Source organism: Benincasa hispida, chromosome 9, assembly GCF_027475165.1.
Source record: "Benincasa hispida cultivar pf3 chromosome 9, pf3_genome.v1.1, whole genome shotgun sequence".
Classification (NCBI taxonomy): domain Eukaryota; kingdom Viridiplantae; phylum Streptophyta; class Magnoliopsida; order Cucurbitales; family Cucurbitaceae; genus Benincasa; species Benincasa hispida.
The window spans coordinates 43,857,909-43,918,856 of record NC_143486.1 but is presented as its reverse complement, the minus strand read 5'-3'; the positions used below and the strand labels follow the sequence as shown (position 1 = coordinate 43,918,856).

The following is a 60,948-nucleotide window of genomic DNA, read 5'->3' as shown; positions in this document are numbered from 1 at the left end:
CATGGCATCAACAAAGAACATCCACACGCTCTACTTTTTCAAACCAAGCATACACATTCTACAGAAAGAATTAGAATATTAAATATTAGAGATCGAAACACATCTATATAAATCAACATAAATACAAGTTCAACTCCATGAATACGTTTATCCTGAAACCTCGTGTGAACAAATAGAAAGTTTCTTGAAGAAGGGAAAAATGAACTTTGTTTACTAGGTTTCATTGAAAATAATTAATAGCACCTTCCAAGTGTTATTTTATGTCTTCAATTTAGGCTAGTTTTGTTACTACTATGCACTTTATTGTTTATTTTCTAGAGATCGAGCAATTCAGAGCTGTTTATCGCATTTTAGAAGAATCAAGATTAAATGAAATTAATTGGATCGAAATCGAGCAACTGAGTCATGCAAATAGAAGTCCAAGCCAAAAAAATATAAGGAGGAAGCGTTTGAACGCTAATTAAGGCATCAAAGCGCGGTTGCATACATTACTTAAGCCAAAACTTTCAAGTCGACAACATCTTGACTGGGAACAAAATATGCACGCACGTCCAATTTTTTTTTCTTTTAATCAAGGATAATAAGGTAGTGTTTCGATGTTACCTTGATAATTTTTATCTATGCATCTTTTTGTATCTGATTTTAAGACATTTTTTAGGGTTATTTTTAAATATAGAAAAATAAACTAAATTATTTATAAAATATGATAAAATTTTAGAACTATCAATGGTAGACGTTGATAGAAGTCTATCAGTGTCTATCAACATCTATCATTAATAATTCGAAAAATTTACTATATCTTGTAAATATTTTCAACAATTTTATCATTTGAAATATTATATATATATATAAAAAAGATTTTAAGGCATCTCATAGTTGGTCTTTTGCACAGTTTTTAGGTAGTCTTCCGAGGTTTTTTCCTCATTTCATGTTTCACTTTTTTACAAATTTATTCCATGAAGATTTTTAGTCATATTGTTTTGATGATTCACTAGAGTTCATGTTCTAATTCAAGAGTCGATTTAAGTTCAATTGTAAGATTGTGAGTGAGGCTTTGAACTTTTATATAATTTCAATAGTCTAATCAAGTATTCGTCTTGTTTTTATTATGTATAGGTTTCATCAATTGAATTGATGTCTCAGTTTTATTGATTGCTTAATCCTATGTTATAGATGATGCAGGATTTGTAGTTGTCGTAATTAATCATAATAAAATAAGAGTTAGCTCGTATGTATTTTCTATGACTTCCCATGATAAACATGTGTGCATTTTCCTAGAATCCATCCATATATGAATGATTGCAACGATTTAATATGTAACGACCTTAATCCAAAAAGTCATGTCTACTGTCTTAACATCTTCTAGCGATAGGGGTGGAAACGGTTCAGTTCGATTCGATTTGACAAATCGAACCACATATATGCGGTTCGATTTTAAATTCGGTTTTGGCATTTTAAAAAATCCATGTTATATTATTTTTTAATTAAAAAATGGGTCGATTCGGTTTGGTTTTAAATTCGGTTTTGTTCTTTGAAATAAAAGTGGTTCGATTTTAAATTCGGTTTTACTTTATATATATATATATATATATATTAGTTAAAAACGGTTCGGTTCAGTTTCAAATTCGGTTTCGAAAGTGAAACCGAATTGAACCGAATTAATTTGGTTTCAAAATTTCTTCAAACCGGATTAAACCACATTTTTCGGTTTCACTGAGTTTTCAGTTTGGTTTTTAGAAATGGTTCGGTTTTTTGCCGTTTGAATGACCACCCCTACCTAACGACCACTGAAATTCGAATAATGACGTCTCAAAGATTGAATGGTAAAATACACATTTACTGAAAATATAGGAGGAAAAGAGAAAAAGTAAATATTTTTTTCAATAGCTCTATTTATATATAGATTTTGGGACTAATTTCAAATGGAGAAAAATGAACAAAAATATTTACAATAGCAAAGTATCATAATCTTGATAAATATTTTTAGCAGTTTATCATTTAAAATAATTTTTTTAGATTTTTTTTTCTAAATATATTTTGATTTTCTTCCCTAATAAACATTTTCTTAATACATTCCATAATAATTTATATGGATTATATAGATTATAGATGATAGATTTTAAAGAAATAATCATATGTATGGCATTGCCACGATAGCTACCATAAGTCCTTTTCCTCCACTCAACCTGACAACTCCCTTCTATAGGAATGCAAGCCTCCCGAGTCTCTCATCAGTCCCCCTTCGGCCTGCCCCTAATCCCAATTCTCCCAAAATCTTCTTCACTGTGAGAGAGAAGAATCCGTCTCACCCCGCCGGAATCAGAGCCCTCACTCATCGGAGAAGAGGATTAATCCCTTCATCATGGCCAAGAAGCGGAAATCTATCGCTACCAGCCTCGACGAGGTAGATCGGACCATGTACGCCTCTTTTTGCAGTGCGGCCAACTCTCTCTCCCAGCTTTACACCCAGGCTATGAACCACCAGAAGCTTTCTTTCCAGGCCGGAGAACGTCACGCCATGGTGTGGAATTTCATCTGTCCCCTCCTTTCCCCCTTTTGGATTTTATCACGATTTTATGTTTTCTTTTGTGTGCATGAAATTGATTTTTTTAGACGTGGTTTTTGGTTGTTCGTTCTTCCATCTCTATTTGTTATGAGTTATTGTTTTGACGATTCTGGGTTTCATGCAGTCTGAGAATTTATATAATTTAAATCGTGAAATACGATGGAAGTATAGAATGCCCGTATTTGTCTGTCTATTTGGCTACACTAATTTTTTTTTATCGTTATTTGTTCTGCCTTGTACAATTTGATTCTCGATGGAGAATTTATATCGCTTGTGCATTGCGATGAGGGGGTCTGTTTATGATTAACTTTGCTAAAGGGATGGCTAGAATCGAATGTTCTATGCTGTCCTTTTATTTCAAATTTGAATGTTTTGCATTTATCCTTTGTTTTTAAGGATGTTTGATGGTTAGGCTAGCAGAACAGGGATGCTATTGTATACACTCTTATGGATGCAAGAGCAAGACATTGTTGGATGATTATATAATGTGAAATAAAACCAAACTTTGATTTCATGTAAAGAAAAATCAAGGTCTGTTTAGAAAACTTATGGGGGATAATTGCTACTACTAATGCTTATAGTTGAATGGGTGAATTGACATCTCCTGATCAACGAACTTATGGGGGATAATAGTTTGACTTTTTTTCCTCTTTTAATCGTTTTATGGCATTGGTTGTCTACTGCTTTTTCTTGGTATAAAACAAAGCACCTTTTCATTCAGTTTAGCTTATCTTTTCTCGTCAGTAATTGGTGCTCGCTCATGTGATCACCTTTTGGTGTTTAGGGTTCTCTCCTAATTTCATTTTCCAATGAAATGTTTCTTTTACCTAAGAAAAACAAACATTTTATAGTTTTTAAAACCATATTCTCAACTTTCTTAGAAACCCTACAAAAAATTGAACTTAGTATTTTGTGCATTGGATTTTTTCTGGTTTGGTTATTTTTTGTCTTTCTGTGTGACGGTGATTCTAGTCCTTTTAATGGAAGTACTTTAGGAAGATACAAACAATCAATGAAAGGTCGTTTCTTATAAGGGAAAAAAAAGATAAGTCAAACAACCAAAGACAATGGGATTGAATATCATAGGAATACCAGGAAAAAACCATAGTTGATGAACTTGTTTGGCTTTTTGTTATGAGAGGATCAAATTAAGAGAACATAAATGGATTTCCTATAGCTTTTCTCTCTTACTTTTCTACCTTTGACATTCTCAATGCCAAGGTTCTTCAGATCAATATTTTGAAGGCTTTGGCTAATGATTGAGAAGCATTACAAGATATTGAATGAGAAGGAACAAGAGTATGACAACATTATTCGAGTAAAGTGGTGGCCTCAAGAGGTCTTAGACAGGGAGACCCTCTATCCCTCTTTCTATTCCTTCTGGTGGTGGATGTCCTTCGTAGATTCGTTTATAACTGTGTTGATGGTAATATTTTTGAGCCCTTCAAGGTGGGGAAGGACAGGGTGGCCTTATCCCACCTTCAATTTGCCGATGATTTGATGTTTTTCTGCTTTGGTAAAGAGGATTCTTTCTTAATCTTAAACCACACCTTAGGCTTTTCTAAAGATATGTCTAGGTTGAGATCAATAGGAGCAAATGTTGTGTTATGTGGCTCAACTGTGAGGCCGAAAAGCTTAAGAGGTGGGCGGAGATGGTGGGTTGTGGCGTTGGTTGCCTCCTTGCATCCTATGTTGGTCTTCTTCTGAGAAGTAATCCTAAGTCCTTATCTTTTTGGAATCAGGCAGTGGATAAAGTAAAATGAAGACTTGCCTCTTGGAAGAAAGGTTTCTTTTCTAAAGCTGGTAGACTTACCTTAATCAGGTCTGTGTTGAGTGGCATTGTAGTTTATTATTTTTCTCTCTTCAGAGCTCTGAGGGAGGTTTGCAAGCTTTTGGAGAGGATGATGTGGAATTTCCTTTTGGAAGGTGAGGAGGAAGGAAAAGGTAAGGGGTCGGGTCCCATCTGGTTAGGTGGGAGATCATTGTGATGCTGATTTTGGGGTGGTGGCTACAAATTAGGAATTTAAGGTTTTGTTAGCCAAATGGTTGGAGAAGTTCCACCTTGATTCTAATTCCCTTTGGCATAGGATCATTGCTAGTAAACATGGACCCCATCCATTTAAATTGTTGATGAAAAGGAGGTTAAAGGCACCAACCACATTTTGTGGAAGAATATTTCTAAGAAGCTCCCATCTTTTGTTCACTTGGTCCATTATGTGGTGGGGGGAGAGAATGACATGAATTTTTGAGAAGATCAGGGGGTAGACCCCTTAACTCTCTATTTTCTCATCTTTACCATTTATCTTCTCTTAACAACTGTCTTGTGTCTTATTTCTTGGTTTGGTATGGGAGCTCTTGTTTGTTTTATTTTGGGTTTAGTCGTTCTCTTTCTGATAAGGAAGTGGCTCTGTGGCCTTTTTTCTTGTCTTTGCTTGAGCGCCACTCTTTTAGGTGTGGGAGAAGGGATTTAAGGGTCTGGAATCCCAATCCTTTGGAGGATTCTCGTGCAATTCTTTTTCTCGTTGTTTGTTTGACCCATCTCCCCTAGGTCAGTCAGTCTTTTCAATACCTTGGAGGATTAAGATCTTGAGAAAAGTGAAGTTTTTTACTTGACAAGTCTTGCATGGTTACTTTTTATGGATGGCTAGGGTGTGTGTTGTTCTTTGGGTCTTGTTGGGAGAATGTAATAACAGGGTGTTTAAGAGGTAAGTGTGGGACTCTTTTGATGTTTGATCCCTTGTTAGATATCATGTTTCTCTCTAGGCTTCAATTTCAGTGACCTTTATAACTATTCTATAGGTTTTATTTTGCATAGTTGGAGTCTCTTCCTTTGGAGGGATTCCTCTCTCTCTTTTGTTGACTTGGTTTTTTGTATGCCTTTATATTCTTTCACTTTTATCTCAATGAAAGTCTTGTCTATTAAAAAAAAAGACACCCTTTGGAATGACCCCCCAAGATCTTTAGTGATTGAAGAAAACATTCCAACTCTGACTAGTCATCAAATTGCCACAACCTCTTAGATCTTACTAAAGGGGATAAAGGATGAATCTCTTTGAGTTGTATTCCACAAACCTTAATTAAAGATGAAAACTTTGGAGGAACTGGGAAAGCATTATATCTGAGAGTAATGGTTGAATCTTGGACATCATCCTTAAATAATGCCGTAAAAGCTTAGTAAATGAGTCCACCATATAAAGATCTTCAAACACTCCAAAAAAGCTTTAGGCTCCAAATTACTCGTACTAATTTTAGAATCTCCTTTGGAATAAACAACGTGAGTACATGTAATGTAGAAGGAATAACTTCCATAGGAGGAGAGCTAATAACGCCTACAATCAAGTTAACGTTAGAACAGGCTGATGGAAGGATTGAGAGGAACAAAATGCTTGTTGATTCGACTCATGGTCTCGTGACAATATCTCTTGCTTCAAAGACACTGACAATCTTACACAAGATTCTTCCAAAATATCAACATTAAAATCCAAGTTTTCATGAAGTAGAGAGGGAACCCTATTTTGTGCATGAAAAAGAGGAAATGGTTCAACCTTATGAGAAACTATGGAAACCCGAGGGGCATTGGGAATTAAAGGTTGAGATTGCTTGTTTGACAAAGACTGTTTGGCTGGCAAATTATCAAAAACCTCATTTGATGCAACAAACTCATTAATAGAAGCATGTAGAACACTGGAATTCAAATCAGCAGGCTGTATAAAATCCATATCTTCACCACTTGTTGGCTGGTCATTGTGCTGAAAAGCTGGATTAGGAGATAAAAGAACATCAAGGGTGAAAATTTCAAGCCGAATTGTCATGCTTAATTCCAGCCAAGTTCTCCGCTTTGATTGAAAGATGTGGTTTTCGGATGGAATCAATTCCTCCTCGTTCTCCTTCAGCTAAAGCATAGCTTGGTGGTTTTGTCTAGGAATTGAACTATTTTTGTGTTCCCTTTCCAAAGCCTTTGAAGATTTCTCATCCAAGACATCAGTCTTAATTGGAAGGCCTTCATCTTCCCTCCATTGAAGTCTTGTATAGTCTTTTTATTGCTGGTTGTACTCAGTTGTAGTTATCCTGTATTAGTTCAAGCTCTTATATTGTTTTGATTTTGGCTTTGTACTGGCTTTGTACTGGTTCCTAGTTGTTCTTGGAACCTTGGTCTTGGTTAGTTCTTTACTTTATTGGAAATGACGAGTTCTAAAGGTGTGTCAACCTAGTTGAGATGTTCGGGTACACTCATTCATCCTTTCATTTTAGATTTGTCTCTTCATTGTATTATTGTTCACTATGTATTGTCTCATTTCATTATCTCAATGAAGATGCTCGTTTCCTTTTTTTTTTTTAAAAAAAAAAACTGAACTATTTTTGTGGATTTCTCGTGTTTATGTGCCCAAGCCTTATTGTTTTGTCCTTAAGAAAGTTGCGTTTTTTCTCCTAGTAGTTGTATTCTTGGAACCGACAGTTTAAAAGTTGGTTTGTTTTGTGGTTTGAGCCTTGCACTTCTGGCCTTATTGGACATCTTACCTCGTTCGCTCATCAGACTTTTGTCAGCTTTGGCTTTTCAATTTATGTGCTCTCTAGTTTTGCTTTCCTTTTTGGAGCTGGTTTGTTAAGTTTTAAGAGTTAGCTTTTTGATATCTTCTCCTCTTTGTATCTCAATAGTATTTTTACTCCTTTTGTTTCTCTGTATTTTTCTATCCTCTTGAAGATTATTGTATCTTTGAGCATTTGTCTCTTTTCATTTTATCAATGAAAAGTAACATCCTTCAAATACTTGGCAGTGAACAAATTGAACCCTTCATCTTCTATGACCTGATTTATCCTTTTTAAATCCATAGGGTTTTAAAAAATGTGAAGCAGATAAATCACCTTGAATAATATTTGGAGGATCTAATGAAGATATAACACCAAAAAGAAGAGAAAAATCACCAAACTTTGCATAAAAAATCTCAACTTCAGGTGAAATAAATTATAAACCCACAAATTTTTAACTTCAATTTTAGTCATGTGATAGTCAACGAAATTGAGGTATTGGAAGAAATGTGAACCTATCCTTAATGTTGGCCAATAGCTTCAAAGCAAGATCTTTTCCAATAAGGCAAAAGAAAATTTTTCAAAGAAATTCATCCACCATATCCTTCAATTAGCTTCAGGCGAGAAGGCTCTTCTTGAGACCAATTTTCAAATTTTAGGTGAAAATTCCCACTTTGTCTCCACTTACCATCAAACTCCAAATCTAGAAGTTCATCCTTCTGTTTCAATAATGCTTTATCATCCATAATGAGCTAACAATCTAGAAGTCACAAAAAGTGGCTGAAAATTCAGATCAATAACATCACTGTCTTTTCATATCCAAAAGAAGAAAGGATCTTGAGAATTTTCTACTACTTTCAACTTATGAACTCTGGAGTCTGGATGCATCTTGTTCTGAAGAGTTGGGAGAAAGTCATTGTCATTTATCATTTCCCTAAAACCATTCAACCTTTTATTTTATTGATGCTAGCAGGAACTTGCCCAGTCTTTCTTCCTCCCGTGGAAGGCCAAATAGAGCATTCAAAATGTCAGTCAGAAGATGATTTATATTTGGACTAGTGAATGACATTGAAATCATCCTTAAATTTCTTTTTGAAAGGAGCCATGAACGGGAAGATGAAGTAATTCAACCATAGCACATACCAACCTACAAAGAAGAGGAATTGAAATAGGAACATGTTATTTTCCATCTCTTCCATAAAAATTATGCCATTATCACCCTAAATACTGTAGAAGATGTTTCAAATGCAACAACTTCTCGTTTTCATAGTGACAAAGTTGAGATCTGGAAAAAAAACCAAACAAAACTGGGAGAAAATCCTTTGTACCATAGTCCTAAGTAGGATTGTGAGTAAGTGCATCGAAGGCAAGGTCATTGAGCCTTTAAGGTGGGGGTGGATAAGGTTCCCCTTTCCCATCTTCAATTTGCTGATGATACGCTCTTCTTTCGCTTTGGTAAGAAGAGCTCGTTCTTATTGTTGAATCATATCCTTGCCTTTTTCAAGGAAATGTTGGGGTTCAACATCAATAGAGGGGAGGAAACTACTCGAGGTAAGTCTCTCTCCACTCTCTCTCCTCCCTCCTCTCTCCCCTCTTCCCTCCTCGCTCCGACCACTCTCCGGTGGCCTTCCCCCTACCCTGCCATCCTCTGGAAATTTACTACCATTAGTGCCATTCCATGGAAGTTGAAAGCTGTAAAGTGAATGGATATTTCTTTTGTATTTGATCTGAATCCGGTCAGTTCTACATTGAGGATTTGGAGGCTCGTATGATCCTTCCCCTCTCAAGAATGCAACTAAAATGGTTTGTGGAGCAAGCCTGTACTCTCTTTTAATGAATAATAAAGGCTTGTTTCCCTTTCAAAAAGAATAAACATCAATAGACGGAAATGTGGTTTTATGGAAATCAACTGAGAGGGGTAAAAGCTTAGGAGATGGGCCGAGTGGGTTGGGTGTGATGTTAGTAGTTTTCCCCCCTAAAGCAGACAAACTTACCTGGATCATATCTGTCTTAAGTGGTATTCCTATTTATTACTTTTCCCTTTCAGGGCCCCATGCGAGGTGTGTTAGGGTTTGGAGAGGTTGATGCGTGACTTCCTCTGGGAAGGGGTTGATGAAGGTAAAGGCGAAGGTTTGCACTTGATTGGGTGGGAGATTATCGAGAGATTGGTTTCCTTGGGGGGTTTAGAAATTGGGAATCTTAGTATGCATAACAAAACCCTTTTAGTCAAATGGTTATGGCAGTTTTCCTGTGAGCCCAATTCTCTGTAGCGTAGGATCATTGCAAGTAAACGTGGCCCTCATTTTTTTGAGTGGTTGTCTAAAGAGATTAAAGGTATGATAGCCCAAAAAATGTGCTATCTCGCTCTGCTTAAGTTGTTAGTGTGTTTAATGTATTTATTTAGTGTTTTTATAGGTTTCGGGCACCTAGAAGGTAGAATCGACCATTATGAGCCATTCAGGACTAATTTGGAGCAATTAGGAGCGAATGAGCAACTGGGCTTCAAAGGGGCAAAAGTGATGAAAATGCCCTTGGAGGCGCAGTAGTGCCAACGACCAACGCTTTTTCCAGAAGCATCAATTTCGGTGTAGCACTGCAGCGCTCCAAATTTTGATGGAAGAGAAAGGTGCCCGTGTGTTAGCGCCGTTGCGTGTGAGTCCTGCACTGTGGCAAGGGCCATGAGCGCTATGACGCTGTCCCTTGCGGCGCTGCCGCGATTGTATATAAGCGAATTTTAGTTTCTAGGTTAGAGAGGAGGAGAGAGCCAATTTTGAAAGCTCCAAGCTTGATTCAATGGATGTTGTATATTTTGGCATCAATGGATGGTTGAAGGCCCAAACGTCATTTGAGGTTTGTTGGGCATTTTCTATGGATTTTATGAGATTTTGATGTATCTTTTTGGGTTTTTCTGTTTCTTCTTTTCTCTTCCTCATTTGAATATCTAGAATGAGCATGCGGGTAGATTAAATTGACGACTTAATCATTAATACTTGTATGTTCGTTCGCCCATGCTATGTATGTTTTAGATATCCGTAATTACATCTGAAGCATGCTTAATTTGAGTAGCAATAGGTTTTAGTTATGCTATGGTTCGATTGCTAGGATTCTAGGATCACTTGGTAGCAAAAGATAACGAAATCTAAGGAATGAAAATATGTTAGGTTAGATTTGACCAATTTAACACTAATCAATCCAAGAGCTTAATGCGATTAGCTAAGTAAATAGACTTGTGTGACTACTTAGTTAATTTAGGAATCAATATCATGTTGGTTTCCCTTAGGGAGTTTGTCTGAATTTCTGTACATTCGATTGGTCTTGAGAAGTAGATAACCCATGAATATTTACATGATTAATCAATGAATTGGTCCATAGATAGCTCAACGATCTCTTAATTGGTGAAGGTAATCTCATGTTCGCTTTCTCTCTTTCTCAATCTATTTTACTTTCCGCATTTTAAAATCTTGCATTTAGTTTTCCTGTCAAACCAAACCAATTAAAACTCCCCGTTTTTACTACTTTCCAAAGATTTATTTAACTTAGAGAGACTCTCTTAGGCTCCCTATGGTTCAAGTGATTCTATCGCTTCCTCATTTTTTTTGGGTGGTTGTCTAAAGGGATTAAAGTACACGTCGGAGTTTATGGAAAGATATTTCGAAAGAGCTCCCTTCTTTTATTCATTTGGTTCGTTGTGTGGTGGGGGATGGGAGCAATACTTACTTTTGGGAAGATCATTGGGTGGAGGAGAGACCTTTTTGTGTTATGTTTCCTCGATTGTATCACTTGTCGTCTCTCAAAAATCATTTTGTTGTCAATTTTTAGTGTGGTATGGGAGCTCTTGTTCCTTTTCTTTTGGGTTCTGTATTCTCTTTCTGATAGAGCCATTTAGGTTGGGGAGAAGGGATGTCAAATTTTGGAGCCCCAATCCTTTGGAAGAGATCTAATGCAAGTCTTTCTTTCATTGTTTGGTTGATCCTTCACCCTTAGGTGAGTCGGTCTTTTCGGTGCTTTGGAGGATTAATATCCCTAGAAAGGTTAGGTTCTTTACTTGGCAGGTTCTTTACGGCCATGCTAATACATTGGACAGGCTTGTCGGGAAGATGCCTTTGCTTTTTGGGTCTTTTTGTTGTATTCTTTGTCAGAAGATGGAGGAAGACCTGGACCATGTTCTTTGACACTGTGACTTTGTGAGTGGTATCTGGGATTCCTTTTTCCAGACGTTTGGAATGTTGGTATGATGAGTGTTTGTCATAGAGATATCAGTGCTATGATTGAGTAGTTCCTCCTCAATCCGCCATTTGGTGAGAAAGGTTGATTTCTTTGGCTTGTTGGAGTGTGTGCGGTTTTATTGATTTTGTGGGGTGAGCGGAACAATAGGGTGTTTAGGGGGAGTGGAGAGGGATCATAGGGAACTTTGGTCCCTTATCCGTTTTCATGTTTCCCTACTTTGAAGACCTTTTGTAATTATTCTATAGGTGTGATTTTGCATAGTTGGAGTCCTTTCTTGTAATAGGAGTCCCTCTTTTTTGTGTGCATGGTTTTTGTATGCTCGTGTATTCTTTCATTTTTTCTCAATAAAAGTTATTATTATTTTTTTTTAAAAAAATGTTTAACATTGGGATTGAAAAAGGGGGTGTTGGAAAAACTTGTTAATAATTTCTAGAATGAATCTTTATGATAAATTGAATTGCAATTGTTGATGCTTCAAGGGATGTAATTGATGAGAAACATACGCTTAGCCTATTTCATGTGGACAAATCTTTGTTTAGATGTAGACCACAAATCTTTGTTTAGATGTAGAAATCAGAACAAAGTTGATTGATTGTGAAAGATGAAAGTCTTCAATGTTCGTAGATGTTTGTCTAAGTGGCTATAATGTTTTTTACCCTTATTTGGTCTGCCTTGTACCATTTGGAGATGTCAATCCCTGCCATCCATTTGGGTTCACTATTTGGAGTCCTTTGAGGTTTCTTTGGCTCAGAACAAAGATTTGATGGAGGAGGTTGTGTTGTTCCCTCCCTTATGAGCTAAGGGAAAAGTTTTTTGGAATGCTTGTTTCTATGCGTTTTTATGGGGTATTTGGCTTGAGAGAAGCAATAGAAAATTTAATTTTTAGGGGGTTGAGCCTTGAGAGGTCTTGGAAGTAACTTTGGATATTGGATTCAACACCTCTTTGTGAGTTTTTGCTTCTTTAAGATTTTTTGTAATTATCAGGTAGGTGTTATTCGTCTGGAGTGGAACCCATTTTTGTAGGTTTAGACTCCTTGTTGAGCTGTTTTTTTGTATATCCTCATATCTTCTTTCATGTTTCTCAATTGGGAATCCCCGTAGTTACTTATTAGTTGTAAGTGGACTAGTGCGGACCAAGTGCTGGGATTAGCACTTTTATTCGTAGGCTGGTTTGTTGTTTTGTTGGTGGAGATGTGCTCTCGTCAAAATTTGGTCTTGAGGCTCTTGGTGGCTATATGGCCTTATTTATTTTCTTTTCTTTTTAGTTTGGGTTTATCATGGGCCATGTCTTCTGGATTTATTGGGATGTTTTATCTCCCTTGTTTTATTTGCTTTACTATTCTCTCTTCCTTTGGGGAGTTTTATTCTTGAGCATTTGCTTCTTTTTATCTACAATGAAAAGGTTGTTTCTTGTTTAAAGGAATTTACAAAATTGCATTGTCTTCTTTAGTTCTAGTTTTGTTAGTGTGATAATATCTATACAAATTAGGTCGTTAATCTGCTTTATAAACATTTGTAACCTTACCTGATGCTGTTTTCAGGAAAAGCTTTATCAGTGGATGTTTAGACAACAAGAAGGTGGATCTAGAGTGACAACCGCTGATGTACTGAATTACATACGGGTTGGTTTGCATTTTTCTTTTGTTTTCGTCTTTGTTTGAACATTTGAGTTAGTTTATCTTCATGTCGAGGATCCCACATTGAAAAAATCAAAGGTCCTCCTTATGTTTATAAGATATATGAACTACTCCTCTTATTACCGATTGGTTTTGAGATATGTGTTTTTGAAAAAAAAAAAAACAGAGAAGGAGGTCATGTGTTCAAACCCCTACAATGTTATTTCTTCCCTAATTAATATTAATTCCCACTTGTTGAGTCTTCTACATATTTCAAATCCACAAGTGAGGAGTGCTAGAGTGTTGATATTATATTAAATTCACCTCTAGCCATCAGCTTATGCTTTTGGGTTAATCGGTAATTTAACATATATTTAAAGTTTTCTTTAAACAAGACTGGAAACTTTTTGTTTGTTTGTTTGACAAGAAACAGAAAGTGATGTATTAATCACAAAAGGAACAGCTTAGGGCTGAGAGGCTAGAAGCCCCTTCTCAAAAGAACTAACAAAGCCCCCCAATTGTAGAGGATTTGAGCAACACTGATTACAAAAAAGGAACCTTGTGTCTAGGAGTCCATAAAGAGGAACTAATTTGTACAATATTACAACTATTAACAAAGAGCAGGGACGTATCTTCAAAGGTTCTTCTATTACATCCTCCCTTTTCCCCAGCCCTTAAGCTTTTCCCACTTTTTTGTTAACGTGTAATCTAGTTTCTTATAGAAAAAAATCACATCCTCCCTTTAGAAGCTCAATAGAACTTGAATAGAAAATAACTAAAAGGCACCTCAACTAGAATTGATAACATAAGTCTAACACAATTTAGAGAATGTAGACCAAAAATGTCATAAACTATTTGATGATCCGCTTTACTCCCAAGTTTTTTTAAAAAAACAAACCTGTGTTCTAGGAATCGAACTCTGGTCGCCTGGATACTTAAGTTCAATCCCGTGACCACTGAGGTAAGCTCCCTTTTTGGTTCACATCCTCCCAAATTAGATGTATTTTTCTCAAATGAATTTGTTAATGATATATGATTAAATTTGCCTTTACCCACTCGCTTAAGCTTTTGGGTCAATTAAGTAGAAAAGAAAAATCTTAAATCACCAATTGACCCAAAAGCCTAAGCTGGTGGGTAAAGGCCAATTTAATTATATATCACTAACTGAATTCTTTTCAGCTTCAAAGTGATGTCCTCTTTGTAATTTGTGTATTCATTATTCTCCAAGCAATCTTTGTATGATTTAGATTGCTTTTGTTTCTCCTTCCTAGAGTTGTAGCCTTACTTTGTTTTTTTTTTTCTTTGCTTTATTTCATTCCTTCAGGAATTTCTTTGAACATTTGTGGTATCTTTTTATTATATCAATAAGAAGTTTGTGTTCCCCTTCCTAGAGTTGTAGCCTTTCTTTGTTTTTTTTCTTTGCTTTATTTCATTCGTTCAGGAATTTCTTTGAACATTTGTGATATCTTTTTATTATATCAATAAGAAGTTTGTGTCTTGTAAAAGAACTTTTTTAAAGGAAACTTTAGAATATATTAATGCAGATTAATCAAAACAAACAAGGGGATGAGATATCCCTTCAAGCTCTAAAGGGTTATAAAGAGGACTCCCAGTTGGTCTAATATGAACAATATCATAATTACTGAAGGGTTTAGAAATATAACATCAGATGGATGCAAGGAGCCCAAACCAACAAAATGGCTATGATAGAAGACTATTGATGTTAGTAGAAGATCGTTTTGGTGGTTTTTTTAGATAAAAGGCTACAATATTCGTTTATTAAGTTCTTGTATATTGCACAAATTTATGCCCCTTTAATGCATCTTCAATGGATGACACTTTGTCATTAGCAGCTTCCTCGTATGTGGGCAAAGTTTTGAATTGACTAGGCTTGCTAACTTCACTAAATTAGGTTTTAGGAGGTATTGTTCATCAACGTGTTTTGTGGGCCTAGCTAGTTGTAAAGTGGGAGCTTGGCTTGCAACCTATATGGGACTTAAGTTTTGCATAACAAATTAACAATAAGACCCATTGTCGAGAACTTAATAAATTAACAAGGGGCATAAATTTGTGCAATATACAAGAACCGCACACTTGGAGTTGATCAACTCCTCACATCTCTTCTCCTCTCTTCAACCTCAACCTAGTCGTCTTTGATGTTGTTGCTACTGTTCGTTCGCTGTCACTCGGTTAGTCCCCAAAACCCCCAACTCGAAACCTAACTGGCCTTCAGCCGTCAGTCATATTATTCGTCAGCGTTGTTGTGTGCCCTCTTAGCCGCCATCGTCATCATCATCATTGTCACAACATTTTTCACTGATGTCAACACATTGCTTAGAGTCTCCGCCTCTGTCGCTCAAGTTTTGCAGCCTCAGGGTGTCCATTGTCTACTTGGTCCCTTCACCATCCTGTGGCATTGTGTTCTCAATTTTTTGAGCTTCCAGGGTGCCGTATACTGTCCACTCACGTTTATGTTTTGGTTTTCATTGTTGATCAATTGTTTGGTTATTGTAAAGCTCATTTTTTCATTGTTAATTCTTGGTGTTCGGTGTCCCATCTGAGGTATGTGTTAAGTAGATGTGTGGGGAAAAGGTTTTTTCCCTACTTTTTTGATTAGATTAGACAAGGATTTTTTTTTTTTTTTTTCCAGATCAAATAAAAGGTTGGTTGTCGCTTCTTGTCCATTTCTGTCCATTGTTGGCAACTTGCTTGGTTCGAAGAAGATTTAGTTGACCTTATGGAGTATCCTATGCGAGATCATTTTTTAGACAAGCTAATGGAGAATTTGGGATTTGTAGATTAATGAAGAAGTGGAATCTGTTTGGTTGGCCTTTTTAATGTATTTCCATTAGTTCTTTTGGTAAGAGAAACTTTTTATTGGTTCTAATTGGTATGGGGATGGACTGTATTTTGGGATATGATTCATGATGCTTTGATTAAACATCGTGTTGATGGGATTTGTCAAAAAATTATTATGGATTTAGATTTTTACATTGATGTGGCAAAAGAAAGGAGAGGAAATTTTTCTGGGCAATGGTTGTGTGTGCTATTTTGTTGGGGCTTTGAGGAGAGAGGAACTATAGAACGTTTGGAGGAATGAAGGATCATCCTAACGATTTTTGGTCCTTTGCTAGGTTCCATGTTTCATTGTGCGCTTCAATTACTGTCCTTTTTGTAATTACTTGTTTGGTATTATTTTGCTTGATTTTGAGGTTATTCCTTTAGGCTGCCTTCGTCTTTTGTGGAGCATTTTTTGTATGCTATCAATAGAAAAGGAAAATCTCTTTTATACTATCAATAGAAAAGGAAAATCTCTTTTATACCCTTGTTTGTATATATGTACATATATTTTCTTTTTCTTTTCTCTTCTCTTCTCTTCTCTATGGAAGCTTGGTTTTTTAGTCTTTTTTTTCATTTATTCAATGACAAGTGTTGTTTCTTGTCAAAAAAGGGAAAAGAAAAAAAAAAAGAAAAGAAAAAAAGGAGGTCTATAATGGTTTCTTACATGATGATTACAAAAAAAAGTCACTTTGGAATTAGAAAAATCCTTTGATGTGGAACTTGATCAATCTTATGGATGATAATATCCTTACTTTGAAAGGAAGATATGAGGATTATTAGAGATATTGGACAATAGAAGAAATTTGGATCTTTCCACGAGAAAATTCAAGATGGGCTGTTGAGAAGCATGGTAGGCCTTCATTTCCTATCAGTTTTGGGGGTTGGGTTGAAATTCCGGACTTACCTCTAGATTTTTGGACTCGTGGATGTTTTGAAGCCATTGGTTATCATTGTGGCAGCCTTAAAGGAATGCAGTTAGAGGAAATGTTTGCTGTTTATTTCCAGCTTTTATTGAAATTACAGATAGAGTGTTTTTGTTCGTACGTGCCTTCACTTTTGTCCTTAACTTCCTCTGATCTGGATTTAAATAAGGATTTTAACTATTTGGACTATCTTCGACTCAGGAATTTTGGAAGATGAATAGTTGCCCATTTCTCCTTTTTAACCGTTAAACAAAGAAGGTCAACCGGATTAAAAAAAATTAAATGATCGTGGACATTCTTCTCTCACTGGTCAATTGGCAGATGATATTTAAGGTGTTAGTATTCAGAATTTAATGATCTTCAATCAAACTATTCTACCCTTTGCCTTTGTGATAAACTTAATATGACTGAGAATTTTGTGAAAAGATTATAGCAGTTCAATTGAACTAGTGATGAGAGTTTTCTTGAAAGCTGATTTGTTATCACTTTATCGTATGGATGAAAGGAATTTAAGACATAAAAGTAAACTAAATTGGTTGAGTTTGGGAGACGAAAACTCTAAGTTTTTAGCAAAGAAGAGGAGGAATCTGATTTCAGAATTGATTAATGACCAAAGGCTACCAACAAATTCATTCAAGGAAGTTGAAGACTTCATTCTGGGCTTTTATGCTTCATTATACTCTAAAGATCCAGGCATTAGAGTTCTTCCCCTCAATCTGAATTGGTCCACTGTCTCTTGAATCCAGAACACTTTGCTGGTTGCTAGATTTACCCAGGTGGAAATCAGAAATGCTCTGAAGTTTGGAAAGAATAAAGCTTCCAGCCAGATGGTTTTACGGCAGATTTTTTCCTAAAATTCTGAGAATACTTCAAAGATAATTTTGTGGAATTTTTTGAGATTTTTTATGTCTACGGTAGATTAAATTCTTGTATTAAGGAGAACTTCATTTGTTTGATTAAAAAAAGGAAGACACTATCTTTGTAAGGGATTTTAGACCAATCAGTCTAACCACAATATCTTACAAAATTATAGCGAAAATGTTAGCCGAGCGTTTAAAGATATTTATGCCAAGCATAATTGCTCCTACATAGAGTGCTTTCAATTTCATTGGGGAGAGAGAAATACTAGATCCAATCCTTGTAGCCAACGAAGTGGTTGAGGAATATTGTTCCAAGAAGAAAAAAAGGATGAATTCTTAAACTTGATCTAGAAAAAGCCTTTGATCGGATTGATTGGGTCGTCCTCGAAAAAGTTCTTGCTGGAAAAAACTTTGATCCTAGATGGATTTCATGGATAATGGGATGCGTTTCTGGTCCATTATTTTCAATTTTTATTAATGGAAGACCAAGGGGAAGAATCAAAGCTACAAGGGGCATTAGACAAGGGGACCCTCTCTCACCTTTTCTCTTTCTGTTAGTCAGTGAGGTTTTGAGTTCTTTATTGGCCAGAGTTCATGAAAAAGGCAAATTTGAAGGTTTTGTGGTAGGGAAAGATAGAGTTCATGTCTCCATCCTTCAATTTGCCAATGATACCTTATTTTTTGTAAATATGAAGATGAAATATTAGAATCTTTAAGAAAGACTATTGATTTCTTTGAGTGGTGCGCGGGGCAAAAGGTTAATTGGGAAAAATCTGCTTTATGTGGTATCAACATTGATGACAGCAAGCTGTATGCAGTGGCGTCCAAGTTAAATTGCAAGGCTATTCACCTCCCTTTTATGTACTTGGGTTACCTCTAGGTGGTTTTCCAAAACAAGATAATTTTTGGCTTCCGGTGGTTGAAAAAATTCAAGGAAAATTGGAAAAATGGTAGAGATACACCCTCTCTAGAGGTGGCCGTGCCACTCTTTGTAAGTCCATCCTTTCTCATATCCCTACTTATTAATATGTCAATTTTCTTGATGCCGGAAAAGGTAGCCCTAATTGTGGAAAGGTTATTAAGGTACTTTTTTGGGAAGGACATAAAGGAGGCAAAACAAATCATTCCCGGGGGAGGTCCGGACCCATTTTTTTCTGATCCTTCGATAAAAAGATTCATTCTCTTCATAAAAAATAGGAGGTAGAACCAATAAATATTTCTTTTTCGATTCATCCCTGGAGTTGAATACCTCATTCAAGAATTGTTTTTAAAGAGTCTATTTCCAAGACTATTTAGTTTATCCCCGAATCCTAATGGTCCTGTCTCCGATTCTTGAGATTCCTTAATCGCTTCTTGGTCAATTAATTTCAGAAGGCTGTTAAAGGAGGAAGAATGCATTGAATTTCAATCTCTAATTGGAGTTGTTGCAGCAAAATCAATTACACAAATTGCTGATAGGCGAAGTTGGGAGTTAGAAAATAATGGAATTTTCACGGTGAAATCCTTTGTAAACCATCTCTCTAAAGCTTCCCCTATTGGGAAAAGATTGGATTCTGCACTATGGAAAACCAAAAGCCTGAGGAGGATTAACATCACAATCTGGATTATGCTTAATGGTCTCCTCAACTGTGCAGCTGTACTGCAATCGAAGCTTCTCTCACTGCCTCTCTCCATATGTTTGACCCATTTGTTTGGCAGATTCAGAAGACCTACAGCACCTTTTCTTCAACTGCCGATATGCTCAAAACTGTTGGTATCTCTTATTTGATTTTTTCAATATTAGTTGGAGTTTTGGTAATATATTCAAGGCTAACATGGAACAGCTTCTCATCGGCCCCACTTTCAAAGAAAAACCAAGATTGATATGGACCAATGCAGTGAAAGCTTTGCTAGCAGAATTGTGGTTTGAAAGAAATCAGCGCATTTTTTCATGACAATGCTTCACCTTGGATGTCCCGCTTCGAGGCTGCTCAACTCAACGCTTCTCCATGTTGTTCTCTTGCTAAAACCTTCAAAGACTTCTCCATCCAAGACATCAGCCTCAATTTGAAGGCTTTCATCTTCCCTTCACCTTAGTATTATCGATCAATTTTGTTTTTTTACAGGATTGGCTGTTGTAGTTATGTTGGACTTAGTTTATGAGTTTTGTTCTGTTGGTTTCTGTTCTTGTTGCTTGTAACGGATCCTATCTTATCTTGAATCCCAGTTTTTGGATGGTCTTGCTTGTAACGGATATGATGAGAGTGCTACGGAGGTGTCAAACTAGTTGAGATGTCCTAATGCACTCGTTGATCCTTAGGATTCAGTTTTGTCTCTTCATTGTACTATTTCACTCACTTAATATTGTCTCATTTCATTACCTTAATGAAGAGGCTCGTTTCCTTTTTTTTTTTTAAAAAAAACATTGAACTATTGTGGGAAGAATAAGGATGTTCGCTAAACAATTACGAGAAGGATAAGGTGGCTTTCAAGGCTCAAGAAAAGCATCCTTTGGAGAACAATTAGGCTGAATTCTCAAGTGTTATGGATAGGAAGAATTCATCATATAATAAAGCTTAACTATTTTTCTACACTCGTGAAAAGAGTTGTGAATTCAATTCTAGAAGACTTGCAAACTCCAAATTTAGACTTGAAGAAACATACACGAGTTATTTGAGTTCTTTTGCAAAAAAAATTCTCCAACTTTTATGGAAATTTTGAAACAAGATCGCGAGTCTTTCAATTCAAATCTTCTGAAGAAAGATGCTCCTTTTTTGCTTCCTAACTTATCCTTTGGTATTATTAATTCGATTAAAGGATTTGAAATGAATTCTAGTGTGATTGAGAGGATTTGGATAAGGTCTGTTATTAGTTTGAGTAGTTAGGAAGGAGGATCCAATTAATCACATTGATATGAGAATGTTACTCCTGAAGAAGATGCATATCTAGAGGATGTGGGTGTCCTATTTTATATACAATTTTTCTCCCTCGCTCTATGGCAGATAATCACAAGATTCTAATCAACAATGGCATCTCTCAAGTAGATGATAAAAAAGAGACTGGAAAGGGGACTTCTCCTTCTAACCTACATTTGGACATGATTCCTTCCCCTCCATCCGTGTATCTGAAAAATTCTTGGCTCTTATAGAAGCTTGTGGCTGGTAGGGGATCAAAGAAAAGCCATGCATGACCTCAGTAGTATTATAATTCTTCAAAGACTAGTGATCTGGGGCATTTGCGTTCTTGGCTTTAGCATTATTGCTGAAGTTGGTTCCCTTGGCTTGTGTTACAATATATTAATGAAATGGCCTGTTTCCGTTTTAAAGAAAAAGTTGCTTCATTAGTTGGTTTTGGTATTAATAATGGAGGTTGCTTAAGAGGTGATTGCAAAATTGGCTCCATGGGTGTGGCTAGAAGAGCTGCAGTTTCTCATGGTTTTCTTAAGTTCTCGTTGAAACATATTTTATTGCATGGTTTTTCTGTTTGCTGGTTGTTCTCTAAGACTTTAATCTGCTTTTTCATATGGGAGCTGCCTTATGGAAGCTCCCCAATTTTCAGAGGGATTTCTTTTTCCTTGCCCTTGCATGGATCTAGCTGGATTGTTTTCTTTTTCCTTTTGTTATTTTTACTAGTTCTTTCACCCCCTCATAGATTGAGCTTGTATGAGTTGAACATAAGTCTCTTTTCCTTTATTCATTAAGAAGCTTCGTTTTTTTTTTTTTTTTTTTTTTAAAAAAAAACCCCAAGGAAATGTAAGAGAGTATGAATCATAGAACTCTAAAGGGTGTAGTACATTGGCTAAGGATGTTCTTGCAAGCCTCCCACTGTATTTCCTATTGGTTTTTAAGGCTACTATCTATGAATCATGGATGCTCTACTTAAAAGGGAAGAATCAGTGTTAAACATGTGTCCGAAATGAAATTTGCATGTGTCTTTTATGTTTTTCCCCCTCAACTTTTTATACGTGGATATTTGATGGATATGCCACAAGACACGGGAATTTTAATCAAATTTATCTGAAGCCGAGCACAAAAAGGGAAACCCAAAGGCCATTACCAAAAGGAAAGTATGAAGTCGAAACCCTATTCTTCCGAAACTCAACTCTGAGAAATGAGTAGTGTTAAAATTCTGAAAGAACAGTATTACTTTACCTAGTAGAAGTTCTAATCTTATGGTTGCTTAAAAACAACCCCCCTTCATGGAGGAATATAGAGGGACACAACTAATAAAAGATGTCTTGAATGGGTGTTAAAGTTTTGCTTTTTTAAAATAGAACTGTAATTTTGCCTAGGGTTCAATGAATTTAGCGAGGGGTTTTGCTTGATTTTATCTTTAGCTGTATGAGTTTTCTGAATTCTAGTCTGACTCTGCAGAACGAGTTGGATTACTGTGGAGAGGAACCGTCAATGTCCCCTAGACCAGCAGTTCACCAACATCAACATGCTCAACCAACGATGCAGTTCACAAACTCAAGCTTTCCAGCCTCGGGTCTTTCTGGTCAAGCAACTGCTGGACAAGGAAGTCGAACCGAGCACTCTGATAATCATTCCAAAAGTTCAGTCTTCTCAAATGCTCTGTCTAGCCCTGTTCGCCGGAGTTTGCAACAGTATCACATTGCTCAGGAAGCTCACTACCCAAACAGTGGGATGTCGGGAGGAAATGGAGTCACTCGAAACAATGAACCCAACTTTCTTCAGCATCAAAACGCTGACCCTAATTCAGTCAGCTCTAATGATTCGTCGATGGACATGCATGCCGACAGTCCTGCACATGATTCACATTACTGATTTCAGGGAATCGTCAATCGTTTCTAAGTTTTATTAGCCTGTGAAAACATGCTCAAGTTCCTGGCTACCAATGGCGTTTACTTTCTTTGTTGGAAATTTCGTTAGGTCTTCTATCTGTAAAGGGTTTCTTTTATAACAGAACCTGGAAGGGAAAAAAAAGGAAGAAAAAAAGAAAAAAAAAGAAAGAAAACTTTAAGTTGCCAATACCGTTGTTTTTGTCATTTATTATGCTGCTTCAAACAGTGCTTTGTTTCCCCACTTTTTTTAGAACTGAATATTATCTCTGTAGATTGGCAAAGTGTGTGGATCTGCTGAATGAGAAAATATAGAATATGGTTCAGGTTTCATTTGCTCTCTCATATTGTCAAAACCCATAGTCCACTATTTCAAGTTTCTCAGCAAAACTCTCATTTTTGAAGATGCATTTTTTTTTTTCTTTTTTCTTTTTTTGGAAGTAGGGATTTATGGTCCTAGATTTTAAGAAATTTTCTTTCTGGAAATCGCTTTTCTCCTTCCATTTTGGATTGGAAGTCCCTTTCTTTATTTTATTTATTATTATTATTATAAGAAAGATTTTCAAAAGTTGAAAAATAAGGAAAAATATTTACATAAATAGCAAAATTAATTATTTTCTCCTTCTCCATCTTCCGGCATCTCCTTCCTCTTCTCCTCTTTCTTCTTCTAGTTTTATTGCTAGTTCAAACATGTTAATTAGTTTAATTATAAATCTTCTTCACTATTTATAGTTTTGTTGTTAAGTTCAAAAATGTTAATTAGATTGACAATAATAGATGTTGGAAGACTAAATTATAAATAGTAATTATTTGTAGTTTTGTTGCTAGTATTAAAATAGTAATTAGAATGATAAATATAGACAATTGAAGGTCAAGTGATGGATCAGGTGATAGAATACTATAGTTATCTATCACAGATAGACATTAATAATTGTCTATAAGTCTATTTGTGATATACAATAATAGTTTTTTATCACTGTCTATTAGTGATGATAGACTATTATCAATGATCTATCAACAGGTAATGATTTAGTTAATAATTTTGTTACCATCAACTATACACTAGATATTGTCATTGAATATAAAAATTTTGTTGCTTTGAGACAGTTGTGATATACATTCTTATTACTATCAATCACAGATAGGCATTGATAGTAGTCTATCACTGTCTATCATAGACAGTGATAAACTACTATCAATTGCCTATCAATAATTAATCATTTTGTTATTGCTAGTGGTTGGTAGTTGTCTATCACGGATAGATGCAGATAGAAGTCTATCAACGTCTATCAGTGATAGAAACTGATACAAGTCTATCACGGATAGAAATCTATCATTGATAGAGGCTAATAAAAGTCTACTCGTGTCTATCAGTGATGGAAACTGATAGAAGTCTATCATTGATACTATCAGTGATGGAAACTGATAGAAGTCTATCATTGATACTATCAGTGATAGAAACTAATACAAGTCTATCATTAATAGAGATTGATAGAAGTTCATCAATATCTATTAGTATTCTTTTTGCTATTTCTGTAAATAGTTTGACATTTTTTCTATCTACAAAAAATTCTCTTATTAATTATTATTTAGTTTGACTTGTTAAGTGTGTTGAGTTTTATGTCCTAAAACTCGTAGTTTGTAAAATGATAAACATTTTCTATTATAAATATATAAATTGTATGAAAGTCTAAATCCAATAAACTAAGACCTATGACTATTGTATGAGTACTTGAATTTTATGTGGGACATAAGAGTGGATCGGGTTCGAGTAAATAGTCAAAATGATCTATGATACATGAATGAGGTTGGGTACTTTGGAAACTGAGTGACATAAGAGTGACTTATTTCTTGATCCTGATCTTATGCAAACTCATTGCATAGGACGTCCCCACTCCTCATGTCATAATATGAATTAGGATCACATTGTATGGAAATAGTCAAAATGATCTATGGTACATGAATGAGACCAAAGTTTTATATAATGTTAGTTCGATGAGTTAAGAAGAGAATGACATGAAGATGGCACGTGAAAAGTCCTATAGTTTGGAAGATGATACGGTGGTAAAAAAAAGTGTGCAGATTTTGTGAAGAAAATGCTGTCAAGTGTGCAATGCATGTGAAAATGTGATGTCAAACATTGTCAAATGTGCATAACTACTTTGCCGCCTTCTAGAGGAGATATTTAAGGCAATTTGAAGACTTTCTACATTTCTAGTTTTGCATTTTGACTTATAATTTAGTATGCAATTAAATTTCAAGTTTCTAGGTGTTATTTTCTACAATTTGCAATTAATTGTATTTGAATGACTTTTAAGTTTCTTGGTCTATCTACGACCATTTGACCTATAAAATGGCTTATAATGTTCTTCAAAACTCAGATTATCGATAGTAAAAAACTTGTGCTTATTCAACCCTTTGGTGTTGTCTTTTTCTTTCAAATCTTGCTTTAGATTTGATATTTAAATCAATTCATTAGTTTAGTCTTGATCTACCTAATTCTGGAGTGAGTTGTCTTAGGATCTAAGAGTGACCATCATAGATTCTAAGTTCGATCTAAGTAGCTTTCTTTGTGAGTGTTTGCAAGGATCCTAGAAGGACCTGTAGCTTTGCATCCAACAAGCATCGTGGGCGCTTATCATTTGGTATACGAGCAATTTGTTCATCGTTCTTGGCCGACTTTAGAGATGTTATCTTTACTTTATTTCAATTTATTTTATTTCAATTTTTTTTTCCATAGTAATTGCTTACATCTTGTAACAAGACATACTACAACTTGTCTTGAAAACTTCTTCAAATCAGCTCTTGGATCAAAGGAAAAAAAATTTAGTAAAAAAAAAAAAAAAAAAAAAAGAAGAAGAAAAGAAATAAAAAATCCAAAGCACATGAAAGTTTCTTGTCATTCATTTGAAAAAAAAATCCTGATTTGTTTTATTTTTAGCCTAAGTTTAGTTACTCCAGTCTTAGCTTGTGAGAGTTGATCATTTTGAATTGGTTTTTATCAAACTTTTAGTGAGATTGCACTAAAAATATAAGCCAACCCTTACATCTTTGACCTAGTACCAAAAGCCTACCCTTGAGTGATAAACACGAGTGTTCTTGAGTGAAATTGGTGAGAAGTGTGGTGAGGTCCTTTTTATTACTAACTTTAAAATGTCACAGGGTGAGAGTACCACAAGTACAAGATACTAATATGGCTATTCTTCAAGCCATTCAAGGCATGATGGAAATGATGAGTGAAGATAGGCAAGAAAGAAGGACACAACAACAAAGAGTCTTACAAGAAGACGAGGGAGTAATTGACTTAGTTGAACAAGAAAGAAAAATAGAGGAAGAGGAAACATGAGAGGAAGAGGAAGAAATAATATGCACCCTAGACGAGGAGAAAGAATCCATGAAGATAGAGATAGTGGAGTCAAGCTCAAAATTCCACCATTTTGTGGAACGTCGGATGTAGAGGCATACTTGGAATGGGAAAGGAAGATAGAACATGTGTTTGATTGCAATACATTCAGGGAGAATAAGAAGATGAGACTTGGCATTGCCGAATTCACTAACCATGCGGGAAATTGGTATCAACATCTCAAATCCGAGAGAAGAAGGAAAGAGGAGGATCCCATTGAAATTTGGGAAGAACTTAAAGAAGCCATGAGAAAGAGGTATGTTCCAAAACTTTATGAAAGAGATTTGAGAACTAAATTGCAAGTTTTGAGGCAGGAAACAAAAAGTGTAGCTGAATATTATCAAGAGATGGAAATTTTGATAGAAAGAGCAAATATTCGAGAAGAAGAAGAAGACACCATGTATAGATTCCTTGGAGGTTTAAATCGAGAAATTGCTCATATCGTTGATAGATATCCACAACTATACTTGGAAGATATGTATCATTATGCAATCAAAATTGAAGAACAATTGAGAGAAGAAAAGGAATATTCCAAGATGTATAATTCTAAAGCTAATACCTTTTCAAATTCTAATGTTTGGAACAAGGATGGTTCTGTGAATAGGGATGAAGCAAAAGGGAAGTTTGTGGCTCCTAAAAGAGTGGAAGCGGGAGCACCTATACTAAAAAGAATGAAGCTTTAAAGGAGGAAAGAGAGAAATCTAGTTCCATTCAATGTTGGAAGTGCAAAGGATTTAGGCACATGAGCAAAGATTGTGTCAATAAAAAAGTCATGGTCATAAGAAATGGAATTATTGATTCAGAAGATGAATGTGATGAACAAGGTGGCCAATTTGAGGAAGAATCCGAAGCCTTTGATGATGAGTACATTGAAGAAGGTAACTCCATATCCTTAGTTGCAAGAAGAGTACTTAATGTGCAGATCAAGGAAGAGAAAGTTGAAGATCAAAGGGAGAACTTATTTCACACAAGATGCTTGATTGAAGGAACCCCATGTAGCTTGGTGATTGATAGTGGAAGTTGCACAAATATAGTAAGTAGCTTTCTTGTAAAAAGAATGCAGCTCACTACTCGTCCACATCCAAAACCATATAAACTTCAATGGTTAACAAATAAAGGAGAATTGAAGGTAAACTCCCAAGTTCTTATTTCTTTTACTTTGGGAAGATATAAGGATGAGGTTCCTTGCGATGTAGTACCTATGCATGCGGGTGATATGTTATTGGGTCGACCTTGGCAATATGATAGAGAAGTCATATATTATGGTTTGTTGAACAAGTACACATTTACTTTGAATGGGAAGAAGTTTACTTTGCTTCTATTATCTCTATATGATGTATAATGCGATAAAGTGAAATTAGAAAAGAAAAGAAAAGAATTTGAGGATCAAGAGAGGAGAGAAGAAAGTAAGTTAAAGGAGAAGAGCAAAAAAAGGAGAAAAGTGAGGGGCAAAAGGTGAGTGAAAACCAAGAGAGAAAAAATAGTGACTTTCAAGAAAAAAGAAAGAGTGTGAGTTTGGTTATGAGAAAGGGGGAAGAAAGGAATATGTTTTCATTCGAAGCACCAAACTTTGCACTTATATGCAAAGGAATGTGTTTAGTAACTGAACCTAACTCTAATGATGGTTTGCCTAGTACATTTAAATCTCTTTTGCAGGAATTTAATGACATGTTTCCACATGAAGATGTACCTATGGGTCTACCTCCTTTAAGAGGAATTGAACACAAAATTGACTTCATACCCGGGCAATGCTTCCAAATATGGTAGCCTATAGGACCAATTCAATCAAGGCCAAGGAAATCCAAAGGCAAGTAGAAGAACTCATGGATAAATGTTATGTTCGAGAAAGCATGAGTCCTTGTTCGGTTCCAGTCATTTTAGTACCCAAGAAAGATGGAACATGGAGGATGTGTGTTGATTGTCAAGCCATCAACAAAATATCGGTAAAGTATCGACATCCTATTCCTAGATTGGATGACATGCTAGATGAATTACATGGTGCAAACTTGTTTTCAAAAATTGATCTTAAAAGTGGTTACCATAAAATTTGAATGCATGTGGGAGATGAGTGGAAAACGGCTTTCAAAACAAAATTTGGTCTTTATGAGTGGCTTGTTATTCCATTTAGTCTTACCAATGCACCAAGTATTTTTATGAGGCTAATGAATCATGTTTTGAGAGAATACATTAGAAAATTTGTTGTGGTATACTTTGATGATATTCTTATTTACTCTAAAAATTTGAATGAACATATATTGCATTTCAAGACAATTTTGCTTAAACTTCGAGAAGAAAAGCTTTATGCCAATTTCAAAAAGTGTAGTTTTTGTCTAGACCAAGTCAATTTCTTAGGATTCATTGTTGGAAAGGATGGGGTGAAAGTTGATGAAGAAAAGGTCAAGGCTATTCGAGAGTGACCAACACCCACTAATGCAACCAAGGTGAGATCTTTTCATGGTTTGGCTAGTTTTTATAGAAGGTTTATAAAGGATTTCAGTAGCATAGCCTCTTGAATGAACTTATTAAAAATAATGTGAAATTTGAATGGAAAGAAAAGCAAGAAAATGCATTCAATGAATTGAAAGATAAATTGACTAATGCACATTGTCTTGCTTGACCTAACTTTGACCAATCTTTTGAAATTGAATGTGATACAAGTGGGATAGGGATTGAAGCTGTTTTGATGCAAGAAAAGAGGCCAATCATGTTCTTTAGTGAGAAGCTAAATGGAGCACAACTTAGCTACCCCACATATGATAAGGAATTACATGCACTTGTAAGGGCTTTGCAAGTTTGGCAACATTACTTGTGGCCAAAAGAGTTTATCCATACGGATCATGAAAGTTTGAAGTACCTCAAAAGTCAAACAAAGTTGAACAAGAAGCATGTTAAATGGGTAGAGTTCATTGAGACATTTCCATATGTCATTCATTACAAGAAAGGTAAGGATAATGTGGTGGCTGATGCATTATCAAGAAGGTATGCATTGTTTTCTTCCCTTAGTGCAAAAATTCTTGGTTTTAAACACATGATTGATTTGTACAAAGTAGGGACATTTGAATTTCATGATGTGTATATTCAATGTTTAGAAGGGAAAAACGTGCATGAATATATTGTGTTTGATGAAATGCTTTTTAGGAAAGGAAAACTTTATATTCCTAAGTGTTCCATTCGAGAGTTGCTTGTGAAGGAAGCTCATGGAGAAGGATTAATGGGACATTTTGGGGAATTTAAAACATATAATATATTGGCTGAACATTTTTATTGGTTGAAAATGAGAAAAGACGTGAATAAAGTGTGCAAACAATGTTTCAAATGTAAGAGGCTAAGTCTAAGACACAACCACATGGTCTTTACACACCTTTAGATGTTTCTAGTGAACCTTGGGTTGATATTAGCATGAATTTTGTTTTAGAACTACCAAAGACTAGGAGACATCATGATAGCATTTTTGTGGTAGTTGATAGGTTTAGTAAAATGGCACATTTCATACCATGTAATAAAACAGATGATGCTACTAATATAGTTAATCTTTTCTTTAGGGAAGTGGTTAGATTGCATGGAATTCCTAAGACTGTTGTTAGTGATAGAGATGCAAAATTTTTAAGTCATTTTTGGAAAGTTTTGTGGGGTAAATTGGGAACTAAGCTTTTGTTTTCAACAACTTGTCACCCACAAACCGATGGGCAAACTGAGGTGGTTAATAGAACATTGGGAACTTTGCTTAGGTCATTAATGTCTAAAAATCTCAAGTCTTGGGAGGATACTCTACTTTTTGTAGTATTTGCTTACAATAGGCAATACATAACATCACTCATTCTTCACCTTTTGAGGTTGTGTATGCCTTTAATCCATTAACTCTGTTAGATTTGTCACCCTTGCCACCTAATATGTTTACTAGTGATGCAGCTGTTTCAAGAGCAGAATACATAAAAATTTGCATAAAGAAGTCAAAGAAAGGATTGAAAAGAAGAATCAAAAGCTTATCAATAGTAAGAACCAAGGGAGAAAGAAAATGATTTTTAAACCTGGTGATTGGGTTTGGGTTCATCTACGAAAGCAAAGGTTTCTAGATCAAAGGATGTCTAAACTTCAACCAAAAGGAGATGGTCCATTTCAAGTGATAGAGCGGATCAATGATAATGCCTATAAATTGGATCTTCGAGGTGAGTACAACGTAAGTTCTACTTTCAATGTGGCTGATTTGACTCCTTTTGATGTAGGGAATGAAGACCTTAATTTGAGGACAAATCTTTTTAAAGAAAGGGGGGATGATGTGAATTCAACCTTTGAACCATTGCATGTACCTAAAGGACCAATTACAAGAAGCAAGGCAAAGAAGATTCAAGAGGCATTCATACTACATCTTCAAAAACTAGCAAATTCACAAGAACAAACAAATAATTTTGAGACCAAAGTCTTATATAATGTTAGTTCGATGAGTCAAGAAGAGAATGACATGAAGATGACATGGGAAAAGTCCTATAGTTTGGAAGATGATACGGTGGTAAAAAAAAGTGTGCAGATTTTGTGAAGAAAATGCTGTCAAGTGTGCACTGCATGGGGAAATGTGATGTGCATAACTACTTTGCCGCCTTCTAGAGGAGATATTTAAGGCAATTTGAAGACTTTCTACATTTCTAGTTTTGCATTTTGGCTTATAATTTAGTATGCAATTAAATTTCAAGTTTCTAGGTGTTATTTTCTACAATTTGCAATTAATTGTCTTTGAATGACTTTTGAGTTTCTTGGTCTATCCACGACCATTTGGCCTATAAAATGGCTTGTAATGTTCTTCAAAACTCAGATTATCAATAGTAAAAAACTTGTGCTTATTCAACCCTCTGTGTTGTCTTTTTCTTTCAAATCTTGCTTTAGATTTGATATTTAAATCAATTCATTAGTTTAGTCTTGATCAACCTAATTCTGGAGTGAGTTGTCTTAGGATCTAAGAGTGACCATCATAGATTCTAAGTTCGATCTAAGTAGCTTTCTTTGTGAGTGTTTGCAAGGATCCTAGAAGGACCTCTAGCTTTGCATCCAACAAGCATCGTGGGCGCTTATCATTGTGCTTCCGCTGCTGTTGATACAATCCTACAGAGTGAATATTCAAACTTTTAATTTTTTGGTTGATGGTATATGCATAAAAAAGTTGAGTCAAGTTAGTTAGGCTATCATTTTTAATATTCTTATAATATTTGAGAATACTCAATGGAGTATTCTATTTTTTTTTTTATTTTTTTTATAACTTAGAAAATGAATTATGACTTTATAATAAACTTGATCTAGTTAGAAAAGGCTTTTGTGCAATACTATAATGTTCATAAAGAATGTCTAGACTGTAGATAGAATTAATCCCTCAAATTGAACTAGTGAGTAATACCTTACATTTATTTTGTTTCATTATATCATATTTAAGGGGTGTTTGGACTATCAACTTCAAGTAGGTGGAGTGAACTATTATATCCCACTCTATGTTTGGGGCTCCAATTAGTTTGTATCTTTCAACTATTATAGCCTACAATTAACTACATTATTACTATTTCAAATTCTATTTGTAATAGTATTTACTATTTCCTACCCAAACGAAAATAGTCTACACCTCAAATATATAGTATTATAATCTAGACTAAAACACTCTAAACACACATACTACTATAACCTACATAATATTATAACTCATAGATTATAATAACCAACCTAGCGTCCGAAACACCCTAAATATTTTAAAATTTTTATAGATTTTTGCCCTAAGAAAGGCTCCTCTTTAATTTAAAAAGGAAAAAAAAAAATGTTAAATCCCAAGCTTGTGTCTAAAAGGTTCCTCAACCTTAAAAGTACCTGATAAGTATTTCAACATTCAATTGTATCTGATAGCTTTTTGAACTTGTAGTCTAATATTCCCCTAAACTTTTTATTTCGTGTGTCTATTTGGTCTTTGACGTATTTAAAATTTTTAAAATTTAAACAGTTAATTAAATATAAAATCGAATTTTATGTTTAATAAAGTCATAAACTTTCAACTTTATGTCTAGTAGATCCATAAAGTTTAAAAGACTAAAATTGGTCGAAAGACTTTCTAGACATAAAATTAAAAATCCAAAAACATATTGGATGAAAAATTGAAAATTTAAAGGTTTACTAAACATTTCTTTTTAAATTTTCGAGTATTAAACACAAAGTTAAAAGTCAACAATCTATTAAATATTTTTTAAAGTTCAAGACCTGTATAGATTGGAGCTTAAACTTGTAATTTAGCCCAAGGAAATTTTTTTTGAAGCCACTTGGTAATGGAAATTGATTAATGTAGTGAGTAATAACTCTGGTTATTCGCCGTGGGGTCGGGTCCCACGGGGACCCGCCCCGAACGGGATGGAAAATCCCCGAATACACGTGGAATGAGGGAGGGAGTCGAGAATTTCTTTTTCCATTTACAATTCGGGGCCGGAGACCGGGAATATATTCCCCGTCCCCGACCCACCCTGTTTTCCCACCCCACCCCGACTTTGTATATATATATATTTATATTAATATTGTAGACTTTATGAAGATAATTATGGATGTTTTAATTATTTAAGTTCAAGATTTTTATTACTTTAATTCTTTAAATATTTAATATTTAAGATAAGATGCTTTAAATGTTAAATTTTAATTTTTACAAATTATGAGAATTTAACATTTGAATTATATTTTTAAAATTGCATGTGTATTATTGTTTTAATTAGTAAAATTGATAATATTTCATTTAAATGAAAATTTCATTGAAAATGCTTAAAGAATTGAAAAAAATATATTTAATTGAAATTAAAAAAAATGTTAGAGAAAAATAAGGGCGGAGAATTTTTCCCCACGGGAACCCAATCCCCGTGGAATCCCCGGGGAGAAATTTGCGGGGACGAGGAATGGAATAGGGGGGCGAGGATGGGGACAGGGAAGGCTTCCCCGTCCCTGTCCCGCCCCGTGGACATCTCTTTGTTTACGCAATTCATATCATCCATACATAACTTGGTTTCAATTCTTCCATGTTGCAACAATAGTTTATTGATCATTGGAAGGGGAGCTAAGGTAAAAAATATGAAGGAAACATGTAGTTTTACGGCCCTACCATCCAGTCAATTCTGTTCCACTTAATCCCCACTAGCATCATAAGAGTCTTTCTAACTAAACGAGTATGGTATCATCTATAACGTGTACTTTGTTATTTTTCTTGTTTAACACACTTCTTTTTGCTGAAGTGAGCTTATTACTCAGGTAAGAGATACTAAAAAACACATGCTTTCTCTTGATGTTCTTTTTCTTTCCCGCTTTTTCTTTCCCTTATTTCCCCTCCTATTTTATCCATTTTGATTTGAGTTAATTATGTGGATGTTGATTTTCATTAGTGAAAGGGAAAACTTTTTAAGGCTCATTAGAGATGAGATGATCATTTGAGTAAGATGTACAATTTAAGTGTTTCTTTAACTTGAAATTTTTAAAATTAGTTTTGATTATTTACTTAGAAGCTACAAAATTTGAAAAGTATTTTGAATGGATTCAAAATATTTTTTACGTTTCTAAGAGTCATTTCAAACTCTGTGAAGACTGGTGAGGGATTTAGAACGAGAGTATAAAAGAACGAAATCTATAAGCTATAATATATTTTCAGAACACTATATATATTTTCCAACAGTCATTTCATATCTTTGTTGGGCTTTCTTTGTCAAGTTCCTTCCTCTCCCCCCACAGATGTTAGTTCTTTTTTGTCGATGGATTTCAAGAGTCTTTCATCATTAAGTCCTGCAACAACCACAATTAATGTTGTGTCATCTGTGTGTAGCTTTCAACCTGCAAGGCTTCATCATTAAAGCAGAAGATATATTCCCTAAAGGTTTCTCCTAGCTTTTGCTTTATGGTGAGAATATGCTCCTAGGGTTTGTTCTTGTCTCTCCCTCCCAAAATTTGTGTTATGAAGGCTCTGGTGAGTTGTTTGAACAACCCAATGGACCTTCTCTAGTTGACCTAGTGGGGTGAATGAAAAAGTTCTACAATGACTCTCCCTTAGGTGAGTTATTTAGTCTAAAAGTTTAAATTATTGAGTGAAAAGTATGAGGTTGACGCCACATATATTCTACAACTTTATGAGTGGTTTTATGTAAAAACAAGTCGAGCACGTATTCTTAATAATGACTAGTAAAATAAAGTAAAAAGTAGTTGTTATTAATGTTTTTATGTCATTAGTAGAAAGTTGTGCTAAAGTTGCACCGATTGTAATCCATTAGATAGTATAAAATGCAGAGCATTTGGAAAGAGTCAACATTGCACCCAAAATGCGCCAAGTTGCAGGTGCAACCCAACCTTGGAAAAACAGATTGCAGAAATCTTAGGATTTAAGATTTCTTATCAAAATCAAATCAAATCAGATCAAATCTCCCATTTTTTCACTAGGGTTGATATGGAAAGATCTCCAAGTGGATTTGGAGGTAACCCTAACTCTTAGAGGTCAATAAAAAGTGACAAAATCTTTCCCAAATCATTAAGTCTCACCTCCTTAAAGAAATTTTCGAAAATTTCCAGCACATTCTTCATCTTTTGTTTGATATCCTTGGAGAACCTGCTTTGATCCTCTTCACAATTTGTATACCCTTTTTTGGGCACCTACTTCGGAAAAAAAAATGCAAGTACTTTGTCCATCTTGAAAGAGATTGAACCTAGCAAGATTATGGAGTGCAACTTAGAGAGTTGTTTTTCTTTTTCTTTGAAGTTTTAGTTTATATTTTTATACTTATTGCTTTACATTTATATATCTCAGAACAATTTTTGTACTTCTTCAATTTCATATTAGTTTGAGTTACGTTTTTCTTTCTATTTTGTGTTCCTTATTTTCCACTATAAGCTAAAACTTTGCTTAGGATTCATGTCCCTATAAGCCAACACGAGTCTTTTCAAACAAGGAAACTTCCCAGGAGGTCACCCAACATAGAATTACTCCAAGCTAAGCACAGTTAACTTTGAAGTTCTTATGATTGAGCCATCGAAAAGAACGGTGCACCTTGTTGGTATATGTAGTAACTTTCAATTCTTTTAAGCCTTTCTTAACCATACTTTCATGTCCTCAGGATCCCTCTCATTCGGATGTGATATCGTGATATCGGTTCATTCATGTACCCTTCCTAAACTTGGGTCGTTATATATAGTCTATGGAAGCTAAGAATAAAAGTTCCACTTGTGTCCCCTTTAGTTTGCTCAACACATAGTAAATCATTTGCTTTTACTGATTTCATTACTCATTGATAAATTAGATTGATCATCTAGGTTAGCATACCATGTTGAGTCTAATATTGAGGGAGTTAGGTAATATACGGTTGTTATAAAGTCTTTCCTTCTGTTTCTACTCAATCAAGCATTGCAGGTTGCTCCATGTGAACCTTTGACAATGGGTTCACTTTCCATCAACAAGGTTGAACCTTGAGCCTTCATCAGGGTGCACATAGTGCACATAATGGACTTGGGCTTTACAAGATTCCTAGTGTGGCTCTTCTACTACTTCATTTAATCCTTTTCTTCTAAGGCTTGTCGTTTTTTAGAATCATAAGTGTTTGATTGCGCCTTCAATGGGACTTTTCCCTTGGTAGGATCTCAAACCAACTCAATATGTTTTTGTTTAGGATCTCAACCATGTGCTCTAGGCTAACTTTGGTCTATGTCATCAAACCGTCTCTACTAGTGATTGAGATTGAAAGGACATTGTAAACACTTTTCGATTCAAATCAAATAAAATTTTATAATTCACGAACTAACTACTTATACTACTAGGTAGCACAAGTGACAAGTCCGGGTCGAACAACAAGAAAGCATGAAGATTAGTCCTTCAAAGTCCATTTTTAGTTAAAGTGATAAATTGGGATGGAGGGAGAGAGAGTTGGTGTGGATAAAGATTTGAATTTGCATAAAAGTAAAATGCAAGAAAGTAAAGATAGAAATGAAATTAATAGAGATGTTTAAGCTTGAGGATAAAGATCGAAATGACTCAATGCAACCTGTTGAGATTGATGCCCTAAATCTCGTGGGTCCTGTAGTTTGCAATTGTATTGTACAAATAGTTTATTTATTTAAAAAAAAAACTGAGATATTTTATTTGACATTTAGTAGCACTAACACACAAATCCGATAAACAAACACCCAAGATTATCTTCTTTAGCTTAAACATGTATGTGGAGACATACAAGTGGATTGAATTGTATTTAAGTGATAACCTGAATGGTCTGTAGTAGACGGATAAGGGTGGGTACCTTATCCTAGTGACACTACGAATACAATCCACTTTGTAGATGTTACAATTGTTGTAAACTTCTACAAATGATCTGATCCTGATCATTCATGTAGAGACATGTGAGTAGAGGTATTCTTTATAAAATAGGTTTGTATAAGATCAGACCATGAAATGGATAGTCTCATTATATAACACCGTTAATAGTAGACTTACATTTCACCAAGATGACCATAGGTGATATGACTTGAATCCTGAGTGAGTTGTGAACCCCTGCCTATAAAGGCAGTTCTTTGATTTGTATGGGTGATAGTGGAAAATTTCCGACTAAATATGGCTACCATTTTGAGGATACGACTGATTGAGGAGCTGAGAACACAACTACACAAGATGGAATTCACTGCTTCCCTAAATCCGGATAAGTATCGGATAAGTAGATAAATTATTCCCTTAAAGGCTGATTTTGGGGCTTGAACAATGTGGGGCCATACCCTCTCATGACCCGAGAGGAGTTTGGTGATAGTTGGACTATGATTTATTGTTCATTAGAGTGATCAGTGTTACTTGAGTTAGATGTAACTACAGGGGCAAAATGGTAATTTTGGTCCAGTTGTACTTACGAATAATTTGTGAAAAGTCATCGCACTGTTGATTGGTTATATCCAATAGACATAGAACTGTAGTATGAAAAGTGCAATTGTTGGTTTCTAGTGGAGTGACCAGTAGTTAATGGATATTGGGTAATTTAATTAAAAAGGTTTAACTAATTATCTAAGTACTGTTGGAGCTTCAATCTACAGGTCTATAAGATTCCTTCTGTAGCTCAATTGGGATTATTGAGAATTGATTTTGGATTAATTTAAATTGTTCAAATTAATTGAGAGAATTAATTATATGTGATATAATTAATATAAGATATTTGATACTTTATGATATAAAGTTTATTTGAGAGAAAATAAATATTTGAATATGATTCAAATATTAATTATATGAATTGGATTCATATAATTATTTTTTAATATGAATTTGATTTATATTAGATTATTGAGAGAACTACAAACTATATATATATATATATATATATATATATATATATATTATAATACTGGCTATAATATATAGTACATTATATATTATTTAATAGTGGTTGTTATATTATATAATATTGATTAAATTAAATTTGTTTTAATATTATATTATTTTTGAATTTTTAACTCACTCCCCTTAATTCTCTTAACAAAAATCGTGAGAGAGAGAGTTGAAAGCAGTTCAGTCGTCGTTTTCTAAAAATCATAGAAGGTCTGCAATCTAAATTAAACGGCAATTCTCATGAATCAATAGTTTGGATTTGTAAGTAGTGACCAAACAAACAAAACGAAAGAAACCTTATTTCTTTAGATCAAAATGGAACCTTAGTAATTTCCAATTACTCTTTAATCAACAAATTTACTTATTTTAGACTTAAATTTGAGGCGAATTCAAAATTGTTCTAATTGTATAATCATCCACTACTGACATTGATAAACGACCCAAAGAAATTTGATTATAATTCAATTCTTGACGATCATAAGTAGAAAGTTCATATTCTTCAGTCATTGATAAACAATTTGTTGGACAATATTCAATGTAGTTACCATAAAATATACAGATCTTGAAATCAATAATGTAATTAAGCAATTGTTTCTTTCGAATATCCATTTCCAATTTCCAATCAACAACGGGGAGATCTATAGGACATACGCGAACACATACTTCACAAGAGGATTAGTAGATTGTGCATCACGTATATAAATATCTAATACTAGACTCTTAAGCATAAGGTTGTTTAAAAGGGAAATTTTTTGATCAATTTGTAATTCTCTCATTTTCACCTGGTCTGCAAGAAGAAAAATCTCCTCTCAAAACTCATATCTCTCCCTCTCCCAAAATTTATCAGAGAAGCCCACAACTCTCTCTGTAATTCTTAATCTCTAAGGAGAATACAGAAGGTTCTTTTTTGGTGGTGTCTACATTGATTTGTTGGTTTTTGGTGTTGTTCGAAGAAGAGTTCGTGATCGTTCGTTGAGAGGAATTCGTAAAAATCTTGTCTTTAAGAGGTTAGTAGTTTCCAAACCCTAATTCCTTCTTTATTATGAAATTAAAGCATGATGTATTTTATGTTTAGAATGCATAATTAGGTTATGTAATTTTAGATTTCTGTGAAATTAAGAATTGGGACCGATCCCCTCTTCCACATCGGACCTCTCAGTCCTTCACAACCTTCTTCATTGAATTAAATGTATTTTAGCTTCTTGACTATGCCTAGCCCAATTGATTGGAAATCCAACCAATAGTCCTAATTACCTAATTAGCTAAACATGCTAGATGAAACCATAATAAACATACTTAACTAACCACATTACACTCTAGGACTTACACTAAGATAAACATTTAATTTCCATCGTCTAATTAAACATTGAATATAGTTCCCCCTAGGTAAATAGGAACAATGCTTTTCACTATGGACAACAAATTACAAGTCTATCTAACCTTTTACTTCTTGAAAATTAACCTATAATTTCATCTCACATTTACAAGTTAATCTCAAGAAATCAATAGTAAATTTCTAAGTAGTTTGTCAGAAAATTAAGAGAAAATACAACCATAAATCACATTTAAATGGAAAGAAACTCATAGGCAAGAAATAAGAATCACATTCAATCATATATCCCAAAATTACATAGTTCCATTCCAAAATCCTCTAAACTAGAAACCCATAGAACTTATTGCCAATATGATGGAGAAGATAAGATCCAACATCATCTTTATCAATTGCATGGGGAGAAAGGAAGAAAAATACTAGTGGAAGAGAGAAAAGGGGAATAAATTCGACTTAGGGGCGGAATGAAGGTTCATTTTGCCCTAAAATGATAATTTTGAATATATATAGTTGTGGTAGCGCAGTGACGCTGAGGGACAGTGCTGTGACATTGTCCCTCAGCGCACGTCCTGATGCTTTGGAGCGTGACAGCGCTACACCAAAATGGTGCTTTATGGAATTTGTACCATGCGCTGTGCCGGCATGTTGGGGGCATTTTCATAATTTTTCATCTGTTTATACCTCAGTTACTCTTTTTTAGCTTCTAATTGCTCAAAATTAACCTCGAATGGTCTGTAATACTCTGAATGCATGAATTTCTCAAGATCCTAAAAATATAATCATATAAGCACATTAAACATCATAAACGAGTGCTTAAGGCACTAAAATAATACATTTTGGGTGCTATCAAATCACCCTCAACCTAAACATTGATTGTCCTTGAGCAAGGGAAAATAAAAATAAAACATCTGTTACAAATGAATGACTTTAATCTCAAAGAAAAAGGTAACACAATATTCACTAAGATAGGATCACTTGCATGCATTTTCACGCCCTCTCCTAGATTACCGACCTAATCTAGAAAGAGGTGTGAAGATGCTAAACATCATCTCTCCTGATGACATTTTACAATGATTAGTTAATACATTTAATTTTCATTTGACATATTCCATTTCATGACATTCACAAACACATTTCATCACTTTCCCAGCTTCTGTTATATACAAACCATCAACAAAGTTTATGTACTATAGAAACACTTTTTGTAACTATATAACCAAACAACTACTTTTGTCCCACGCTCCCAAAACTCAAATACATAGGTTCGTGATATGAAAACTATTTATAACAAGATTTCAAAACATGTAGACCTACAATGTAGCAGGAAACCCTCATTGTGTGGCAGTGGATAGCCCAGCTTGAATCCTGAACTTTAACGCTACCTGAGGAGGAAACATAAAACATTAAAAAGAATGAGCTAAAGCCCAGTGAGTGGTAATTTAAAATGAACATAAGTTTTCAATAAAGTTGGTCAAATCATTCAGTAAACCATTGGGAAAGTATAAAAGATTTAGTAACATTTCAAACACATGTTCGTAAAACAGTGCCATGATCATCTCATAGAACGCACATTATTAAGCATTCAAGAGTTATCAGAAAACCACACCAACTCTGTACCCAAATACTCGTTTATAACAAAGGGTTACTTTGGACAAGGAATGCCCTCCCCCCTCCCCCTGCGGTGTAAACCAAATCACAAGGTCATATGTGTATGCAGAGCTGCCTCAAGGCTAGATATGGATACACACGACAACCCAGGTTCCTTTGGAGTTCCCGGTATACTCTGGCCATATCTGACCCTAGTAGTCCCCTGATAGCCTGAGTGGCGATACAAGCACAGGCTTTTCTGGACTTCCCAGTATACTTTGGCTACATTTGACCCTGGTAGCTCCCTGATTGCCTAAGTAGTGCTACTGAAACATATTCAAGTAACATGGGAAAATAACCATCTCTCGGGTACAAGAATTAATAGTTTGAAACCACTTTCACAAACTATTAAAAATTATTAAATCCACCGTCAATAGGTTTTCTTACAAAACTATAAAAATCATAATAATGTAAAATCAGGTTCCAAACTACATTTTCATAAATCTAGCTCATATAAAATCAATGGGAATTCAAAAATCAAGATTCAAGCATTTCTAAATACTAGTCAAGTAAAACAGATCATGCCAACACATTTCACAAATCATTGCATATTATCATGCTTATATACTTTCCGTGTGAAAATATTTAAATAAAACCTCTCACAATTCAAACATATAGTTTATATAAAAAACAATTGAAAATAAACCACTCACAGTTACGGGGCACAAGTTCCTTGGCTAAGCCTTCTCGATATCAATTTGACCTGAAACATCAGGTTACTAGACACTTACAAGAGGTCAAGTCAACCTTAAAATTCCCTTAGTGATTCAATGAGATCAATTGAACTCAATTTAACTCCTAAACCCTCACATTTTGCTCCTTAAGCCCATTTTTCTCAAAATATCCAAAATGGCCCAAAATCACTTGAAAATCCAAAATTATTCATTTTAGGATTAAAGTATCAAGAAAATCATAATTGGGCTAAAAAAAATGCTCACTAAGACCTAAAATGGTCGTGGTAAGGCCAATGGGCAGCTAAAATGGGCGTGGGTATTAAGCAATGGGTGTGGGTGTACGAGGCTAGGTGTAGGGCGCACATTGGGGGGCGTTGGACACGATAGGAGGCGCGGGGCATGAGCTTGGATGGACAGGCGTGAAGCAGGCGGATGGGCGAGGCTGGCACTCGCAAGGGTGAGCGACCTGGGCATCGGGCGCACGTGGGGTTGAGCGTGCTTAGGGGTGGCTGGCTCTTGTCTTCGCCTAGTGAAATTCCTACTTCTACCCATATTTTCAAAGCTTTAAAACATATTTCCAATCAAATAAACTTCAAATAACTTTTGTGGAACTCAAGAGGACCTGTTAACTAGCTTACCAAAAGTTTTGGACCCCAAAATCCTCCTCTAAGTGCCCTGAAAACTCTTTCAAAATAGAAAGCTCATACTTACCCGATTTTAAGACAATTTCTGTTTCCTTCAAGTTTTCTCAACGTTTCTAATCTTCAATCACTTCGGTAGCCCTAGGGTTTCTTATACACTTAGTAAGCTTTCATTTGATCTAAAAATCATGAAAACAACATGGGTAAATTGGAAGAACTAGCCTTCTAAATATGCCCTTCATATGCTGCAAAAAAAAAAAAAAAAAAAAAAAAAAAAACTGTCTTTTTTTCATCCAATCATTTTGAACCAACCAACTGTTTGCTTGTCACACCCCCTTTCAGATTATTCTCCAAACCTAAGAAGGGATGTGAAGACAGTAGTCACCAACCCTTTTATAACAACTATTGTCCAACCTGTTCTTATGTACTTTTCTCCTTAGCACTCGTTAAACCTGATTAGTAGTTTATAATCTCTACATCTACCATAATCTCATCATCAAACCATTGCACATATGTATACATACTGCCTACCAAACCAACATACATTACAGATTATGGAAATTTAAGTTTAATACAGCAATAGTTTGACACAAAATCTACCTTTTCCTCCATGACATGTACAGACGAAAACCAGGGTCTGAACATAACAAAGTGGACCACAAAAATTTCAAAATGCTTGGAGTATCTTGAGTAGTGACTGACAGAAAAATCTACTAGGCTTCGGGACATCGACCACTACCTATGTAGAAAAACATTTGAAAGTATGAGCTTTAAATGCTCAGTGAGTGACTAATTTAAAAGAAACATGTTTTCATAAATATACAACATAAACATGCTTGTCATAAAACAATTACATTCTCATTTCTAGAGTTTGAAAATAAAAATTGAAAACATGAATTCATAGCATATAAAAATCCTGAATTAAAACTCATCATTAATTCCTATAAAGCACCTTCCTCTGCCTAAACATGAGGGAGAGCCCTTTTGCTCCTAATAGTAATAACTTTGGTTGAGAGAGAGCCCTTTCGTTCGATCTTATAAATGTCAATAATATATGAGTCGTACGTGCACATAGAGTTGAATTGGAACTTGACTACCTTATCATACCTTCGGTGTCAAGGATTCCTAACATAATTGAAATATGGGTACCTTACCATACCTTCAGTACCAACATTGGAGTAGGGTTGTACAAGGCTTAGAACATTTAACAACATTTCATAAATATAAAACATAATACTTATGATAACATGATTAAAGTTTCATGATAACATGTCATCGCATAGTGCCTTGTAAACAATAACGTGCTTATAAAAAATTCTTTGTTGAAATATCATGCTTCATCATATAAACATAAACCTATGGAAATCTCATGCTAGTTTTACATTTAAAACCTCATTTTTTGAAATCATGGACCATGCAATCAACACATATTTTAAGCATGTGTCGAAGAAATCAAGATATGAAAACAATATGTTAAACTGGCTATGTGCTGAAAATCATTTATAAAACTACTAATTTTGAGATCATTGTGAAAACTTGTCACTCACTGTATTAAGCTACTCATCAAAAGGTCTGTACGTCTCTCCTATTTGCGTTTGCCCTGTAATAAGAAAAAATTCATTGGTTAATGTCATTGGCTCCCTTTTGAGCTGAACTTAAGCATTTAGCTCAACATCGTACTTAGGGATTTTTCCTTATAATTTACTGATCGCATAGCTTAACTCATTGCATCATTACTGATTTTATCGCATCATGATTGAACTCATCGCTTTAGTTATACTTAGCTAATTTACCTTTTATTTGGCTGAAGAATAGCAACCTTCGCTTACGGGTGCTCGAAAAGTCATGAAGACATGCTTTCGTGCCTATGCGTGATTGTTTGTTGCGCATCTCACTTAGCATGCCTTACACCGTGCTCTTTTTGCAGTCTCATGCCTTACACCACGCACACACCTTACCCAATGACTACCTTCGTTAACATGAATCTTTACTAATCACTTATGTGCGTCGTTGCAAACCCTATTTGGTTAGCTGCTTGCTTATCATTTGGATGTAGCTGCCTACTTATTCATCCATAACATTAATCCAGATTTCAACTTTCAGATTTAATAACTTGTAAACCAACCATTATTTAACTAAACGTCCTTTTAAGAACTTGCTCATAAACATCTTAACTTTATTATCTTAGGATTTAGGCATCAAATTCCGCTGGTTAGGATGAAAATTTTCTAATTTCTCAAGCTTGCCCAAAATTCCTTCAATCCAACCGAGCTTCAAGTGGCAACAATACTTCCTCTTAGAAGTCTAAAAATTTTGGCAAAACAATTTCTTTCTTTGCAAGACATATTTATGCTTGGGCTTGCATGTAAGCTTGTCTTAATTAAACGCCACTTGGCATGTTAATCCTTAATTAGCATTTTTGAGGTGCCACTTAGCCCACTTCTAAATGATTAAGCTAAACTCTTCAGCTTAACTTCATTGCATGGGGCTTGCGATCACTTAGGCCCCCCTCTGGTCATTACATCCTTCTATCCATCATCGCTTCAATTGAATGAAACCATCATCGTGTCAATCCACGACATCCTCGTTTACTAACTTCTAAGCCACTCGACCAACACTTACTTCGTAACCTTCTAACACATTGCCTTTGCATCTTCTTGGAGTGCTTGCTTAGGCAATTTGGTCGCTCATACACTACCTACATTAACCTTCACCATACTTAGCCATAATGTCCTCTTCTTGGACTTCTGGCCGCATGGTTCAACAAGACTGGCCCCATAGCGTGACATAACTTCATCGCATACAATTCTCTTTTTTCTTCTAAGTGTTAATCCTCTCTCTACCTCACCCGAGGGCTCATCCTTCTATACTTAAAATATCTTCCTGCCCCCCTAATACCCAAAAGCATTGGTTCCTAACACTTAGAATATTTTCCTCATTTTAACCTTTACATACAAACACAATAAACCTTCCATACATTTCAACTAATACAAACATCATAAGTACATACTTACAAGAGCTTAAATATATAATTAAGAGAACTTAAACATAATTAATTAATGAAACAAAGCCAGGGGTTTACATTGCTTTTCCTTTTACATGGCTTCTTCTCATTTTTCCTTATCCTTTTCATCCCTGAATAACTTTATCAAGTTAAGTTAATTTATAAATTTAGGAAATTAATCTAATTTTTTTTCAAACCAAAACACTCCTCCTCCCCACTCTCACCCCACTTTGTTTCTCCTACCAAATTTTGTTTTTTTTCTTTCCTTTCTAACACTTAGCCAATCACCCACTCATATTCAATAGCCAATCACCCACTCATAATCAATTACTCCAATAATCAATAATGTTACTAAGTTATTAAATAAATAAAAATGAACTTGCACTTGTAAACCTTATCCGAACACATCATCTTCGTTTTGGCTTGCCCAAACAGGTTATGTGAAAGAAATCCAACTACGAGTAATGTCTCCTAACAAGGTGCTAAAACTTACTCATTTCTCAGGGATATTTTAGCACAAAGGGAAACTAGCCGCTCTAGGTTAATCATATCCCCAAGAAAGAGGAATAATCCTCTTCAAAAATATTATACAAACTTGCTTTTACTTTATAACAAGCATTGCCTTTTACAACTTTTTTTTTACTTTACAATAAGAGGCTTTTACAATACAAAACAAGAGTTTGATAAAAAAATCTAAACATGCATTACTAGGTTGAGCTTTCGATTACTTAACATCTATCACCTAGGCTTTTCAAGGTGACAACAAGCATATGGATCAAATAATCCAATCCTAAGCATTCAAAACCAAAGGCAATATGGCTTTGTGCTCAAAGATGCAAAAGAATAAAGAAAATTTTAAATTTGGCCTAAAATTATGCATACATGCTTCTGAATCCTAAACAATGTGACTACATAGTATCTAAAACTAATCACAGAATGTCATTATCACAATACATGCAACAGAATCATCACATAATAGGAGCTCAGGTGCTCAAGGACTTGTCAGACATGCATGCTAACCACCCCCAGCCTAAAACTATACATTGTCCCCAATGTATCTAATCTAAGATCAATAGAAATAAAAGAGTCAAGGGACCAAAATCTCCCCTAATATCGGTTTTGCTCAAGTCTCTAAGGTATGGTAATAGGCTAGCCGCTTCAAATGATGCTCTTCATTTTTAGGGGTCTTTATGAAAGAAAACAAGAAGTTAAACTAGAAAGCAATAAAGTAAAGTAGTGAAGTTTTCACCTGGCTCCCTCTAGAAAGGGCAAATTTTTAATTTCGGTAGCTCGACGTGACCTGTCCCCTATCAAGATACAAATAAATTCTTGTATTTTTCTGATCCCTTCTTTGATGAGTTTATATAGACCCGTAAGACTATAAGACTCTTCATCTTTTGAACAGAACCAGACAGTCGAATTTCTATTTTTTGAATAAGGAAAAAAGGAAAAAAGAAAGAATGGAAAGACTCAATTGACTCTAAAGAGTCTAAAGAAAGAAAAAATGCTACAAACTTGTGAGAACTAAAAGAGAAAAATAAAAAATATACAAAATACTAGGTGTTAGAATAGGACGCGGTCTTTTGACCTTAACTCTATCACCTGGATGTTGTCAAGTTTAGACTGGGGATCCTCCTTAGTCCCACAAACTGGCAAGCATGACATGATGTCCTCATCATCACCGAAGAAGTAGCACTCCTCAAGAAATTCTGCCTTCGAGGTATAGACGATGGGCTGCTCTAATTCACTCTCCAATCTCTACACGAAATCAGTCAGTTGAGCCATATGGTCGGCCATGCTTTGCAGTTGAGCTTGAGTATCCTGCTGAAACTGAAGAGAATTATTAGCAAGTTCAGACACTAAAAATTCCAACATCATACCTAGGCTCGAATCTCGAGGAAGTGGCTCCTCTTCCTCCACCTCGTTGACATGGACTACCTCATGCTTGTGAGCTCTTGGCAAGCTAATGAAATGGGTTGGCAATAACTCGTTTGGCCTCCCAATTGAAGTTGCAAGCTGAGTAATAAGGTGACTCATATTTTGCAAATAAGTTCTAGCCTCTACCTCGAGACAAAGACTTTCCTACTGGAATCACTTAAACTTCTGCTACCTACGAAGGTGTTCTGCTAAAACTCAAAAGTGCTATCAGCAAGCTCATAACCAAAGCCTCTAAAGCCTTACTTGAACTAGAAGACTAAGCATGAGTCGACAGGTGGGGTGCTATGAAATCTCGATTGTCCAAGCTCTATTTTCATCTTGAGTATCTATGGTTAAAGGACTCCTCCCACCTAGGATGGTGAAACTCATCATCCAAATGACCACAATACCCTTGCCTGAGATAGCCATGTGGTACCAGACTCCACTGCAACCTTGGGTCTGCTACCTCTGCTTGCTGTGTATTCTGTCCCGTCACATGGCCAACCAAGGCGATTGACTTAGTAATTTGGTGGTTAAGCCCTCTTACCTCATTGTCATGATCCATTACTCGAATTTCGGACGTCCAAGATCAATTTGAAGATCCTGTCATGCTTAACTGACACAAAAAGAAAACAAATCAAAGCAAAAAAAAACTTTAGCTACAAATTTGATCGAGACTGAAAGGGCATCGTAAACACCTTACGATTCAAATTAAATAAAAACAGATAATTCACGAACTAACTACTTTTACTACTAGGTAGCACAAGTGGCAAGGCAGGTCGAATCACAGGGAAGCACAAAGATTAGTCCTTCAAAGCCCATTTTTAGTTAAAGTGATAAATGGGGGGGTGGAAGGTTGGTGTGGATTGAGATTTGAATATGCATAAAAGCAAGAAAGTAAAGATAGAAATGAAATTAATAGATAGGTTTTAGCTTAGAGGATGAAGATCAAAATGATTTAATTTAACTGTGTTCATCGAATTATCCAAATATAATTTTAGCTTCTTGACTATGTCTAGCTCAATTAATTGAAAATCCAACCAAAGGTCCTTTTACGTAATTAGCTAAATATGCTAGATGAATCCATACTAAACATACTTAACTAACTGCATTACGCTCTAAGGCTTATGCTAGCGTGAACATTTAATGCCCATCGTTTAATTAAACATTTGATATAGTTTCCTCTAGGTCAATAGGAACAACGCTCTTCGTTATAGACAACAACTTACAAGCCTATCTAACCTTTTCCTTTTTGAAAATTAACCTATAATTTCATCTCACATATTAGAAGTTAATCTCAGGAAATCAATTATAAATTCTCAAGTAGTTTATCAGACAATCAAAAGTTAAATGGAAAGAAACTCATAGCTAAGAAATAAGACTCACATTCAAACAAATCTCCCAAAATTATATAGAGTTCATTCCAAAATCTTCTAAACTAGAAGCCTTAGAACTTACCTTCCCAATGTGGGGAAAGGAAGACAAGATCCAAGGTCATCTTTATCAGTTACATGAGAGGAAAGGAAGAAAAATATATGTGAAAGAGAAGAAAAGGGGAAGAAATTCGACTGGGGCTGAATTGATGTTCATTTCTGCCTTACAATGATGATGTCGCATATATAGAGTCGCACTTGCGTGCGCATCCTGATCCTCCGCAGCGTCACGGTGCCATAGGCAGCATCGCAATGTTGCACCAAAATGGTGCCTTTTGGAATTTGCACCGCGCTTAGTGCCGCTGCGTCGGCCTATTGGGGGTATTTTCATAATTTTTCATCTATTTGAAGTCCATTTACTCTTTTAGCTTCGAATTGCTTCAAATTAACGTTGAATAGTCCGTAACACTCCCGAATGCATGAACTGGTCGAGATCCTACAAATATAATCATATAAGCACATTAAACATCATAAACGAACGAGATTAGAGGCACTAAGATAACACATTTTGGATGCTATCAATTAGCATTACCATCGGGACCTTGGGTCAACCCTCATTTGACCTGAATTGAAGAGAGATCAAATTGGGAGGGTTGATCTCGAGGACCCGAGAAGTTTCACCTCGATTCACAACTTTTTTAGGATGGCGATCTTAATAATTCTCATCCTCTTCCCGTTGATGGTTCATAATAGTCTTGTTACTCAATCTTTATTCTTCTTTGAAGATACTATAAAAAATTTTTGTTCCCCACAAATGACACCAACTGCTGATTCTAAAATTTGAAATGAAAAAATGCACTTGACCTTCACGTGACAACAATAGAGAATTATTTATGATATAAGGAAGATGTGATCTCTGAAAGAGAGGAAAAATCTAGGCATTAATGTAGTAATTGCTAAAGTGTCTCCCATTGAAAGTCTTAGGTAGCATAAACATAGACACAGACATGAAACATGATACAATACGATATGGTGACACACCAATTTCTAAAAATGTAGGACATGGACATGTTGGGGACACACTTATTTTTTTTAAAAATAAATATGTGTAGATATTGTTTAAAATTCTTTATTAATTTTTCACCGACAAACAGATCATCTAATTAAAAAATTCAGTGACCGAAAAAAACTAATTAGAAAAAAGAAAAACTTTACACAAGTAGCAGAGTTGTTCGTTTGACGACAGAAGGGTTAGATACGGATGGCAAAGTAGTGGCGGTGGTCCGACGAGGTAGCAGCAGAGGTCATTTATAGAAGAAAAGGGAAAGAAATTATTAACTACTTTAGGGTTTCTTTAGTTTTTAACTTTTTATTAAATAGAATATAAATGGATTAGGCCTGGGCTTATCGAAAACTAAAAAAGAATATATGGGTTGATGTTTGTGTGTCCATGTGTGCCCCTTAAAGTGTCTAATTGAAAAAAGAAAAAAGACATTCAAATTGCGTGTCTGACACGTGTTCGAGTGTGTTGGTGTCAGACAAACACTTCGTAAAAAATAAAGTGTCCCTGATTACTAGCCTAACTAAGTAAGACTTGTTTAAAGACGAGTATGCCCTCTAGTCTAAATCTTCCCATGCCATTACATATAGTATCCACATTCTACATAATAAGAGTGTTCAAAAAACTCGATAACCCAAACAACACAGACTACCTAATCCAATCGTGAGAGTTGGTTAAGTTAGACATTTTTTGTTTGAGTTGGGTTGATTTTTTGGAAAACCAATAATTTAAGTCGATTTGTAGGTTATATATTTTTTTGGTTAGGTTGACCCAAGCCAACCTGCATGAATACCTAGTATGTGTTGATACGTGCAAGTGCACACATTGAGTAATAATATAGTTAAAACGACCTTGGTTAAATATCCTCCTCAGGGAATCAGATTGATAATCTTTTGGCTATTCAGAGAGTGTTTGAATTTTATTTAGAAGACCAACTAGTGATACAAATTAAATGAATTAAACTAAGAAAGCAATAAAAGTGATCAAGTATGGAAACCGTTCTAAGGAATAGATTTCGTCCATGAAATTACTAAACTCAATTATTTTAACTCTTGAACCAATTAACACAATACTTAAATCTAGAAGTCTTTTATCCAGATTGTCCCTTTCGAAAACAATCTTTTCTTTTACTTAATTACTAATTAATAATCATTTGAAACTAGAAAATTAAGTAAAGCATTAAGACTCTTCATTAACAATCTCTACCATTATCCAATTACTTTCAGTGTGTTTAAAGATAGTCTGGCATTCATGATCTAATCTAAAACCTACTTGCTAAATTAGGATTTAAATCATGAAACCATTCAAATATTGATCAAATATTCGAAAGCATTAAGGACAGTCGTGCTAGAATGTATTAATGTAAATTAGATTCAAGATCCACAATAGTGTTTAGAAATATTCCACAAAATCCATTTAACCCTAAAACAATGAGAATTTAGCCTAACTTCTCCATAGATAGAATCATAATTAGAATTAAAAACAAAAAAGAATCTAAGTTATAAAAGAGAAGGAAAAACATATTCTGGCGTTCTGGTATCATCTCCGTGTGGAATTGACCTTCCAATGCTCTCCAATAAACTTAGGCATCAAAGATCTCGGTACACTACTGAAACAACTCTCTCTAGACTTCTAAAACTTCAAAACTTGATGACTGTGGCCGGCAATAAACTATAGACTATATAGAAGAAACTTTCCAAAACTGTGCAGGATTTTTCCAAAAATAGTCTAGCGCTACAGGACACGCCGCGAATCTCTTGTCCTTTAAGCCCTTGGGCATTTGATCCTACCGCAACGCCTCGTAATGTGAGCTAAACTCAACATTACTGCAAGTACATGGGTCAAGTTATAGTAAAACGACCAAAATTTCGAATATCGTCCTCTAGAGACCAAATGCCCAGATTATACTTAGCTATTCTCGAATTATCTCGATTTTATCTAAGGAATGAAATTGTGATAATATTTTAAGCAAGGGTGAAATTTAAGAGATAGAGACGTCCAACAGTTTTAATTTCCTTAATTACTTCATTAAGTCATGCAAAATATTTCTATGGATTCTTATGCTAAAGATGTGTTTAAATCTAAAAACTAAAATCCAGATTATATCTTCCAATAATAATCCTTTCTCATGTAAACCTAATTGATTGTTAATTTCTTGAAACCAATAGAATATATATCTATGATTAATCTATGTAATAAGCACAAGAATATCAGGAAACAATCAAGCACGCAACATCCATATAAAATACAAGCGCATTAACTTAAATCCACAAAGTAGTTCATCAACAACCTAGAACTAATTGTTTAGCCACGCATCGATACTACAAATGCATTCTCATATATTGCATTCATTATATACAATAAATAAAGGTAAAGGAAATGAAGAAAAACCACTTTTGAAGCAATCTTTATTGTTGAAGCCTGTCAGTTTCGCCTCAATTCGTGCCTTGGGATCTCGAACGACCTCTAAATGAACCTGCAATTTTCCTCACTTTTTCCTATACTAAAAACTCTCTGTAAGGCTCTAACATTCGTGATGTGGTGTAATTCCTTCGACATCCAAAACCCTAGGACACTATATAGAAAATGATTTCCAAAAACAACCAATTCTTTTCTAGTTTAGTCTATGTTGTGGTGAGGTTGGGTAGCATCACGACGCAATCTTGCATCGCGCCCCATCGCTTCTCTTTTGTCGCAGTGCTGCACTGACTCTCCATGTTGGAGCTCTCAGGAAATAGCACCAGGGTCAGCACTGTGGGCTGTCCTATTTTTTAAGCAACTTGCTATTTTTCTCCTTTTTTCTTCCCTCCTTTTAATGTATAGCTCACTTTGACATTGAATCTCCTTCTCAAACATAACACTAAAATCCACTAATAAACACATAAAATCTAACAAAATCATATTAGAATCTATCCTAAATCAAGAACTATAAATGCTTTGAGGTGCATTTCACAGTAGTGCTTTTGCCTATCACTGTAGCACTACATACGATGTCGCGACACATCTTCTAATTAAGTATGCTTTAAACAGTAAAGTAATTCAAGGAGAAGAGAGTTACTTTTGAAGATAATTTTTCAATCTGCTCCAATTCCACACTATGGTCACGATCTCAACAACTCTTCAATGATCTCACAAGCCGGACACCACCACTATGTGTTCCCCACTATTCTCCACCAAGGAAAAGGTTTGTGGGAACCTTTATGGAAGATTAAGAGAAGAATTTTATGTCGAGAAACCTTTTCTCTATAAATTTTGAGTGATGAGAAATTTTTAGTATTAAGAGAGAATCTTTTTAGCAAGAAGAACTTTTTTGTTCCGTGTTTTCAACAATGTAGAACCATTCTACATTTGCAGTGTCAGGGAGATAACTCCCTTCTCTCACAATAACCTACGTTAACTCCCCTATAATTGCATGGGAGTTAATTTTTAATAAAATTAAAACATATTTAATTTAATTAAATTCAATAAATATTAATTAATCTAGTTAATTAACATTAATTAATTTAATATCATATATTTAATTAATGTTACATTTGAATCATATTTAAATGTATTTTCTTCTCATATACTATAGTTTTAATATGAATTTCATTCATATTATTTAGTATTTGAATCTTATTCAATAATATTATTCCCTCATATTATATAGTTTAATTTTGAATCTTATTCAAAATTAACTTTACAATGTAATGTATCTATATACATTATATTAATTGTATCATATATAATTAACTTAATTTCTCTTAGAATTTGAACAATTCAAATTCTTCCAAAACTATATATTCCTTGTATTACTCTTAGTGAGCTAGCAGAAGGACCTGATGGACCTACAGATTAGAAGCTTCAATGACTCGAGATTGATTAATTAATCTATTTAATTGAATTAATTGACATTCATTAACTGTGGGTCACTCTATTAAAGACCCACAACTACACTTTTCACACCGTACAATATTTTTTTACTCTTCACAAATTGCTCGTAACTACAACTGGATCAAATTACCATTTTACCCCTGTAATTATCTCTTACTTCTTAAGTACCACTGATTTTTCTAATGAACAATTAGTTTATAGTCCAACTATAAACTAAATCCTTCTCAGGTCAGTGAGAGGGTGAGGCCTCATTATTCAAGACACAGAATCAGCCCTTAAGGGAGCAATTCATCTACTAATCTTAAATACGGGAATGAATGAATTCCATCTTGTGTAGCTATGTTTCCAGCTCCTTACTCAAATAAATTACCAAAATGGTAAGCTAATTGAGTCAGGGAATCGAGCCACTCTCGCCCATACAAACAAAAGGACTGTCCTCATAGATAGAAGTTCATAACTCACTCAAGATTGAGGTTGAGTTATATATGGTCATTCTATGAGATGTTAATCTGAAGTCAATGGTGTGTTATAAAGAGAGATTAACCATTTCACTGTTTGGTCTTATAAAAACTCTTTGTATAGAATACCCTCATTCGCATCTCTCCACATGAACGATTTGAATTAAATAATTTGTAACACTTACAACTCTTGTAATATTTACAAAGTGCGTCGTATCCATAGTGTCACCAGGATAAAAAATCCAACCTTATCCATATACTACAGATTATTTAGGTTATTACTTGAACATGATCAACCTGTATGTTTACCACAAACTGTTCAAGTTACATAAAATAACCTTCAAATAACTTATTAACTATAAGGCTTTAGAGCATATATCACAACAATCTCCCACTTGCACGAAAGCCGGTGAGACATAAGTCGATGAGACATGTAACCTAGGGCATATTCCATATCCAATATTCTCTCCCACGTACTCTAGTGTACTAGACTCATTTCTCGTAGTCCTGGACATTATAGGAGATCCTCTTACACTTTAGGCTAGAGAATCTAGTTATATAATTCAAATTGTTATGTCAACAAATACCATTTGGTCACCACCATGATGTTTCTCTCATTTTGTTTTTATTTTTACAACTTGGCGTTCACAAATATCTCACACTTAGTCCTTGCACCACACTATCCCATAAAGCGGATAGACTATTCATATCTTAAATAACTTTAAAATATTTAAGGATATACCATGGCTATGCAAATTATTGCTTCAAAAGCAAAAATATTGCCTTGTAGCCAATTTACACCACTTAGGATAAAACATGGATTTCTCTAATCCATGTATGAGACAGTGTATCTCATAGAAGATCAAATCTAAAACTTTTATACACCAACGTCTCATTATTCGTCAGTTTTAATTTTCAAACTCAATGATCATACCATTGATTTAACCGATATAACTAACCAATTGTATATTAAATGCTATCTAAGTCTCATGTAAGAATTACATCCCCTCAACACTTGTGGTGTCTTAGAAAACTTTTCCTTAGACATATCAACTTCACTTTATAATAATATATTATCATTCCATCTGAAGCTATTGGATCGAACATTCAACAACAACTTTGTAAATGTAAGATGCATGAGACAAACTTAACATCGTGTCCTCAACATCTCTATGTGGATATTTAATATAGAAAATCACTTCAAATCAACTATTTGAAATTGGTTAGATAGTTAAACTTTCATACCGACTTTCACTTCGTTCATAATGAGTAAATATCAATATAAAAGAGATAAATACCTACTTTTAATTTTCTTGTCTGTACAAGAACATTGTCATTGTTCAATGTCATGGATTATGATACTATATCAAACCCTTCTACTCAAAGATCCTAACTGTGATATTCATTTCTCAAATAAACATCATAATTTTGCAAACCTTTTGCAATTCAATCTTTGAAAATTTTCTTGATTTGTGTAGATGCATTGAACTTCCTTTTATAAAAAAATTAATTTTTTTTACATATCTCATATGCAGCAATGAAACAAAAATGCATAGACTCTATTATAGTAACTAGTGAGAAAATTGACTCAGTGTCTAATCTCATCCACCAGTTTTAGTGCTAGTTTTCACCATTCGCCAAGAGTCTCATCTTGAAGATTTTTATTTTCAAATTCTACACTTTAATGTCTCCTTTTGTGCATCCATTCATATTCTATAGGTTTTATCCCATCAAGAAAATCTACAAAGACAAATTGAGATTAAGTACACATGTTTTATCTTAAGTATTATGACTTTGACATAATGTCTTTAATCAACACCCTTCAATTCTTGTCACCCAGTATAACATCTAACTTCCAATAAGTCATAGCAAAGGTTGAGTCATCTCATAAGTTTTCCATTACTTTTGAGGTTTATAAGTTTTCATCTTCTCATTTAATTTTGTAAACTTCAAGTAAGCCTATGTATAGATTGAGTTATCTCATAACTCTCCCACCACGATGAAGACTTATCTGGTTCACAATTAGAATGTGACTTTCAAATGAAAAAAAATGGTTAATAACACTTGTTAACTAGCAAGTGGTCTTACTTGGAACTAGTTAGTCAACACAACTTAACCTTTTTACAGGTTTCCAGCCTTTCATTCGACATTCTTAATAAATACTGTATTTGTCACACAAATATATTAGTTTATTTTGGACTGCATAAAAGGCCATTTTATAACTCCTTAAGGACTACCTACATTTAGGTGTATTTTTTAACATTTTTTTTGCCAAGCATATTTGTTATGGGTTTGTTTTGACACAAGTATCACAACTTACCCAAATACTGAAATGTCGTAAACCGATTTTACAACACTTTTATAATCCAAAATTGTTTCTCAAACATTTTTGGAGGAAACAATGTTCACAATTGCTATCTCCATTACATGTCCTTGGTGGAGTCTGGTATCAATATGATTTTCAAAAGATTAGGATTATGTTTAACAAAGTACTGAACATGTACTAAGGTTAACAAGGCTACATTTCTTCTATTGCAGCACAATTTCATCCAAATTTTACCTAATGCTTGAGGTTGAGATCTAATTTCATTTCTATCACTTAGGTATAGTACAATAGATTTTCTATACTAATCATCTGATCATAATGCCACAGTATACTTGTCTAAATGACGTAAACTTTAATCTAATTTCTTTTGAACATTTCAAATAAAATAAGACTTAAGTTACATTACTCATAAATACTCATTAATTATATTATTGACATATTTATGATGTCGGACTTACTCTTTCAGTCACTAGATCACTTGAGTCAAGATGCATAAGCCCAAAGGATTCTTTGGCCAATTAGTCTTATCTAATAAGGTTCAATGCCACTCTTGCATGAAAAGCAAGAATTTTGACACGTAATAATACTATAACTCTAACTCTTAAAAAATTACCCGTAACTGTCATTTAAATACCAAAAAAAAGTATCCTTATGGGAAAAAAAGAATTTGTTTTTCTTTATGGATTCATTAATCCTCACTATCTCTTAGATTAGTATTCAAATGTATTTATTTAAAGCTGAACATATGTTCAAATAACTTTTGAAAACATGCCTTATCACTTAAAACATTTCATACTCTATGAATTATTTAGAAATAAAGTCGGGAGAAATTGAATTTAACTTATGGTGATAAAAACACCAAATTCAACATAAATAAACGATATTTTAATGTCTCCCACTACTTTAACTGAGATGAACTTTCTGTTACCAACTAGTAAAAGTTATTCTACTAATTTAAGTATTTGCCAAGAAACATAGTTTAATTGTAATAAAAGAAAAAATTATGACAATGAATCCATATTCAACTATCAAGGTATGAATCTTTATTCTCCACCAAGAACTTAGTAAATCAAATTTATTTTATTCTTGATTCTCTTCCTTTTTGAGGTATTTCTAAAATTCCTCGTCGTATGACATCCCAAGCTAATTTGAAAACTTTTTCCTTATTGACTCTAGTCATAGAAATTTTTCTTGGACTCAGATAATACTTAATTTTTTAGCCATTTAGTTTCCCATGACTTTAACATACAATATGTTTTTGTCATAATTTTATCTGCTAATCTAGACACATTGTATGTTATCCAAATGATAAAAGTAAGCTATCTCTTCATTTATAATTCATGAACATTTCATGAATCGGCAACAACCTTTTGAGAATATTTCCTAAATAAAAGACAAAGTTAAAAATACACTGCCATTACAAGTGTTGATGACATTTTTTCAAGCAACTTATTTATCAAAACTTTTCATTTATATCGGTAATTAAAACCAAAACTCCTAAGAGAAAATGACATAACCTCGAACATATAAAATATGTTATTTGACTATATGCATTCTTTTATCCATTTTAATTCAGCGTAGAAATGAAAATGAACCCAATAGTTTTAATATGACCTTATTCGTATTAATTTAAAATTTTCTATCCATGTCTCCTCGATGCACAATCTCTCGGATAAGATTATATTTGCAGTTAATATGCTTTCCTCTCTTGTGGCTTCTAGGCTCCCTTGAATTTACCACACCACCACTATTATCACCATAAAGGGTGATGGGATTTGACATGTCAGGAACAATTTCCAAGTCTGTCAAAAAATTCCTGAGCCAAACAACTTCCTTAGCAGCTTCACAAGTAGCTACGTACTATGCCTACATGGTAGAGTCAACAAATGCAACTTTGCTTTGTGCTTTGCCAAACCACAACTCCTTCGTTAAGAGTGAACACTAATCTTGATGTGGATTTCTTAGAATCCTTATCAGTCTGAAAATCAGAGTCAATGTAACCTGTAAGGATCAAATCCTTAGTGTCATACACAAGCATGTAGTCTCTCGTTCTTTGAAGATACTAGAGGATGGTCTTGATTGTGGTCCAATGATCAAATCTTGGATTGGACTAATGTCTATTGACAATCTTTACTGCACAACATGGTATACATAAGGCGGACAACAATCGATGCATGAAAAGTCCCTCTCAATTCCTTAACCTTATGAGGAGTCTTAGGATAATGTTCCATAGACAATACTATTCCATGCTTGAAAGGTAATAAAGCCAACTTGGAATAGTGCATCGAATATCTGACAAGCATCTTGTCAATATACGATGCCTGAGACAAGGCCAATGTTTTGTTCTTACGATTCCTGATGATCTGAATCCCTAGAACAAACTGCGCCTCACCCAAATATTTCATTTGAAATTGGATGGCTAGCCATTTCTTTACATCTGTCAGTAGACCTACATCATTCCCAATAAGTAGGATATCATCCATATACTACACTAAGAAAGCTACTAAACTGTTGATGATTTTCTTGTAGATACAAGGCTCATCAACATTCTAGTCAAAGCCATAAGACTTGATCACCTTACCAAATCTTATATTCAAAGATCAAGATGCTTGTTTCAATCCATAAATGGATCAATTAAGCCTGTAAACATTCTTCTCTTGACCTTATTTAATGAATCCTTTTGGTTGTTGCATATAAATGGTCTCCTACGATTCAAAATGGCAGTCTTGAAGTTCATTTGCTAAATTTCATAGTCATAATATATGGCAATGGACAAGAGAATCCAGATAGACTTAGGCATAGCAATGGGTGAGAAAGTTTCTTCATAGTCCACTCCCTCAACCTGGAGTATAACCTTTCCCACTAGTCTAACCTTTAAGGTTTGCACCTTACTATCTACACCCATTTTCCTCTTGTAGATCTATTTGCGACCTATAGATTTTACCCCATTAAGTTGATCTACAAGACCCCATATAGAATTGAAGTACATAGACTTCTTTCTAGATCCATGGCCTTAACCCAATCATCCTTGTCCACATCATTCATTGCCTGGTAGGACAATGGATCCTCAACTTCATCATTTGATATGACGGCTATGGTTTCTATTTGTAACGACCCAGATTTGTACGCATACAGGAAATTAAATGTCAAATAATAAGCAGGACGAAATTTTATTTAAAGGGGTGGAAATTTAGAAGGAAAAAAAATAAAATAATAAATAAATAAATAAATTTGAAATTGGAAATTTATTCATTATCCAAAAGATAATGAATAAGGGAGCGAGCGGGAGCGAGAAAGTGGGAGAGAGCGAGAGCCACACCAGCGAGAAAACTGGAGAAAACGAGATTCTGAGAAGAGAGCTGCGCGATCGAAGAAAGAATTTGTGAGCGAGAAACCCAGCGAGCGATGCTAGCGAGATTGAGGTTGGCGAGAGTGGAGAAAGCGAGATCCTTGGAGAGAGCGAGATTGAAGGAAAATTGGAGAGAGCGAGAATTGTAGCGAGGAAGTTGGAGAGAGCGAGAGTAAAGAGAGCTATTCTTAGCGAGACAGTAGGAAAGAGCAGGAGCGGGAGCGAGAGCGAGAAAGTTGGAGAGAGCGAGACGGAAGAGAAAATTTGAGAGCGAGAGTGGAGAGAGCGGGATTTCCAGCAAGAAAGCTGGACAGAGTAAATTCCTAGCGAGAAAACAGGAGAGAGCGAGATTTTAAGAGTAGAGTGAGCGAGATTTGGACAGAAGCGCGAATTATGCATTGAATTTGGCCACGATCTTATAGATTATACATGGAAAAACCCTAAAATTGAATACAAACAAAGAATGATGACGTAAGGGCAAACGTTAGCCAAGATTAGGTGTCTTATTGAGAGGAATCCATAAACCATAAGTAATTTTAAAGAAGCCACCTGTACGATGATTTATCACACTGAGAAGAGCTGAAAACTACTATAAATAGGACCCTTTGCCGAAGATTTAACCCATTCTCAAACAAATCTCAGTAACAAAGAATCGTGTGAAAAAGTAAGTGTGAGTGAGGAAGTTCTGTAAGATTAAAAGAGAAAAGCTCGGGTAAAATGCTGTCCAAATTTCCTTCTAGTTTAGAAAGGGAAAGCTCTACTGATCAAATCATAAAGAATAATAAGGAATAATTATATCACCGTCAAGGTAAGTAGTTTATCTCACCCTCTCTTTAAATGTTCTATGGTAGTATACCTTTATTACGTTGCATGGTTATGTTAATTGTTATATTGCATTACATGTTTAGAACACGTTTCTCTACAAGGGACCCCATGCATTATGTTTGTTCACGATTACGTTAAAACCAAGTTTTAATTAGGTGTAAGTTATGCTTCCAGTCTAATCTTATGGTTATGCTAATGGTTGATGTTGGATGCGACTCTGGCCCTACTGGCTGCATGACCCGCTAATCATCAGATGGGTTAGTTTCCGCTTAAGTCCTCATCTTCCTATCAGGGCGGAAAAATTTATGTTGGAAGCATAACGTTTATGCTAATGGTTGATGTTGGATGCGACTCTGGCCCTACTGACTATATGACCCGCTAATCATCAGATGGGTTAGTTTTCGCTTAGGTCCTTATCTTTCTATCAGGGCGGAGAGATTTATGTTGGAAGCATAACGTTTATGCTAATGGTTGATGTTGAATGCGACTCTGGCCCTACTGACTGCATGACCCGCTAATCATCAGATGGGTTAGTTTCGCTTAGGTCCTCATCTTCCTATCAGGGCGGAGAGATTTATGTTGGAAGCATAACCGACCACCACATGTTATTATACGTTTTCGATCCCAATCATATGTTTTCATGACATGTTGCTTGTGATTGTGCATTTGGTCACTACCCTACGTGAGAACTACTTACTGGGTATATTATGTACTCATCCTATATTTTTACAGACTTTGTAGGTAAGAACACAGCGTAGAGGGCAGAGTTAGACGTCGCTCAAATGGCCAACCATCAAACTCACTATTATAGACACATGCATTTGTACCACCACGCTAATGTTTTATGGATCCTGGTGTTTTGATAAATAAATTTCTATATAGTTTTTCTATCTAATTAATAAAATTTAGATATATTCTTTGAAATTTCACCCAAAACTCATCTCATGATAGAAAAGTCTAAGTATGCATGTCGTAGCGGTCGGATCATAAGGTGTAAGGATCCGGGCGTTACACTATTAAACCCATACAGTGAGTAGGTTGGTTTGTAACCCTCCCACTACATCGAGGCATACTCAACGCTTGAGGAGGATGTGCTTAACTAGATGAGCCAACAACAACAACTTTTGTTGATATACTAGCCTTTTCAACAATTCTTGTTGAAGTTTCAATAGTTTCATTCCAAAACTCATTTAAAACAACTTTACCGTACGATTTATGCTCCCTGATGTGACTCTCTTCAAAAAATGTAACATTTTTCGATACAAATCCTTTATTTCCTTTAGGATCAAAGAAGTAACCACCTCTCGTTTCCTTCAGATAGCCTACAAATAGGTATAATTTTGAATGTGGTTCCAATTTCTTTAGATTTTCCTCAAGCACATATGTTGGACAA

At 34.9% G+C, this 60,948-nt stretch overlaps 1 protein-coding gene and 1 pseudogene across 2 annotated transcripts; both read left to right on the top strand.

Moving 5' to 3' along the window:
* The first annotated feature begins 2,111 nt into the window (after nt 1-2,111).
* On the top strand, nt 2,112-22,673 carry LOC120085990 (nuclear receptor family 2 group C protein). The gene is made up of 3 exons (XM_039042359.2): nt 2,112-2,521; nt 12,862-12,942; nt 21,913-22,673. The coding sequence occupies exons 1-3, from the start codon at nt 2,363-2,365 to the stop codon at nt 22,324-22,326; spliced, it is 654 nt and encodes a 217-aa protein (XP_038898287.1). The 5' UTR covers nt 2,112-2,362; the 3' UTR covers nt 22,327-22,673.
* Nucleotides 22,674-25,092: 2,419 nt separating this feature from the next.
* On the top strand, nt 25,093-30,583 carry LOC120085519 (uncharacterized; annotated as a pseudogene). Its single transcript, XR_016532540.1, has 4 exons — nt 25,093-26,369; nt 26,429-26,995; nt 27,400-27,654; nt 28,096-30,583. The product of XR_016532540.1 is annotated as an uncharacterized LOC120085519 (transcript).
* Nucleotides 30,584-60,948: the final 30,365 nt, after the last annotated feature.

Coding starts and splice junctions, on each gene's coding strand:
- LOC120085990 (XM_039042359.2), top strand. CDS start 2,363: ATGGCCAAGAAGCGGAAATCTATCGCTACCAGCCTCGACGAGGTAGAT. Junction 2,522..12,861: donor CCGGAGAACGTCACGCCATG/GTGTGGAATTTC, acceptor TGCTGTTTTCAG/GAAAAGCTTTATCAGTGGAT. Junction 12,943..21,912: donor ATGTACTGAATTACATACGG/GTTGGTTTGCAT, acceptor CTGACTCTGCAG/AACGAGTTGGATTACTGTGG.